This window comes from Enhydra lutris, unplaced genomic scaffold (genome assembly GCF_002288905.1).
Source record: "Enhydra lutris kenyoni isolate GAN:26980312 unplaced genomic scaffold, ASM228890v2 scaffoldscaffold98, whole genome shotgun sequence".
NCBI lineage: Eukaryota > Metazoa > Chordata > Mammalia > Carnivora > Mustelidae > Enhydra > Enhydra lutris.
Window position 1 is genome coordinate 1,378,489 of NW_019154182.1, and position 71,934 is coordinate 1,450,422.

Genomic DNA, 71,934 nt, shown 5'->3' on the forward strand with positions numbered 1-71,934 from the left:
ATTGAAGTATTTGAGGAAGATCACCTTGCTGTGTGGTACCAGTTCCTTATTGTCTCCCTGTTTATGTGGCAGAGTTACCATCAAAATGATTCAAAGTATTGGGCAGCAAGTAACTTTAGCATTCAAGAGAACTTGAGTTCCTTTAACATAATTAACACTGGGTTAGGTCCTTTAATACAGAATATCCACACATCCATAAAAACGTGTACTTCATGAGAAAAAGAAATCACCATACTCTTGACCAGTTCCTGCTATTCTCAGAAAACAGATGAGTCAAGTTGGCAAGGAACCAGCTGGCTCACACAGGTGGCTGTTCTTTGGCACAGCGTGGTGATGGTGGAGTAAAGATGGTTACGTTAGATACAGGACTGGCGAATGAAGTATAATTGAACACATGTTGGGTAATATGTGGCACGGCATTAGCTGGTAGAGTAAGCTAGTAGTTAACTATCTTGATTTATTCTTTCTACTAAGATGGTTGAAAATAATTTTTATTTAGTTTTTGAAATATGGTTTTTTGCTTATATTTAAAACATACACAGATTCACAATACTTCAGACTTTAAAGATTTGGTACAGAAGAAACTGGATGCTTTTTTGCCTTTCTAGTTCAAGTTTACTAACATTTTCTCTGCTTTCTGTGCCATTTCCAAATGAGCTAGGCTGCAACAGCGGTCCACTTTAGAGCACATTGATTCTAAGCTCTCATGCTCCCTGGGAAGAAGGTAAAATAAATGATGTGGTTTACAAAGCATGGCCTTCCAGCTCCTGCTGGGGTAGACTGAAGAGGTCTTGTACACTGGTAAGAAGTGAACAATACCAGTAAGCTCTTAGGTCTTGTATAAGCGATGTAATTCATTTTCAGTGAAGTTTTCTGGGATTTCAGAAAACAACGAGAACATTCTAAAGTAGATGATTTTCATGTGATGAGCATACGATAAGAGCTATTACTGGATGATAGGTAATATAATCTGTGTCAGATAGAGATATATCTACAAGGGATATTATGTCCCTACGTTACTATGAGTAAAGAGAACTTCACCCATTTAGATTAACTCAGCTTTTAAAAAAATTTCAGCTATTATTGGGTAATACATAGCTTTTTATTACTGCCGGGCTTTGTCTAAAAAGATTACATGTCTGTAAGAGAGGTAGGAAGCAACATATATTCAACAGTTTGCTAGAAGGAAGTTTTGTTTTCCCCTTCCTCTCTAAAAGAGATTTTTTTTTTCTTTTAAAGATTTCATTTATTTATTTATTTGTCAGAGAGAGAGAGAGGGAGGAGCACAAGCAGGCAGAGAGAGAAGCAGGCTCCCCGCTGAGCAAGGAGCCCGGTGCGGGACTTGTTCCCAGGACGCTGGGATCACGACCTAAGCTGAAGGCAGCGACCCAACCAACTGAGCCACCCAGGTGTCCCTCTGAAAGAGATTCTTGAAGGTTGAAGTGTACGGTGTCAGTAGGTTGGGATGCTTCGCTGGCTCAGTCGGGGACACATGTGACAGTTGCTCTCAGGGTTCTAAGTTCGAGTCCCATGCTGGGTGTAGAGATTACTTTAAAACATAAAATCTTAAAAAAATGTCGGTAGGTTATATATTAAAAGAAAGTATGCTTTTATTGTGATAGAAGTCAATCATTCTAACCTGCATACAAATGTAATAGATTGACTTTTTTTCTCTCTCTCATTAAAGGTGGCTTTCTAGAAGATGACCATAGAGGACCTTGCAGATTTTCCAGTAGAAGGAAAGTCTTTGATTGGAAGATACCCGTTTTTATTTCCAGGTTCTGAGACACCAGTTGTTTTTTCCATTTCTGCAGCACCAATGCCTTCGGACTGCGGTACGTTGAGTAGCTGTGTGTATTTCCTACAGCCTAGAGACTTGACTTCTGTCTAATGCCCTTTTTGTATTCATAATCTTTCGTAAAACCCTTTGCCATGGTTTTCATAAAATTGCTAGTTTTCCTTTTTCAAAAATACAATTGTTTATTGCTTTTTTCTGCCTCTTGAGCTAAATGCTTTATTTTGCTGTCAGCATTTTTATTATGTAAAAATGTTCATTTTAAGCACCATGATGGATTTAGAGGATCTTATTTTTAGAATGCAGTGGTGCTAGACATCTTGCATTCTTTTGCTATTGATGTATTTATTTTGGTTAAATATACTGACTTGCTTAAAAAACCACGTATTAAGACACAGCAAAATATTATGAGCTAGCCATCTTTAAGGGCCCTCCTGTGTCTGAAATGCTAGGATCTAATTTACCAAATAATCACTGCTGAAATGATCCAAATTTGGGGGACGATGTAACAAGTTGTGTGTGTCAGTACATAAGCAAGCATAATTTGGATCCTGTCTCACTTGTCTTCCATTGTAATTATAATGTATACACAAATATGGTAAAACTACAAAAAAAAAAAAGCCATGTACTTAGGTAGAGAGTATGAGACCTTTCCTTGGAATGTGGAGTAAGATTGGTTTGTATTTAAATCAGTTCACTTAAATCTCCTTTGTAAAATATAAATTTATAGCTATTCTAGCTTTTACCTATTTAGGCTTATTTCCCCAGAACTATGTTTTATCAGATCATAGATAAAGGAATAAAAGAAAACCAGGAGATAAATTTAAAGGATTTGTTACATTTCTCGTATAGTTAGAATTTTTCAAGTAAAGTATTGGGTCATCATTTCAAATTGTTTTGGAGGCAGAGATCATGCAATTTCTATTTTTTATTATTATTTTTTGTTCAGAAATACAATTTTTAAGTGTTATTAGATTTAAAATTATTAGGTGGGGAATTTATCTCTTTAGTCATATCTACTCTAATGATTACTTGCCTCCAAGTTCAGGTTCTAAAGCAGCTTGCCTTGCAGTCATCAGAAGTATTGCATAAAACCTGTGCCTTGACCCTGGGAATTATTTGCAGGTTTTATAACGTGTGGACTGGGTTTATTTTCGGATATAACAAAATCAATTATGCAGGAAAAACCTTAACTAAAGCACTTTGTGCCTTACTTATGGCACTTACTTTATTCTATCCTGAGTCATAATTGTCTTATTTCCTTTCCTAGGCTATAGTTCTTCAAGATGGAGTAGCAATCATGCTTTGTTTTTGTTTACCTTCATAGGGCTAACTAGTGATTTGTTGATTAGTTGCTCAGTCTGTGTTTGTTGAATAAATACATTAAATGTAAGGTGATAATGGCCATTGACCCCTTTGTAAACTGAAATTAAACATTGCCTGTATGCTTAGAATTATACATTCTTGGAATCTGAATGGATCTGTAGGTCAACTTTCCCTACTCATAACTTCTTAGTATAGAAGTTCTATTTTCAGGATCTCTGATGAATAACCACTCAGCCACTTGGATAACTTCAGTAGTGGGGAACTAATGAAACAGTGCATTTCATGGTTAAAAAGTTTTAGTTGTGATAAAGTTGTTTTTATATATAGACTCAAAATATGTCTTCTTGAAACTTTGGCCAATTGATGCTTGTTTTTGATATGTGGAACATAATTCTTTATATGAGAGCATTCAAATGTTTGGAGATAATTTGAATATTTTTATTTAGCCTGTAGTTCCTTAGGCTCCATGTTTCTGGTTCCTTCATCAGTCCCTCAGTGTCAGGATTTCTAGCCCTTTTCGTTCTAGTTGTCTCCTTCTTGGTACAGTGTAGTCAGTGTCCCCTTGTAAAGGGGCATCCTAAATTGTATTTATTATTTATTGAGGGCCCATTATGTGCCAGGTACTGTCCTAGATGCTGGGGATAGCACGGTGACTGAGGCAGACATTTTAGTGGGGAAAGACAATAAACAAATTAATAAACAAGACATAAATATTATAATGAATTTTGTGGAGAAAAGAAGCAGGGTGCTGTGAGAGGGAATAATGATTCAGAGTGTCTGTTGCAGATGGGGTGGTCGTCTGGAGTCAGAGGAAGCTGGTCACAGGAAGAGCCTGGAGAGAAGTATTCCAGGCAGAAGAATAGGATGTTAAGGCACAGGGCTGGGGAAGAAACTTTGGTATATCCTAAGAATTAATGGAAGGCCATGGTGGCTGAGAAGCAAAGTGGCTGAGGGGCAGAATGATAGGAGAGGAGATGGAGAGGAAGGCAGGGGGCAGATCATGCAGGATTATTGAGGCCTTGGTAAGGAATTTGTATTTTATCCTGAGTGTGATGAGAGCCATTGAATGTGAGACTGATAATGAGATTAAAACAAGAAATAAAGAAAACCAACTGCACAAACCAGAGGTTAGACAAGCAAGTCAGTGTTGATTCTCCAGGTGGTTACCCTGCAAGGCAATATGAAGATTTTTGGAATCCAGATTACACAGAATGCATATCATGTATGTTATAAACCCCATGACACATTTTTACTGTTTTTCCTTAAAGAGTGAGTTACCTCTTAAAGAGATTTAAGTAATGGTAACATATCTTATTTGCCCATTTAGTTATCTTTTCTAGTGTTCTTTATTCTATTGTGCAGATCTAGAGTTCCAGGAGATACCATTTTCCTTCTCTCTGAAGGGCTTCATTGAACATCTCATGTGGTGCAGATCTGCTGGTGAGGAACGCCTGCAGCTTTTAGATGTCTAGGAACATCTTTATGTTACCTTCTTTTTTGAGAAATAGGTTTGCTGAGTATAGAATTCTAGGTTAATAGTTTTTTCTTTCAGTGCTTAAAGATGTTGCTCCATTGTCTTTTTACTTGCATTGTTTCTGATAGGAAATCTGCTGTAATTTTTGTTTTTCTGAATGTAATGACTCTTTTTTTTTTTTTTTTTTTTTTCCCTTGTTTCTTTTAGGAATTTTTTTTTATTTTTTGTTTTTCTGAATTTTATTTCTTTTTTTTTTTTTTTTTTTTGGTCCCCTGGCTGCTTTTAAGATTTTCTCTTTATCACTGGTGTTGAGCAATTTTACTATGATGTGTCTTGGTGTGATTTTCTTTATGTGCTTCTGTGTGGGGCCTGTGAAGCTTCTCAGACCTGTTGGTTTCAGTTTTCATCAAGTTTGGGAGATCATCATATCTTCAAATATTTTTTTCTGCCCCGTGACCCTTTCAGACAATCCAGTTTACATGAACATTAAACCACTAGAAGTTGTCCCACAACTCATTGATGCTTTTTTTCGTATTTAAAAAAATTCTTTTTGTGTTTTATTTTGAATAGTTTCTGCTGCTATGTCTTTAAGTTCATTCATCTTTTCGTCTGTCATGTGTGATCAGCTGATCTCATCCAGTGCAGTTTTCATCACAGCTGTTGTTCTTCTCTCTCAAGGGCGATATGGGTCTTTTTCATGTCATCCATGTCTCCACTTAAAATTTGAACATTTGGAATACAGTTATAATGGCTGTTGTAATGTTCGTTTCTGTTAATTATAGTTTTGTTTCAACTCTAGGTCTGTTTCAGTTGATTATCCCTGATTATGGTTCATGGTTACCCCTTTTTTTGCATGCCTGGCAATCTGTGATTGGATGCCAGACATTGTGAATTTACCTGTTGGGTGCTGGATATTTTTCTATTCCTGTAAGTATTCTTGAATTTTGTTGTGGAGTGCAGTTAAGTTCCTTGGAAATAGTTTGGCCCTTTCAGGTCTTGTTATGATTTGTTAGGTGGTTCTGGAGCAGTGCTAATCTGTGGCCAATTATTCCTCAGTATTCAGGATTCTACCCAGTGCCCTGTGAATTTTTTCCCTAGTCTTTTTTGTGGGTAGAGGCACTATTTTATTTTTCTTTTCTTTCATTTACTTATTTTATTTTATTTTATTTTATTTTTTTAAATCTGTTTTTTAGATTATTTATTTATTTATTTATTTGACAGATAGAGATCACAAGCAGGCAGAGAGGCAGGCAGAGAGAGAGAGGAGGAAGCAGGCTCCCTGCTGAGCAGAGAGCCCGATGTGGGGCTCGATCCCAGGACCCTGGGATCATGACCTGAGCCGAAGGCAGAGGCTTAACCCACTGAGCCACCCAGGCGCCCTCATTTACTTATTTTAAATTTAAATTCAATTTAATTAACATATAATGTATTATTAGTTTAAGAGGTAGAATTTAGTGATTCATCACTTGCGTATAACACCCATTGTTCATTCCATCTGGGGCCCTCCTTAAAGCCCATAAGCCAGTAACCCCATCCTCCCACTCATCTTCCCTCCAGCAACATTCAGTTTGTTTGCTATAGTTGAGTCTCTCTTATGGCTTGTTTCCCTCTCTGTTTTTGTCTTATTTTTCCTTCTCTTCCCGTGTTCATCTGTTTTGTTTCTTAAATTCCACATATGAGTGAAATCATATGATATTTTTCTTTCCGTGACTGACTTAAGCCACTTAACATAATGCCCTCTAGTTCCATCCATGTCATTGCAAATGGCAAGATTTCATTCTTTTTGATGGCTGAGTAATATTCCCGTGTGTGTGTGTGTGTGTGTGTGTGTGTGTGTGTGTGTTTGCGTGCGCGCGCGTGCGCGTGTGCCATATTGTCTTTATCCATTCATCTGAACAGGTACTGTCTTATGCCCTTTATGAGCACTGGGCTTTAATCTTTTTAATCTGTTGGGAAGGTTCTTTCTCTTATTTCAAGTTTTCCTCACAAGTGTATATTAAACACTCAGTAAGACCTTTCATAGATCTTTGGGGTTCTCTTGCTGTGTATCTCTCTCCTCTCTGATATTCTTTTCTGTGAATTCTAGCTCCCTGGATTTTCTTGGGTCTCAGTGTTGTCTCCATAACTCAGGGAGTCTTCTGTGCTTCTCTTGGTTTCCCCTCTCTCTGCACTGGGACCTGGAAACTCTCAAGGCAGATAGTTGGGGCAATTGTAAGACCCACCTTATCTGTATCCTGTCTCTTATGATCACTGTCTTCCATTGCTTTGATGTCCAGTGTCCTTGAAAACTGCATTTTATCTATTTCCTTTGTTTGTTTGTTTTTGATGTTTCAGGTGGAAGGGTAAATCTAGTTCTAATGACTAGATTTGATTAGAATTGAAATTATGTCTATCCTGACATAAAGTGGGACAATTCCCAAAATTAACATTGTAACAACATCCCTACCTGATTCCTATCTATGTTTATGTTTGGAAAACCCTGCTACTGATGAACCATAGAGTAATTCTGTATCTCCTCTCACAAATAAATCCTGGTGAGATATTGATTAGAATTGAAATTATTTTAAATAATTGTTCTTGGTAAAATTGGCAGCTTTAGACATTTTTTAGTTCCACAACATGATGTGTCTCACTCACTGAAGTCAACTTTCCTCTTCCAGTTTTTTATAAAGAAGTCTCACACATTCATTGGCATGTTTGCTACTTCCATTGATACTGTGTATGGGATGCTTTTTCCATTGTTTTTTCTTTTTTAAAAAATAGGAAATCATGTAAAAATGCACAAAATATAGTAGCAAACATATAAGCCACACATATCCACCATCAGAAAGGATAAATATTAGCACTTTTGTCATTTTTTCCTTTAGCTCTTATTTTTTAGTTACAAGAAAGCCTTAAAGTTGAAATTGCCTCTATTTTCTTTTGGTCCTATTCCCCTTGCTCTCCAGAGACAACCAATATCATATATATAGTATGAATATTCCAGACCATATTATCAGATGTTTACTACATAAATGGGTATACTTAAGTGATATGTAGTATTATTCTATGTGTTTTTAGTTTTATGTAAATGATAGAAACTGCATATTATTCTGCAGCTTAATTTATCAATCTGTATGTTTTTTGAAACCTAGCCTTATCAACTCATGATTTAGATATCTAATTCATTTCTTTAGTTGTTAAAAAGCAAAAAATAGAATATGCCAATTCTATCCATTCCTTTATGGAGAGAGATGTTTCAGCCCAGCTTTTTTGCCATTATACTTGATGCTAGAATAAAAATTCTTGAACCTGTCTCCTGTGGACACATTCTGAAGAGCCTCTAGGTATATATTTAGAAACTTCTCCCCTATCAATGCCCAGTGCTTCGAAAAGAGACTGATCCATATTTATTGAATAATCGGTTAGATACCCCGACCCCCACCCCATCTAGTCAGCTGCTATTATAAGAAATTTACCCAAATCTGTGTTCAAGAAACCATGCAAGGTTATTCTCTCTATTGGATACCTGTTCTTTTCTAAGTCTTCCTTTCTGAACCTAGAGGGCCATTCTGTTGTCAAAGATTTTAGATAGTATGTCATTTTAGTTTAGTTTTTCTGATTCTCTCCTAACGGACTGCTGCTCTCCTTTCATATGCATACTTGGTTTTGTGCTTTTCCACTCACCTTTTAGTTATCCTGATTCTATAGTATGAATTATGTGTATATAGTATGATTTTGGAAAATATATAAAAATGCAAAGAGCATTAAAAAAAACAACACGAATCCTGCTACTTATGTATGCTATTAAAAGCTGACTTCAATAGTGAATTCTCTTACAGAGTCAGCACAATAGAGACTTTGGATACAGATCTGGTTTTCTACCCCCAGATGTGCCACTTACTAGCTGTGTGACTTGGAGCAAGTATGATTTAGTCTGAGCTTTGGTTTCTTTACCTGCAAGGTGAGAATAATAGTACTTCCTAGGTAGGGTGCTTGTGAGGATGTGTAGGTTGTCTGGTAAGTTGTAAGTACTCAGCGAATGTTGGTTCTCTCATGCTTTCCTCCCTTAGATGCTTCTGGTTTTTTAGATTCCTTGCCTGCTCCCCCACCTTTTTTTTTTTTTTTTGGTTTGTTCAAGATAGTAGAATCTGATTTTTTCCCAATCTCTTCTTTAGCCATAGGCTGACCAAAGTTTTCTGTGAATCTTAGAGAAGTTTTAAGATGTATTTCAGTCATGTTCAATTTTGCTAGAATTCCATGTTTTTACTAATACACATCCCCAAATCACCCCGTCACTCTGGCCCAGGGTTTCACTTCTGCATCACCAGCTGTTGGTCCCTTGTCGGTTGGCGTCACAGTTCTCATGCGTCTTCAGGGGGTAGAGGGTAATGCCTGTCTCTTATAGAAGAATTAGGTAAACACAGAGAAGTAAAAAGAATTTATATAAAATTGCATGCCAGTTGATATTTTGGCATTTCCCCCTTTTCTGTGTGTTTTAATTATAGATGTGAGTCTACTGTTCATGCCATATTTATGTTGTGAGAGCTGAAAATATTGATAAAATTTGACAGATTTTCTGTGCCTTAGAAGTAGTTGTTGGAAAGTTCAAGGTCTGAGACTGGTGCGCTCACATTTTTTGTTCTGTCTCTAATAAAATGTGGTATGATGCCCAGAAATCTCTTTCCCACAGTAATTCAGGAATGCTGCATATTTTTTGGCTCTTTTGACTTTGGTTCTGAAAATTGCTTAATGTAAACCTACTTTTTCTTACATCTAAAAATATCTGTATCATTTAAGCCCTAATCTTAGTGTTTATTATTTTCAATATATTTATTTGGCACTTTTAATAAGTTTAATTTATACCTTTTTTTTTTTAATTTCAAACAGAGTTTTCTTTCTTTGATCCTAATGATACATCATGCCAGGAAATTCTCTTTGATCCCAAAACTTCTGTATCAGAATTATTTGCCATTTTAAGACAGTGGGTTCCTCAGGTCCAACAAAACATTGACATTATTGGAAATGAGGTAAGGAATTCTTCCATTTTACATTTTGCATTGTTAGGATTTTTAATTGTATAAATGCTCCCCTCCTTCCCCCCCAGCAAACCCCACCATCTGAATGGAAAGGTGATGGTAAATGAAAAATCTTTTAAAAATTCTAATGTTTGTTCTTTGTATCTCTAGGCTTTGCATGAGGCAGTTGAGTTAGTATTGTTCCTTCTTTCCATTGTTCCCTCATGCTCCTCACTTGCTTATGCCTAGAGTTCTGATGTTAGAGACTCTTGGTTTTCCATACTTCCTTTCTTTGTACACCTTTATTCTGTAGACTTTAAAAAATACATTTCATGAGGAGATTTGATTACCAACATGTTTTATCCATACTTTTGGGTAGTCTGGTAAAGATGTAGGCTTCAATATAGTTTTCAAAAATATTTGATTTTTTGAAGGAGGCAAGAAAGAATAATTGGGTTTTTTGACCTGCATATTGTCATGTAAAAAGAGAGAGCTTACATATTTTTTCAAATACCATTACACCCATTAGAATGAAAATTTTGTTTATCCCTTGGGGACATACTTAGAGTGCCAGATTACCTGGAAATGGTCTTTAAGAATTTCCTTCAGTCTAATGACAAATTATTTTCATTATTGCTATTGGATGTAGAATTTAAAATTTATCCTTAAGAGAAGCTAGTTCTAGCTACTCATTTTATTGAGAACTAATTCTGATAGGATGGATTAACTTGGTTCCCAGCGTGGGTTTGAAATCAGTGTTCAGTCATCATGTTGTCACATCTTCTTGGTTTCCTCAGATTCTTAAGAGAGGCTGCAACGTGAATGACAGAGACGGACTGACGGATATGACTCTCTTACATTACACTTGCAAATCTGGAGCTCACGGTATCGGTAAGTGTGTGGTGAATCAGCTAGTGGCTTAAGACATCTGTATTTATATTTGTATAAGCTGTGTTATGCCACCAGAGTCCCTGGGAGGGCACCTAGCTGATGATAATAACGTCCCCTGAACAGGCAAGCATACAGTTGGGTCCTCCCCAAAACTGTATTCCTTTCCCCCACTTTTCTCAGGGGTGGGAGTCTTTATAGTCTCCTGATACCTCCCAGCTTTTCTAGAGCAGGCTTCATAGCTACATTCTCAATAGGTGAGAGTAACTGGTAGCACTCTAGAACGTTCCTGAGAGTTTACATCAAGGTTAGACAATCCAAGCTGTTTTCCAAGCATCCCAGTCCTCACAGACCCCAGTTTTCAGGCCCAAGGAGTATTCTTGTATATATAACATATGCATGTTTTCCCAGATTGGCATTCTGTGCTTTACCAATGTATAAACCTGCCTCTGTTACTTAACTATGTATTGTGAGTATCTCTCCCTGTTTCAGTAGTCTGATAAATGCTTCTTAAGAAGCTGTTAACAGTGAAGGACTTTTTTTTCTTACAATCCATCATGGACTGATTTTTGTAAAAAAAAAAACACAAATGAAATTATAATAGAAAAATCAAATAAAGACTTAAAATACAAGCCTAATTGTTTTTCAGATGGCATAATATTACATTTCAATTCATATATTCTGAAGAAATTATTGCATTGGGAAAAAGAAAAGGGTTATCCAAAGGACAGAGAAATGACAGTTTGGGACTGGTAGTGGTCCACAGAGCACGCTGAGTAGCACTGGTCTGGGCATTGCTTTTATTGGCTTTATAGTATCCTAGTATGTGAATCACTTATGATTTATTTAACCAATTTCATATTATTGTACTTTTAGAATTTTATTTTAGAACAAAATAGTTTATTTATTTATAAAGTAGTTTAGTTTCAAAATTTTATTCCAAATACAAAGTACTGTGATGAACATCTTTACAACTGAGTGTTTATCCATATCTCTGAGTATGATTTTTTTTAGAAAAAATTCCTTGTAAGTGAAACTTTTGAGGTATATATGTTGATTCAGTATGCTATTTGCTCTGGCTTTTCAAATAAGGTAGTAGCTAGCCATCCACTGGAACTTCAGGTTGTACTGGAGAAAAATAATATAGAAAACTTTCTTTAGGTGATGTTGATACAGCTGTAAAATTTGCAACTCAACTTATTGATCTGGGAGCAGATGTTAGTTTACGGAGTCGCTGGACAAATATGAATGCTTTGCACTATGCTGCTTATTTTGATGTCCCTGAGCTTATAAAAGTGATTTTGAAGACATCTAAACCAAAAGGCAAGTACTGTAAGCTCACCATTTGATGTTATTAGTTGACACTTTATTAGTGGCATAAAAATTAAAATTCAAAGAGATTTCTGCTTCTAATCCATCTTGTTCCATATGACCATTTTTTCTCAGGAATAGTTTAATATCTTTATTAAAGACTAATTGCTGTTGTTAAACAAAAGGTTTAGTATAAAGAGATACAAAGTAAGACAGTGTTCTCTGGGTTTTTATATCTCTGCAAATTCCCCATATAACCTGGATTTTATGAAGTGTAATTGAATCTATGTGCTATATAATTCTTTTGTCTTGAGTAGCCAGAAATAGAACAACAAAGCTTTCAGTCCTAAGCATTGAAATCATAAGACGTGTTTTAGATGGCATTTGGTTCTGAAATTCTCTGATTAAAGAAGGATACAAATTCAGGTTTCCACCCCTCTTCCTATTTTGATGGTAATATCCTAAAATTGAGTATCAGACAGTCTCTATTACAGTACTGGTGTTTTGACTTTCTCTTTGGTCCTCTCAGTGGGTCAGTTTTCTATTGAGAAAAATATGAGAGCAAATGCAGTAGTATTACTCTAAGTTAAAGGTGAGTGGTATACAGTGTTTTCCACGTTCATAGAAGACTTGTTTTAGTAACGATTCAGTAGCTAAATTCCCAGAATGTTTGTTTCTCACTCTGCTTTGTATAGTCTTACATTTTATCTTTAACTTTTACCTTTTAATTTTTGACTGATGTTATGAAGAAAGCCTCTTTTGATTTTACAGTGTCTTTAATAACTCAAGAAGGTTTGTCCTGAGCATGTTTTAGTTGTTTGCAATTGTAGGTAGTTCATGTGGGGCGGTGTGGTTTAGATTAAAGTAGAATTAGTAGAACCAGGTATATTAAACCCTTGTTATCAAAAATATGCAAAATGGGATTCCCATTCTGGAATGGGAATCTGGAAGATTTCTTGTATCTAAGAATATTGTCTTAGATGCTACTGATTTATTGAAAGTTATTAAAATTATTGAAAGTTATTAAAATGTCCTTAGAATTGCAAGATTCTTTTTTCCTACCATGAAGTCCAAATTCATTTGTTGAATACAGTATTACAAATGAATATGATTTAAGAGCATTTGTACATTTAATTAGTCTTTAACTTACTCCCGATTTGAAATTCTGCATTGTTTTACCTGCAACATTTTATGTGAAGGGCCAGGTAGGAAATGCTGTCAGCTTTGTGGACCGCTGCAGCTACTTGATTCTGCAGTTACATCAGGGAGCTAGCCATGGAGAGTATGTAAACACGTATTTGTGGTTATGTTCCAATAAAGCTCTATTTATAAAAGTGGATGGTGAGTTGTGTTTGCCCATGGGCTGGTTCCTGACCTAAACCTTACTACCTCATTGTAGCTGTCACAACACATATGCAAGAAGCTCATGAGAAACTGTGTTAAGATCGTTTTTACTTTTACAAACATGAATTATTGCCATCTATTTATTTTAAATATAATTTCTAGAGTTTGGTTTGTGATAGCTGGAAAATCTAGGACAATACCAGCCCATGTTAATAATGAAATTTTATTGTACTGAGAAAATAATTAAATTGGTTAACCAGATTGTGATACAAAGATTTGGTTCCATTGTGAAATGGTGCTTCTAGTGGGTGGGGTTGAGTTCTCCCTCCCCACCCCAACCAGAAAAAAAAAAAAAACAACAATCCCACCTGTTTCCTTTTATGTACTCATAGCTAAATTTAAAGTTTTAGTTAATATACTTGGCGGTGTTTAATTGCAGATGTAGACGCCACTTGCAGTGACTTTAATTTTGGAACAGCTCTGCATATCGCTGCTTATAACTTGTGCGCAAGTACTGTGAGATGCTTGTTGGAGCTTGGAGCAAATCCAGCATTTAGGGTAAGAGGTTAAATTAAAAGTGAAAAATGTTTAAAGAGTTAAAATGTCTAACATTATCTTCCAGTAAAGAGTTGAATCTGGATGTTGTTATGGAACTCATACAAGTAAAGAATTTATGTTTCTGTGCTGCGTAGAAAGAGCAATGGAACTTTATCTCCAATAAATATAAGGCATAGCAGTGAATTTCAGTCCCCTTATCCTGATAAGTTCTATAAAATTTCCTTTCATTCAGTGAGGTAAAATGTTCCGTAATGTGTCATCATCTTTGAGTGTGTTTTCATTTAGTTTTTTGATATATTTATAAAGAATTAACTATCAAATTAAAATGCATATGTTATAGTGAAAGTTTTACATTAAATCATATTTTAATTCTTTTGGAAAGACATTTTATTCCAGAAAATTTTTAAAAATGCACATTTAGGAGTGTAGTAAACCTTTAAAAATTAAAGGAAAAATGAATTTTTTCATGGTAATCATGTAAATTAGTAAATCTACGAAGTTAACACACAGGATTGAATTTCATAATCTTCAAGTCTTCTGGTACTTTATTGTCTTTACAGAGTGGCTGTCACTGTTCTTTTCCTCAATATGAATAGCAGTGACTTCCTCTGGCAGGGATTTTTAATTGGGTCTGGGCCATCCTTTGAAGGGAAGGGAGGGGGGCAGTGTTTGAAAAAGCCTCTTCCCTCCCCACCTTGTCCTCTCCTCCCCGATTTCTAGTTTCCCCTCTCCTCCCGGCTTCTTTCTGCCGCTGTTCCTTCTGTTTTACCCCCATCATTAGTTAATTAACCCTTCTCCCCTCTATCTTTACCCCACTCCCCCTCCCTCCTTCCCTGTTATTTCTTGGGCACGGGGAGAATACAATAAATAAAAGTCTTTGTCCCCAAAGAGAATATAGTCTAGAGGGGAGGATGGACGAGTAATTTTACTGTTGTGCATTGACATTCAATGGGTTACGATGTGGGGGTGGGCAGAGATGAGGGGCATCTCTCTAAGTCTTTCTGGCAAAGGTGACATTGGGCACCTAAACACAGTTGGAGGAGGGAGGTCTGAAACACAGTTAGAGGAGGGAGGTCTGAAAAGCCTTTTAGGCAGAGAGGAGACTAGCATTCACCAAGGCTAGGAGCTGATCCTCCAATTTGGCTGGAATGTGAAGGTGATATATTTTTATTTTTCCTAGTATTACTGTTGACAAAACCTCCTTAGTGGAGAGACTATTTTGAATTTAGTAAAATGCAGTGAGGCATGTCATTGAGGTAAATGTCCAATTCAAGCCAGAAACAATAATAAATTATTGTATTTTGATGGTTAATACTTAACAACAAAAGAAAAGCAGCCAACATGTGGGTCAGCAGTAGCCCTTAGCTCATACTCTGGTACCCACAATTTTAGAAGAAATTGGAATTCTGTAATTAATCATGAGCAAGCCTTCTTATGTTAGCATAAGAAGATGATAATGACATCATCATTTTTAAAATTTTATTATAATTTTTTTAACGGAAATTTTAGTTGCCAAATTTTATAGGAATTAACTGTGTGACTTACTCTAGAAAGGTGAGGACTTAAAAACCTAAAGTAAAATAGTCTTTGTCAGTATAGTTTACAACTCATCAGTACAAGGCTTAAAAAAACTCCTCCCCCCTTTTTATCAAGAGCACATGTAATTGCTATACATACCTGTATTATATTTTGTATATTTTCTTTGAAATCTGAAATTCTTTAAAACAGCCCCATCACCATCTCAGAAATTTGATGACATGTCTCCCTGCCATGTTTTTACTTAGGACCAAGCTGACTTGAATTTTAAAACAAAAACTGTGAGGCACTCACAAACTAAGTGTGTTCTAAAAGCCTTATTCTTTCATCCATATGGATCATTTGAAGGTCGTTGTCAGCAGAGAAGATAAGGAAAAGAAGTTTCTCAGCACAGGAAATCTCAGTTAATCATATTAAAAGAAGATTACAGTCTGGAAGCTCTCCTGTAACATCTAATTTTTTTTTGGTTAAGGAACATAAAGAGAGATACTGTGTTTGAGGGAAGGATAGCCCTACGTAGGAGAAGGGCTGAGTGTAGCAGGTCTTAGACATGGCTTCAGATGTCCCATCTGCCAGGAATCCTATAAATGACTTGAAAGACGTCATTAACTTTCCTTGCTGAATTTCCCTAATTGGCAAACCAGAAATGATAGTCATATTTTACTTGTTCAGTTGGTTATTGTAGCTTCTACTACGATATATACTCTCGGCATGGATTTTTATCTGTCTTATTTGTAAGCTTTTTCTTGACGTGAGAATCAAATGAGACAATTTAGATGATAGGATTTGGTTTTAGAAACACCACGCAGATGTTAGTGGGCTTGTAACTGACCATTTTGTCTTGTTGGAGGATTAAATCCAAAGGAGGCAGTCTGTCCTTTATAGTGAGACCAGGCCTGTTTTCTTGATTATAGCCCACACTTTAGAAGTATTGATACTGTAGTTTCTATTCCTGAAATCTGAGTCCCTCCCTGCGTGGGCAGGGTGGGTCAGGTCAGACGGCCGAGGCGGCAGAATCTTGGACCTGGTGTTGGGAGGCCAAGTCAGTGCTATGAATTCTGTGTCTACACCTGCGTGGCCAGGGATGCCATCCACTCACGAGCTCCAGCATTCATGCTTCGAGCCGGGGCCGCCTTCCCCGACCAGCTGGCCTGCACGGAGCTCCCACATCTCCGTGGGTCCCAGGCGTCCCTCCCTGGCTGCGCTGTGTGCCTAGATGTCACCCTCCTGGTGTTCTCTTCTTCCCTTCTCGGAACTGCTGCTCTCTCTGCCACTTTTTAACCATTGGATGGACCATCTCTTTCACTCGTTTGTGTGTGGTTTGTCTCTCCCACCAGATGGCTTGCTCTCTGAGGACAGGGCTTTTTCTCCTCGCTGGGGCGTCAGGAACATTTGGGACGGCCCCTGGCATGTTGTCAATGTTCAGTAAATAGTTTGATGACACAGTGAATGAATTGAACTTAAGTTTATTTTTCACTTTTATTTTTTTTTAAATAACTGTGTATGACCATGTAGAGCTGTAAGTGATATGGAGTAAAAATATTCTCTTCCCTGTATTTGCAGAATGACAAAGGACAGATCCCTGCTGACGTGGTTCCGGACCCAGTGGAAATGCCATTAGAGATGGCCGATGCCGCAGCGACCGCTAAAGAAATCAAGCAGATGCTGTTAGATGCGGTGCCCCTGTCGTGCGACATTTCAAAGCCCCTGCTTCCAAACTGTGACCGCGTCACTAGCAAGGCGATGCTCTCGTCCCTCGGTCTGAAGTTGGGGGATCGCGTCATTATCGCAGGACAGAAGGTACGGGAAGTAACCGCCGTCTCTGCGGCTGTGTCCGAGGTCACAGTGTGGCCATACACTGTGGCCAGAGTTTTGAGTTTTTAGAAAAAGTGCAGAGTGCAAATAGAAACAGACTTAATGGCAATGGCGAAACTGAGGGGCAGGCTTACCCCCGGACGGAATACCGAAGGCCTCTCCGCTGGGTGGGACAGTGGGGTCCAGCAGGGCTGCATGCATTTGGAGGCCCGAGCTGAGACTTTGCTGAGCCTGGAGGGCTTTCGTGCAGCCCCCCGGCTGCCCTCAGTGGGTTTTCCCACTACAGCTACCTCGCAGGAAATGGAGCAAAGGAGACTCTTACCATCCATGGATATTTGGCCTTGAGATCCTATAGAGAAACCTTAGATGTTATTTTAATGTCATAATAAAAATGTATGTGGAAAAGAGGAAGAGGCCCCAGCCCCCAGCCTACTGAAGATGCTCCAGATGACTCTTTTTCTCCAAAGTCTCAGTGTCCTTATGGTGCTGTCTTGTTGCCAGCCATTCTTTTTTTTAATACCTCATAGGGAAGGGCTGTTTCATTTTCTTTAGCTTTAGGTTTAATAGGGAGCTGGGTATGGAGACGGGACCAGGGAGTTCCCGTTTCCTAACTCAGTTATGTGTAAATATTTGGGTGGGCTTGTGGGGCGGGTGACATGAGTCTTGCAGAAAATACCCAAATCTGGAAGCTTGATTTACTGAGAAAATTGCTTGAGAAAGGAAGGTAAACTCCAGACAGATGATTGAGAGTGGCAGTTACCAGCTTCCAAAAGAATATATTCCTAGGACATTTGGACATTAGTTAGCTTTTTTTTTTTTAACTTGGGGTTAATATTCAGCCTCTTCAGAATTCCTGTCCTGTGTCTCAGAATGGATGTTTAGAAGAGTTATTCTGTTGTTTTCATTTTGGGTAATTTGAAGCTGCACAAAAATAAAAGTGTATAATGAGCGTGCTTGTCCCAGTCAGCTGGGTTTAACCTGATCGTCGCACGGACAGTCTTGCTTCCGTCATGCTTTGTCTCACTCTGTTGCTTGCCTTGTCATCCTTTTAGGAATTTCTTTCAAAAAGTAGAAGTTTGAAATTTTGATGAAACCCATTTTATCAACTTTTTCTCAAATGGATTGTGTGTTTAGCATAGCTAAGAAATTTTCTACAGTGTCATAGGACAGTAGAAGATACAGTACATAGATTTTCTCCCAGAAGTTCATAGTTTCAGGTTTTACATTTAGTTTTATATTCAATTTTGAGTTAACTTTTATACAGAATACTAGGTATAGATAGAGTTTCTCTCTCTTTTTTTGCATCTGATTACCTATTTGTTCCTGCACCATATTTTGAAAACACTGTTATTTGTCTCTTAAATCACCCTTTCCCCTTTGTCATCTGACCTCAGGTGTGTGGGTATATTTCTGGATTTTATTCTACTCTGTGGATCTAATGATTACCTTTTCTTCAGTACTAGTCTGTCATGATTGCTGTAGCTTATGGTAAATCTTGCAATCACATGACGTCAGGCCTTCAAGGTTTTTTTTTTTTGCTTTTGTTTTTTGTTTCTTTGTCTTTCCATATACATTGTAGAATCAGTTTATGGATTTTAAATCATGCAGAAAATCCTGCTGGGATTTTGAATGAAGTTATATTGACATAGATTGGTTGAGGAGAACAGATATCTTGAAGATATGGAGTCTTTAAAACCCAAGCATAATCGAGGCTCCTGTGTGGCTCAGTTGGTTAGGTAGCTGACTCTTGATTTCAGCTTGGGTCATGATCTCAGGGTCAGGGTCATGGGATTGAGCCCAGTGTTGGGCTCTGTAATTAGCATGGAGTCTGCTTGAGATTCTCTCTTTTCCTCTCCTTCTTCCCCTCTCCTTGCTTGTGCTCACTCTCTTTCTCTAAAATAAATAAATAAAATAAAAAAGATCGCAAGTTGCAATACATCTCTGTTTAGTAGGTTTTTGAATTGTTTCATCAGTTTTGTAGTTTTAAACATTTATCTATTTAAATTTCAGATAGTTAACATAGAGTGCAGTATTGGTTTCTGAAGTAGAATTCAGTGATTCATCATTACATACACCTAGTGCTCATCATAACACGTGCCCTCCTTAAAGCCCATCTAGCCCATCCCCATCCCTCTCTCTCCATCAACCCTCAGTTTGTTCTCTAGCATTAAGAATCTCTAATGACTTGTTTCCTTCTTTTTTTCTTTTCCCCCTTCCTATACGTTCATCTGTTTTTTTTTTTTCTTAAATTCCACATATGAGTGAGATCATGTAGTATTTGTTTTTCTCTAACTGACTTATTTCAGTTAGCACGATACACTCTAGCTCCATCCACATCATTGCAAAGGACAAGATTTCGTTTTTTAGGGCTGAGTTGTTTTCCACATCTTCTTTATCCATTCATCGGTTGATAGACATTCGGGCTCTATCCATGGTTTGGCTCTTGTTAATAATGCTGCTGTAAACATTGGGGTGCATGTATCCCTTCAGATCAGTGTTTTTGTATCTTTAGGTAAATCCCTCATAGTGCAATTGATGGATCGTAGGGTGTTTCTATTTTTAACCTTTTGAGGACCTTCCATACTGTTTTCCAGAGTGGCTGCATCAGTTTGCATTCCCACCAGCTGTGCAAGAGGGATCCCCTTTCTCCTCATGCTCATCAACACCTGTTGTTTTTGTATTGCTAATTTTAGCCATTCTGACAGGTGTGAGGTGGTATCTCATCATGGTTTTGATTTGTCTTTCCCTGATGATGAGTGATGTTGGGCCTCTTTTCATGTGTCCGTTAGTGATGTGGATGTGTTCTTTGGAAAAGTGTCTATTCATGTCATCTGCTCATTTCTTAACTGGGTTATTTGTTTTTTTGGGGGGTTGAGTTTGATATATTCCTTATATATTTTGGATACTAGCCCTTTATCTGATATGTCACCTTTGCAAATATCTTCTCCCGTTCTGCCTTTTAGTTTTGTTGATTTTTTTTTTTTTTTTTGCTGTGCAGACAGAAGCTTTTATTCTTGATGAAGTCCCAATAGTTCATTTTTCCTTTTGTTTCCCTTGCCTGTTGTGATGTGTCTAGTAAGAAGTTGCTATGGCCGAGGGCAAAGATGTTTCTGCTTGTGTTCTCTGGAATTTTGATGGTTTCCTGTTTCATGTTAAGGTCTTTTATCCATTTTTAATTAATTTTTTTGTATGGTGTAAGAACGTGGTCTAGTTTCCTTCTTCTGCATGTGGCTGTCCAGTTTCTCCAAAATCATTTGTTGGAGAAACTGTCTTTTTTCCATTGGATATTCTTTCCTGCTTTGTTTAAAATTGGTTGACCATATAGTTGTGGGTTCATTTCTGGGCTCTCTATTCTTTTCCATTGACCTATGTGTCCTGTTTTTATGCCAGTACCATACTGTCTTGATGATTATAGCTTTGTAATGTAACTTGAAATCTGGAATTGTGATTCCTCCAGTTTTGATTTTCTTTTTCAGAATTGCTTTTGGCTATTCGGGGTCTTTTGTTGTTCTATACAAATTTTAGGAGTGTTTGTTCCAGCTCTGTGAAAAATGCTGGTGGTAGTTTGGTAGAGATTGCATTAAATGTGTCGACTGCTTGAGGTAGTATAGACATTTTTTTTTTTAAAGATTTTTATTTATTTATTTGACAGAGAGATAGAGAGCCCAAGTAAGCAGAGCAGCAGGTAGAGGGAGAGAGAGATGCAGGCTCTCTGCTGAGCAGGGAGCCCGATGCAGCACTCGATCCCAGGACCCTGGGTTAATGACCTGAGCCAAAGGCAGCGGCTTAACCAACTGAGCCACCCAGGTGCCCCTAGACATTTTTTTAAATTTTTGTTTGCCAAAGAATTTATTTATTTATTTGAGAGAAAGGATGAGTGGGGTAAAGGATGGAGAGAGAAGCAGGCTCCCCGTGGAGCTGGGAGTCTGATGTGGGACTCGATTCCAGGACCCCGGGATCATGACCTAAGCCAAAGGCAGACACTTAACTGACTGAGCCACCCAGGTGTCCCTAGTATAGACATTTTAACAATATTTGTTCTTCTAATCCATGAACATGGAATGCTTTTCCATTTCTTTGTGTCCTTTTCAATTTCTTTCATAAGTATTCTATAGTTTTCAGAGTACAGATATTTTAGTTCTTTAGTTAGATTTATTCCTAGGTATCTTATTGTTTTTGTGCAGTTGCAAATGGGATCAATTCCTTGATTTCCTTTGCTGCTGCTTCGTTACTTGTATATAAAAATGCAACAGATTTATGCACATTGATTTTGTATCCTGCAACTTTGCTGAATTCATGTATGAGTTCTAGCAGTTTTTTCGGTGGAGTCTTTTTTTGGGGGTTTTCTACGTAGAGTATCATGTCTGCAAATAATGAAAGTTTGACTTCTTTCTTGCCAATCGTATTTTAAGCATATCTTAGATATTGCTATGCTTTGTTATATTTATACCAAAGTTTTTCATGATCTTTGGTGCTATTGTAAATAGTGGTGTTTTGGAAATTTCATATAAAAATAGTTGATTTTTGTATATTGACCATATATCTTATAACCTTGCTAAATTTATTAATTCTCTTGGCTTTTTTGTTTGTGTGAGATATCATATGTAAATAATCATGTTGTCTGTGAGTAGAGACAGTTTTATTTCTTTCCAATATGTATGCCTTTCATTTGTTTTTCTTGCCTAATTTCATTGCCTAGGACCTCCAGTCTAATGATGAGTAGAAGTACTAAGAGTTGATAAACTTGTCCTGCTCCCACTATTAAGGAGAAAGCACTCAGCCTTTCATTGTTAAGTGTGATAATTGTTAGCTATAGATTTTGTGGGTATCTTAATTTATTAAGTTCTGGAAGTTCCTGTCTAATCCTGGTTTGCTGAGAATTTTTAAAAAAAATTATTATTATGAAAGGATGTTGAAATTTGTTGAAGACTTTCCTGCATATGTTGAGAGTAAGTTTCTTCCACCCTTTTAGTATGTGGATGATATAATAAATTATATTGATTAATTCTCAAGCATTGAATTAATCTTGCTTTCTCATGACAAACCTTACTTGGCCACGGTGCTGGATTTGATTTGCTGTATGATGCTGGATTTGATTTTTCTATATATTGCTGGATTTAATTTGCTCTTATTTTGTTGATGATCTTTGTGTCTGGTTTTGGTATCAAGGTAATGCTGAGAATGAGTTGAGAATTAGTCCTTCCACTTTTATATACTAGGTTTGTGTAGTGATGATTACTCTTCCTTTAAATTCTTTGGTAGAATCCACCAGTAGGTCCATAAGGTTCTGAAGGGTTTGTTTTTTGGAAGGTTTTTAACTATAATCCAGGTGTGAGCTTTGACAGTTTGTATCTTTCTAGGAGTTGGAACTTTTTATCTCATTTGTTAAATTTATAGGCACAGGATCATTCAAAGTATTTTCTTACCATGTTTTAAATGACTGAAGGAATGTCATGATGTCCTGTTTTCATTCATGATGTGTGCAGTTCATGTCTTCTCCCTCTTTTGTTTTCTTGGTCCCTAACTATAAGTTTATTAATCTTATCTTCCTTATGAAGAACCAGCCTTTGTTTTCATTGATTTTCTCTATTTTTTTTCTGTTCTTAATTTCTTATCTTTTTTAAAAAGATTTTATTTATTTATGAGATTGAGAGAGTGAGAGAGAGCATGAGCTGGGGGTGGGGCAGAGGGAGAGTGAAGAAGCAGGCTCACTGCATAGCAGGGAGCCTGATCTGGAGCTTGATCCCAGGATCCGGGGATCATGACCTGAGCTGAATGCAGACACTTAACTGACTGAGCCACCCAGGTGCTCTGTAATTTCTTATCTTTACTGTTTCTCTCCTGCTTGCTTTGGGTCTTCATTTTCTAGTTTCTTAAAATGAAATTTTAGGTCATTGACTTGAGACCTTCTCTAATACAAGTGTTTCATGCTATAAATTTCCCTCTAAGCACTGCTTTTGCTGCATCCTATAAATTTTTGTATATTACGTTATCATTTTCACTCAATTTAAAATGTTTTTAAATTTCTCCGTGATTTTCTCTTTCACCATGGGTTATTTGGCAGTATATTTTTCAATTTCCAAATGTTTGGAGATTTTCTAAAATGAGTTGTTAGGTGCATACAGATTTAGGATTCTTTTTGGTGAATTGACTCTTATCATTATATAATACCTCTTTTTATCCCTGGTAATATTCCTCTTCTAAAGTCTACTTTGAGAGAATAGTTTTTAAAAACTTCCCTGGTACAGTTGCAAGAGTGGCACATTTAGAATTTCTAGTAATCCTCAAAATTTATTCTGATTTATGTTTTCTTTAGGTTGGAACATTAAGATTTTGTGGAACAACTGAATTTGCAAGTGGGCAGTGGGCTGGCATTGAGCTGGATGAACCAGAAGGGAAAAACAATGGAAGTGTTGGGAAAATCCAGTACTTTAAATGTGCCCCCAAATATGGTAAGGTAGATACTATCTAACTTAATGAGAATTAGTTTAATATAATCAAATTTACTTTTATTTTTATTTTTATAATTTTTAAAAAAAGATTTTTATTTATTTATTTGGAGACAGAGAGCATGATCAGTGGGAGGGGCAGAGGGAGAGGGGAGAGAAAACCCCAAGCAGACTCTTCACAGAGCCTGGAGCCCAATGTGGAGTTTAATCTCATGACCCTGAGTTCATGATCTGAGCTGAAATCAAGAGCTGGATGCTTAACCAAGCTTAACCAACTGGGCCACCCAGACATCCCTACTCTTCAATTGTTTTTAAGTAGAGCTTTTCTCCTGGTTATCTATGTAGTTAATGAAGGGGCTGCTCTTTCCCGCTGTGAGCAGTATAGTGATTGGGAGATGGTGACTCAGCAAGAGTACATCCAGTTCCGTGACCTTCCAGAAGTCCTGCTCAGGGGCTGTCATGACTGAGGGAGCAACTTTGTTATCAAGGAAGTACAGAAGTCTGGGGGTTGAAAAACTTGAAAAGTTTTTGCAAGTGAAGCGAACTTTATAACTATATTCTGAGGTGGGATGATTCTCTTTCTGACAAGACGTTTCTTTAAATTCATATTCTTTCTCTCTCTCATATACATACACACAGACAGACTCCTTGACATATTGAATTAAATTTGTTTGTCACTTGCTATGTTGTGACTGTTTTTCCTTGCCATGAAATATTCTTCTAAAACATTAACTTCCCTGGTTGCATAGTATTTCAGTTGTAGCTCCACAGATGGTCCTCTGGTCTCATGCTGAAGTCCTTGCTTAGGTGTGAATCAGCCTCTCCACCTACCAGTTATGTGATCTTAATTCTCTTCTTGTGCCTCTTCTATAGAAGTTTGTCTTCTGTAAAATGGGGCCAATAATACCTCAAGAGTTTTTATGAGGATTAAATGTGTTGATAAATGTATAAAGCACTGTGAACAGTGCTTAATTCCCTGTAGGTACTCAACAAATGGTAACTATTTGCTAGTTGTTATAAATTTATCAAAATTTTCAGTTTCCTTTTGTCATACACTTAAGATGGAGCATCATTTTTTTGTCTATAAAAATATCTATTGTATAAAATGTGAAAACCATAAAAAAGGTTAAAAAAAGAAAATAAAAATCACCCGTATGTTTCTTCTGCTTACTTCTTTTTGCAAAATTTGGTTGATATATAGTTATATATTTTGTATTTTTACTTGACATGCTATTATAATTTCTCCAAATCATTAAATACTGTTTGAAAATGTGATTTTTAATGGCTCCATTTCCTTTAATTTGATGGGTAAAAATTTCTGTTTGAATTCATATTTCTCTGATTGTGGTAAAATAAAACACTTAAAATGTTTTGTGTTATATATATATTAATATGCATATATTATACAATATATATTTTGTATATATACTATATATGTTAATATACACATTAACATATACATGCATATTAATATCACGCGCATATTAACATATATGTATATTCTGTATATGTGTGTGTTATCCTGGCAATTGCTAAGAAATAATTGTTCATATTACATGCTAATGAAATAATTGAGATTAGCGGGTTTTTCAAAACTTTAGAAATACAATATTTCTATATTTAATATTTAATTTATAATTTATATTTTTATTATTATTTTATTTATTATTATTTAATAATTTTATTAAATTATTAAATTATATTATAATTTATAATTTAATATTTAATTTATATTTAATATTTAATTTAATATTCTATATATATATTTCTATATATAAATATATATAATACAATATTTAAGATGTTAAACTTACAGTTACCACATGATATTTTGCTCAGTTTGTCATTTGCCTTTGAACTTTATTTGCAGTATTTTGGCATAGAGTTTTATGTAGTTAAAAAACTTTTCTTTATGATTTCTTAACATTGCTTTTATGCTTAGAGAGTTCTTTCTAATCCAAGGATTAATTTAAAACTATATATTTTATTCTTTTGAATGTTTTAATTTTTAACACTTAATTATTTAACCTATTTGCCATATATTTGGGTGGTTGTCTGGAATTAAGAGTTTGATTTTAACTTTCATGCATTAGCTAATTGTGGCATCTGTCAAGCAGACTGAGAGCAAGGATCAAAACTGCTAACAACGTACAGGGCGCATGTCAGAGTTGTGGGAAAGGCTTAGCGGGTAGCAGAATGTATGTTGTCCCCCAAATCTCATCATCCCAAGGTTGTCCATGCTTGATGAGGACAAAGCTGGATGCCCCAAGGACCTTGTTTCTGTCCCTTTCACATGCTTAAAGCCAAGTTTTGGGGGGCAAGAATCATGTGTTGGATTATGGAAAAATGAGAGTTGCCCTAAGCAGAAACCAAAGAATTTGTCTCTTCTCAGCAACAGATTTCTACCCCCCCATATTGTTTTTCCTTTGGCTTGTTGTGCTTCCTTTATTATAAATTCTTATAAATGCTATAGTCTGTTTCAGTATTATTTTGTACAACTGATCTGTTGATTCTCATCCATATTAGATTTTTTCATTTGTAGAAGTTTTATAATTTTTAGACTTTTTTTTTTTTAGAGCTTCTTAGGTTCAAAACAAAATTGAGAGGAAGGTGCAGAGATTTCCTTTGTATTCCCTATTTCCATGCATGCAGAGCCACTCCCATTATCAGTGTCCCTTTACCGGAGGGTACACTTCTTAACACAGAGGAACCTACACTGACTCGTCATCATCAGAGTCCAAAGTTTACACTGGGGTTCACTCTTAGTGGTGGATGTTCTGTGGGTTAGGACAAGTGTTTAATGACATCTCTCTATCACTACAGTATCGTACAGAGTATTGTCACTGCCCTGAAAATCCTCTGTGCTCTTCCTGTTCCTCCCCTCCCTGCTTAACTCCTTGCAGCCACTGGTCTTTTTACTGTCTTCTTAGTTTTGTCTTTTCCAGACTGTCCTATCTTTGGAATTCTGTAGTACTAACCTGGCCTCTTCAAACTAGCTTCTTTCCCTGTGTAATTTGCATTTAAGTTTTCTTCATGTCTTTTCATGGCTTGATAGCTCATGTCTTTTTAGCACTGAATAATAGTCCAGTGTCTGGATGTACTACAATTTATTTACCCATTCATCTACTAAAGGATATCTTGGTTGCTTCTAAGTTTTAGCAATTATGAAAATTTTTATAATAAATTTTAATACTTGGCAATACCATTTTTATGTGTTTTAATTATTACCAAAGTGAATACATAAGTCAAATTGTATCATAAGGTTTATTAAAAACATTAGTTAAATCCTTCCCTGGCTTGCCCTTCCCTGACCCTGTGTCCTGTCCTTTTGAGGCAAGAACCATTTCAGTGTCTTTAGTTGTATCTTCTGATATTAATATTTATATTTGTAAATAATACAAGAATCTCTCTTGATTTTTCCAATTTTATTTTTATTCTTTTAAAGATTATTTTATTTTTTAAATGTTTTTTTAAAAAAATATTTTATTTATTTACTTGAGAGAGAGAGAGCATGTACAAGTGAGGAGGAGGGACAGAGGGAGAAGCAGAGCAGGGAGCCCAATGCAGGGTTCGATCCCAGGACCCTGGGATCATGACCTAAGCTGAATTTTAAGCTGAAGGTAGATGCTTAACAGACTAAGCCACCCAGGTGCCCCTAAAAGATTTTGTTTTTAAGTAATTTCCATGCCTGACTTGGGGCTCAAACTCACAACCCAGAGATCAAGAGTCACATGCTCTACTGGCTGAGCCAGCCAGGCACCCCTGATTTTTCCAGTTTTTTTTTTTTTTTAAGATTTTATTTATTTATTTGACAGAGATCACAAGTAGGTGGAGAGGCAGGCAGAGAGGGAGAGAAGAGGAAGTAGGCTCCCTGCTGAGCAGAGAGCCCAAGGAGGGGCTCGATTCCAGGACTCTGGGATCATGACCTGAGCCGAAGGCAGAGGCTTTAACCCACTGAGCCACCCGGGCGCCCCTGGTTTTGCCAGTTTTAAACCTCTACTGTCTTCATACTATGAGGAGGAAGATTGGGTCCCTTCATTATTCTAAGTCATTTTTTCTCTTTGTTTACCTCTTTGTTTTGGTGAAGCACATCCTCTAGTAGCTTTTTGACAAAGGGCTCATGGGAGATTAATTTTTTGAAGCCTTCCATTCCAAAAATATGTTTATTTCTACCCTCACACTTCATATGATAGTTTGATGGGATAAGGCATGTTAGGCTGGAACTCATATTCTCTTAGTATTTAAAAGGTGGTGTTCTGACATGTGATGGAGTTTGACAAACTTCCTGTAAAAGGCCAGAGGAAGTATTTTAGTCGCCAAGAGCCACACAGTCTCTCACTCAGCTATTCAGCTGTCCTGTCGTAGTGAAGAAGCAGCTGTAGACTGTGTGTAAACACCTGGGTGCCGTTGGGACTTGACGACAAGAGGTGGTAGGCAGGATGTGGCTTCTGGGCTCTTGGTTTGTCAGCTACTATCTTGAGTTCCCAGTGTTGCTGTGTAAAAGTTGCAAAATCTTTCTTCCGTGTTTGACTCCCCCCCACCCCTTAGCAGCTTTTAGTATTTTTCCCCCTTCTTAAAAATCATTTTCTTTTTTCTTCAGAGTTTATATTGTTTTTATTCCTTACTAATATTTTGGTGGAATTTTGGGAGGAGTTGTGGTAAAATGGGGGCCATGTTTATCTAGAAATGTGTTTTTCTTCTATTTAAAAATAATTCTTCCCTATGTGTTTATTTTAGTTAAGCTTTACGAGTATATGTCAAGATCTGAGCAAAATCCCATCAGTACTTTGATGAGCACGAGTTACTTACTAGGAACTTTAGCCCATATTCTGCATGCACTTTGGTCTTCAGGTGGAGCTAGTCATTGCTCTAAATTTAGTTTTGATCTTCCAAATGATTTATTTCATTAAAAAACAGGAAGAATGAGGGGCACCTGGGTGGCTCAGTGGTTAAGCCTCTGCCTTCAGCTCAGGTCATGATCTCAGGGTCCTGGGATCAAGCCCCGCATCGGACTCTCTGCTCAGCAAGGAGCCTGCTTCCCCCTCTCTCTCTCTGCCTGCCTCTCTGACTACTTGTGATCTCTGTAAAATAAATAAATAAAATCTTTAAAAAAAAACCAGGAAGAATGAGAACTTACTTTTTTTCTTTCTTTATTTTTTAATTTAATTTTTTTAAATTTTTTATAAACATATATTTTTATCCCCAGGGGTACAGGTCTGTGAATCGCACACTGAATTTACACACTTCACAGCACTCACCATAGCACATACCCTCCCCAATGTCCATAAACCCACCCCCCTTCTCCCAACCCCCCTCCCCCCAGCAACCCTCAGTTTGTTTTGTGAGATTAAGAGTCACTTATGGTTTGTATCCCTCCCAATCTCATCTTGTTTCATTTATTCTCCTCCTACCCCCTTAACCCCCCATGTTGCATCTCCACTTCCTCATATAAGGGAGATCATATGATAGTTGTCTTTCTCTGATTGACTTATTTTGCTAAGCATGATACCCTCTAGTTCCATCCACGTTGTCGCAAATGGCAAGATTTCATTTCTTTTGATGGCTGCATAGTATTCCATTGTGTATATATACCACATCTTCTTTATCCATTCGTCTGTTGATGGACATCTAGGTTCTTTCCATAGTTTGGCTATTGTAGACATTGCTGCTAGAAACATTCAGGTGCACATGCCCCTTCGGATCACTACAAATGAGAACTTATATTAGGTGGGGTTTTATATGCTATAGAAATCTTTTAAAGCCATAGTACTAAATATTTACTTTATATAAATATTGAAGATATTATGTGGAATAATACTGTGTGGAAATTTTCTACTAAGACCTTGAAAGAAAAACCATGTAACCTTCCACAGATTAAGAAAAAAAAAATTCATTAAACAACATTATAATGCATTATGGCAAATTTGAAAGAGAATTCAAGAGTAATCTGACTATTCCCATAAATATGTTTTGGTTTTCAGTTTTTTACAGTATTTCTTACATCCACACATAAAACTTTTCTCTGATATGATCATAATGTAATCAACTATATAATTTCATTTTTATTTTCTTGATAATTTTCATGCTTTTCTGTATTTTCAGTTTTTATGGTTTTATTTATTGATGGTGATGTTCATGGGTATAGTTCATTCATTCATCCTATTGCCACATACTTGTTTTCTCCTACTTATGAATGACATTGTGATGATGATATACTCAGGTATACAGTCTTTTCCTTCCAATAATTTTTTCATAATTAATTTCCAAAAGTGTAATTGGATCGTAGTAGTAGTAAACAAGAAATTGTTTTGGCTTTTGAAATCTATCTTTTCCTTATACCATACAAGCGTAACTTTGTAACTTTTGCACACATCTCTATTTCCTTATCATTTATTTCCACAAAGTGGCTTAGGTTAGAAATTTTTGTCTTCCAATAAGATCGTACAAATTTACAATTGCCAATAGCTTAATCAGAAATTACTAATGGAAAACTATTAGGTTCACTCATTTCTTTTATCCCTGAATTTCACATAATACCTGATTATGCATCTTGTATGTGATTCTTAAATTGCTGTGTATGTGGTTCTTCTTGACAGCTAGATTGTAAGCTCTCTGAGGGCAAGTACTGCATCTCACTTTTTTTCCTGTCTTGCCTTACAGGACACCTGGTAGGCACTAAAAAAGAAATTAAGATTTATGTTACCAAATGGTTGTACTTGCCCCTTTATTTGAAATGCTTCTCATTGCTTCACATTAACTCAAGCCCTCCCTTCCCCCCTTAGGTATTTTTGCACCGCTTTCAAAGATAAGTAAGGCAAAAGATCGAAGGAAGAATATAGCACACACTTCTTCTGGAAAAGCTGTGGCTCTCATCAGGTCCCAGAAAATTGATGTAACTCATGTAACGTCAAAAGTAAACACTGGTAGGTCAAAGCAGAAGGTTAAATCTCTTCTTCAGGTTTTTTTTTTTTCCCCCTGTGGACTGCCTTATGCTTAGTGTGCTTCACAATTTTTTGTTAGATAATTCTGGAGCCTGAATTTAATAAAATCTGCATCTTAAATGTTTTTAGACATCAGTCATGGTTTATGATTTTGATTCCTGACAAGAGATTTTTACATTTGTTCCTTTCTTTCCTACCACCTGCATAACTTCCTCACCCCCCTCATCTAACCTCCACGCTCGATTTTAGACCTCTGAGAAATCCTTATAAACACAACCAGCTTTATGTTTCTCATCTATTCAAGAATTTTAGTGACATCTTTTTTAATCAGAAGAAGTCCTGAGTCTTTAGACTGGCAGTCTGAGTCCTTGCTGTGTGTAACAGGGTCTCTGGCTATGTCGTGGTTGAACTGTGGCTGCTTGTCCTCACTCTTCCCTCCATACTTTGTCTCGTCCTATTTCTCCGAGTGCAGTGATTTCATTTCTGTCTTTTGAGGCCCTAGCTGTGGTTTACCTCCTTATTTGGACGCTGCTTCTCCAAGAAAAGTTCCCTGGGGACCCAGATCACTTTGATGTCTCTCTTCCGTCTACCTTTGTGTACGCTTGTATCCACACCACACAATTATTTGTTAGTTTGGGTCTTGTCCTCCAGCTGCTTCATTTTGTGCAGATCCTTTATCCTCTCAGCAAAATTTTAAACTTTAAATGGAATGTGAGAGTATTCTGTACTTCTGTATAGTTCCTCGCACAAAATACGTGCTCGGTAAGCACTTGCTAATGTATCAGTGGCTGAAGCAGAAAGGCTTTCCACTATGATTCAAGGACTTTGTCCAAGAATTGGTTGGCCTTTCTGCTCTCTTCCATTGAGCTATTTGAATATTTCTATGTCAGTCCACACTTCCTAACTACTATGGTTTTTAACAAATAAATCTTGATATCTAGTAGAGGAAAGCTTCCTACCTTATTCTTAAACAGTGTCTTGCCTGTTTGGATCGTTATAAATCACACTTTCATATAAATTTTAGAATAAGCTGTTAAGTTTCTTTAAAAAAATCTACTAAAGTTTTATTGGTTTTACATTTAAACCATAAGTCAATTTGGGAAGAACTGACATCTTTATAATATTCAGTCTTTAAATTGTAAGCTTGGAATATTGCTATATTTAATTGGGTCCTGTAAAAATATGTCAGTAAGATTTTCTGATTTTCTCTACAGCTATTTTTGTACCAGTTTTGTTAGGTCTGTTCCTAGGTAGTTCATACTTTTTGATGCATTAGTAAATGGTATCCTTTTAACCTGAATCCCAGAAGTTCACAGCCATTATTCGAGGGGAAACCCAAAGAGAAGCCCTCTGTTTCTGGTCTAAGGATTAGGGAATGGGTCCCCTACTAGACAGAAAATGGAAGAAACCCCCTTTTTTATGATAGTCTCCCTGCCACCCTCCCCTCCCCACTGCTTTGGTTCATTCCCATGCTGGTCAGTCCCTTGGCAGTCCTGCCTGGTGCATCAGCGCTGGTGGTGAAGCACCTGAAACCCCACGGGAGGGGAACCCTTTCCTCTGACCAGAGAAACCATGGTCCCGAGAACATGGATGGAATCCCCAATCGTTTGCCTTCTGTTTCCAAAGAGTCATACAGGAGACTGTATGACTGAGCAGGGAAACTAAAGCCTAGGCATCCTACCCAGATACCAGAAAGGGATGTCTCCAGGAGCAAGAAAGTAGCAGGGAGACCATGGAGAGGAGGGAGCTCAAGAAAGTGATCTCAGAATGTTGGGTGTGAACTCCTGGGCTTGCTCTCCAGTGGTGCATGTGTGGATCTGACCACAGGCTTTGGCCTCTGGGGTAGATCACTGCCCAGGTCCCAGGCACAGTGGGATGGCACATCATAGGGGAAAGATCCCTAAAAGGCTTTGGAAACTGAACTGACATTGGAACCACAGGGCACAGAAGGTGGGTAGGGATGTCTAGTCTGAACTGGATTGGGTTGACTCCTTTGTAAAACAAAATGAAACAAAACAAAACAATAAACTTTCTCCATAGGACTTAAATAAGACCTAGAGTCCCACAACATAATATTCAAAATGTATAGGATACAATCCCAAATGGCTCAAAATTGAAAAACCAGGAAAATCTCAACATCTCTCAAGGAAAAAGACAATTAAAGGTTGCCAACCCTAACAGGACACAGACATGACATAGACAAAGACTTTAAATAATACATTAAATGTTCTTTAAGAATTAATGTTAATATTCTTGAAATAAGTGGAAAGAAAGTTCAGAGAAATGAGGATATAAAAAAGAACCAAATGGTGTGTGAGCCCACACGCATGTGCGCACGGACACACAGAGGAGTTTGGTTAAAACTGGGGCGACCTAAGATTGGTGGATTGTACCAATGTTGGCATCCTGCTTGTGGGATTATACTATAGTTATGTAAAAAATTACCTTTGTGGAAATGGCGAAGAATGCAAGAGATTTCCCTGTATTACTTTATACAACTACATGTGAATCTCCAGGGACTCAGTTAAAAAATTCAAATAAGAAAGAACCAAATGGACATGTTAAAACTGAAAAATAAGAAACGTGCTCTATGGGGTGCCTGCACAGAGTCTCTCTTACCCACCCCCCATTCAGTTCCTGCTGTTGTTACTCTGGTCCTCATTCTGCCTATTGTAAGAATCTCTCTCTGGTCTGTGCTTCCTACTTCTGCCCCTCTCGCTTCCTTCTAAATGTTGCTGTCAGGGTGACGTTATTCTCTCCTCTATTCATGCCAGCCCTCCTTCACCAAGTCCATCAGAGGCACATTCCTTCCATAAGAGGACCAGGTCCTTATCTGGCACCGTCCTCCCTGAGATTTCTCCCTGACCTGTCTACCCAGTCTGTCTTCTCCCAAGTCCCAAAAGTACTCTGTATTCCAGCCACGCTACTTGTCTACCTCTGACCCTGTCCTTAAGATTTTTCTTTTCTTTTTGTCCATCTAGAATGTCTATCTTCAGTTCTTTCTGAACATACCTACCTCCAGTATGCTCTGGAAGAAGTCTTGTATTTTCTTTTAAAAATATTTTATTTATTTATTTGAGAGAGAGAGAGAGAGGGACCATGGCAGGGGTGGGTGTGGTAGAAGGAGAGAGAGAAGCAGACTCTTTGCTGAGCTGGGAGCCCAATGTGAGGCTTGATCCCAGGTCCCTGAGATCATGACCTGAGCTGGAGACAGACACTTAACTGACTGAGCCACGCAGGTGCCTTGGAAGTCTTACCTGTCCTTCAAGACCTATCACAGAATGTGATCTCCTCAGTAAGGCATTAATTTATCTTTGTAACCACAATTATTCCCTCTTTCCTCTGTGTTGTGCTTATCAATAAATGTCCTCATATTTTAGTTCTTCATCCTCACATCATTCTACCATTCTGAATTGAAAAGGTGCTCCTTTCAGGCGGGGACCATGTCTCAATCACACTGGTGAGGCTCAGAGTGCGACAGTCCTTCACTCAGATGCTTCCTAAGCAGGAAGAATCGAAATGGGTCCTTGATGGAATTTAAAACTGGGCGTAGTCCGTTAGGTTTCCTAGTTAAATAATCTGGTTCTGTAGAATTGGAAACAGAAGTCTTCACAAGGCGAAGCGTTACTCGTTACTCGTGGGCGTTTTCTTTTTTAAAGTGAGTCTGTTTGTGACACTTGGGTGTGGTGATGGTGGGGAGGTCATTGTCAGAGCGCCAAGGGCAGAGAGTGTGGGCCTCTTCACTGTCTGACTTTCGCTTTCGTGTCGAGTGGCTACAACGGTTGGCAAACATTTTTACCCAGAATTCCCCAGGCAGAAAGTCTACTGTAGCTAATCTGCAGACATGTAAGTGGAGTCTGTAAGTCGTGGCCAGGCCTGGTGCGTGTGCTGTGGTCGTCCTCCCGCTGCGTGAGCTTCGCGCCGCCCGCTGGCCTTGTGCGAACACACTAATGAGTGCGCGAAGAGTCAAACAGCTAGGTAGCTGGGCTTTAACTGTTTTATAGTATTTAGAATTCCTTAGTGGATTGTTAAATAGGTCTAAAAGAGACCTTGGTGGTATTTGAGGAAATTGATTGAAGTTTTCAGGGGGGGCTAAGAATGCATTCTCCTCCCCCCTCCCCCCCACCGCCCCTTCATGTAATGAAATCTTGGACTGGCCCCTGCTGTCTGTGAATTTACTGTCCAGCATGTTTCCTGAAGTGGAGAAGATTTAGATAACGAGGGATGTCTGTACTTTAAACAGCAAGCACATTTGTATGTTTAATGTTGACGTTCTTTCTTGCTCAAAGTGTCTTATTTCTATGTGCTAGGATTAATGACCTCAAAAAAAGAGAATGCTTCTGAATCAACACTGTCATTGCCTCCTGGGGAAGAGCCGAAACCTGTAACAGAGAAAGATGGTAAAATAATTTTATAATGTCCATTCTAAAAATTTAATTTACTGATGGGACTTTAAAATGACATAGTGATAAAGCTTATATGGGGGCTAAGTTTTAACATTTTTGAGAGAAAAATCATTGCAGTAAAAAATTACCCTCGGAAATACATGAAGCAGCTCATCGAAAAGTGTATATACATGGTTTTGGTATAAAATACTGTGTTGTGCCTCTGTGTATGCTTAATAGAGAGCTACCAGGCTAAATTAAATGGGAGACTAAAAGGAAACTCCAAGTATAGACGGTTTGATAAAAATGTTTAAAATTGTCTTCAGCTGTCAAATCACTGGGTGACTAGAGCATGAACAGCACATTCAGGAGTATTCCTGCTTGCCTTCAGGTTAACTCAAAACATTTTAATACTACCCTTTTTTATCTTAAAACAAATTAATAGACTTTTTAAGTGTAAATAAGATTGGATTCTACTAAGCCATCTAGACTGGGAGGTGAGAGAAACTTTTTTTTTAAAGACTTTATTTATTTATTTGACAGAGATCACAAGTAGGCAGAGAAGAAGGCAGGGGTGGGTAGGAAGCAGGCTCCCTGCTGAGCAGAGAGCCCGATGCAGGGCTTGATCCCAGGACCCTGAGATCATGACCTGAGGCGAAGGCAGAGGCTTAACCCACGGATCTGTCCAGGCACCCTGTGAGAAAGACTTTCTAAGTGTAAATAAGATTGGATTCTACTAAGCCATCTAGAGTGGGAGGTGAGAGAGAGCGTGGGAAGCAAAGGAGGTAGTCGATTTCAGTGAACCCGGATGTGACAGGTGCTCTCCTGTGAGAGTGTCCTCGTGCAGCGGGAATCCTCACGGTATAATTGCTTGAGTGGTAAAGTCTTGTCTGCATGAACTGCAGGACAGTTGGATGAAACCAGGCATTTAATTCAACACTAGACAGTCCACAGCTGAGAAAGCTAAATGGAGGGTTTCAGAGGGATTTACCTGGAAAGTCATCTTGTTGGTTCACTTCTTATGGTCTGCACTGCGATGCGTTCTTCTCCTTCACCGGTTTTAGGTACCCTGCTTGGCTCCATCAGCAGCTCCTCCTCCACCTCGTCTTTGGAACACAAACTGAGCTACCCCAAGAAACTGAATGCACGTGGCAATAACAAGAAGACAATGAGCAAAAGCCCGTCTGTCTCCTCTAGAGCCAGTGCTGGTATCTATGGCTTTTTCAACCAGGCTTTCTTGGTGTTTTTTATCTTGGTTTGTTTGTAAGTAGATTTGCTCTTTTTAAATGTGTAGAAGGAAACTTTTACTTCAGTCAGATTGAACTACTTGTCCTCTTCTGTCTTTCCCATGCTCCTCCCCCCTTGTGAGCGTCCTTGGTCTCCCTGCCTTCCTCCCCGTGCTCCCGCCGTGGTCCTTGTCTGCACTCCCTTTTCCCCTTCCACATGCATGTAATGCCTCTGACCCTTTAAGGTTCATTTTAGAACTTTACGATAGATCCTCAGATACGTGGAAACCATATGGTTATTAACTTTCTCATCTGTTTTCTAATCTAGATGTAATAATAACTAACGTGTATTGTATACTTACTATTTCAGGTTCTATTCTAAGTACTTTACATACCTTATGTCACTTAATTCTCAAACCCATGGGTAGGTACCCTTATTCTCATCCTCACTGTATGAATGAGGGACCCGAGGCTTAGGGAGGTAAGTCACTGGTGCTGATGGCAGTTTCTAAGGGGCACACCTGGACTCTAGCCTGCGGTCGGTCTGCTGCGTCCTTGGCTGCTGCTCTGGTTTACCTCCGTCCCAGGGACCTTCCGCTCTTCCTCCGGCTCCTGGGTCTCCAGACCCGTCACGGCCAGCCCGTAGAGAGCTGAACTGTGGGCACAAGCACAGCGTAAGGCCTCTCCTCCCATGCGGCGGCCACACTGTTGTCCTGGCTCCAAGGGAGCCTCCGGCCGGGGCCCTTCACGTTGCTGCTCCCCGTGGGACCTTACCTGAGTTCACATCCAGCTGGGAGTGGGAGCTTGCATCCCGCTGCATTCTGTTGCTTACACCTTGAATACCAGCTTTCCCACACACATTTGTGTCATCTTCATATTGAAGTTCAAGTCCTCGTTTAACACTGGGCAGGAGAGGGTCAGTGGCTCTCCTGACTTGTTGACGAGGTTGACCCGTTGGGATGTGGCGAGCCCTGCTGTAACCTTGCTCAGTCCGCCTTCCTCCAGTTATGCGTAAGGACGTAGAAATTGCTTCATAGCAGACACCTTGCCCGAGTCGACACATAGGCAACACCCTGCCCCTCACTTACTTGGCTACACAGCAGACTTGTCTGGAGAGGAAATGAAACCATTTTGGCCTAAATTGTTCTCAGTGAACCTCATAATAATGACCAGATTCTTGTTCACATACTTTTAACCAAAGTTGTACTGAAGCAATATTCTGTTATAGAAAATGTTCATGACAGGATTTTTTTTCTCTTTAAAATACTGTATGGTGATGGGGAGGAGCCCTCAGTGGCAGCATCGAAGTGATCAACCTTACAGGTTGGGACTCTGAAAGCGGAGAACCCAGAAGTTTTACCTGAAATTGTTTATTTGGAACCTGTAATTTCAGAGTAGGCCTCCTTCCCCTGCGAGCAGTTTCTGTCTAGCCTCCCGAGGAACAGAGACCCCGAGATAGGGATGTAGCAATCCCACTTGTCCTCACTGTAGTCACACTGCAAGGCCCTCCTTCACCTGGAATTTGGGCTTTTGACGTTTACTTGATTTTTAAAATGTACATGTGGCTATGGAAGTACCTGTTTTACTTTTTATAAGAAGTAAGTCTAGTGTACCTACATATTTTTTTCTCTTTTTATAAATTTAAGCATGATGTAGGCTTAGATAGTAGTGGATGAATAGACTTGTCAGTTAAAATGATCAAGAAGACCTTTTAAAAGGGGAGGGAGCAAGAACAGGAGATCCGTGAGAGGAAGTCCCATGTTCAGGACCTCAGAGACGTTTCCCTAGCACACTTTTCTAGAGTGAGTAGATACTCCACTTTCTCCATACATTTGCATCTGAGGGATGCAGATGTACTGGGAAGTGAGGCTAAGGAGGGGCAGAAAGATGAGATTCGGGGAGTGGCGGAGGTGAGGGAGAGTGTCTGTGTTCTCAGCATCGTTGTACCCTGTGGTCGAAGGTGCTGTCTTAGCCTGGGGACCTGCCTGAGGACTTGTGCTCATAGGGCCTGGGCTCTAATCGGGCTGTGCCATCGACTGCCTGTGAACACCGTGTCTTAGTTAATTCCTGAATTTGTGTCTTACCTGTAATAATTCTATGGAAGGCACTTTGTGAAATGCGTTGGAAATATTAGTTATTATGAGGACCTAGGACTTTTTAGTATAGCACTTTATCCACACCTGCCCTCTCTCTGGGTTTGTGTTCCTCATTTGTTGCCATGGCGTTAGTCTCTCTCCCGTTGGCGATATGACTTACCCTCTGTCCCCTGCCTTCACAGAGGTTCCTGTAGGCCCTCCCCGGGGCCTACAGCTCAAGTCAGTTTATGGACTGATGGGAGAAGCCTCAAGGGCCCACTTTTTCTCTGTTATAATTGAACAGCTTTGCAGACAGTAATTCTCTAGGACCTCTGACGTTTAATAGTGGGCATTTCAGGGATTAGGTTTCAATCAAGGTGAGGGGGAGTGGTTTGATTCCTAATAGGGAAATCAGTTTGAGCTAAGTGGAGACTTACGACACTTTTCAGGTTCAGATCACATTCTTGTATGTGTAATTCACACCGAGTCCCAGTGAATGACTCTGATTCTAGCATTTTAGCAGAACAGGGATACAATACAGCCCACGGGCCGAATCCAACCTGCCACATATTTCTATAAAGTTTTACTGGAACATACCATGCCTGCCTTGTCTAGGCGCGCTTTCCTGCTGGGGTAGCAGAGCCGAATACTTCCGATAGACACGGCACGGCCCGCACTGCCTCACATCCTTGCTCCCTGGCCCTTTACAGAAAAGGAGCATTGGCCTCTGTTCTAGCAGCGCGCCCCGGGAAATCTGGGTAAAATTGATGCTTTACCAGCAACCGTGTGTGTCAGGTGCTCGTGGCGGTAATTTTTTCAGGAAACCCCTCCCAAGTTCTTTAAATGTCTTGATCCCCCACGTGAGAACCGCAGCCGTGGGGGGCGTACATCAGGGAAGGGTCACACACTGAAATCTCTCGATAGCTAGACTAGTGAGAGCACATGGTGACTTCGGCTAATATGCTTTTTGAGGTTGGTTTTTTTTTTTTTCCTTCCCCTTCGCTTTTTTCCCTTCTCTTTTCCTGTGCCCCACTCCTTCCCCCACCCACCCACTAAACAGGGTTGAGTTCCTCAGGAGCCTGTGTCGCAAATAACAACCGCTGTGCAGGAGAGCCCCACCTGGGAGACCGAGTGCTGGTGGTGGGCCAGAGAGTCGGCACCGTCAAGTTCTTCGGGACAACGAACTTCGCTCCAGGTAACCCGTCTCTGTGCGCTCGGCTCAGTTTGAGCCCTTCAGAATACAAAAGGCTTAAAATTGTAAATGTGGGTAGTTCCTGATGACCAGGTCTCGGGACGTTGGTTAGCTGCGGTGCCGGCGAAGCCCTACAGCGGCGGAAGCTCTGACCGGACTTGGGCTACCTGTCACCCGCGACGTCTCCTTGTCAGCTGTCTTCTAAGTTGTCTCATGTTAAAGTTCATTGTTGTTCTCCAGCTTCACTTGCACCGATTGCCAAGAGTGCTCAGTAACAGAGAAAACATCAGGATTAGATTTTTGCTAAGGATATTCCTTTTTTTTTTTATTCCAAGTTTTTATTTAAATTCTGGTTGACATACGCAGTAAAATTGGTTTCGGATGTAGAATTCAGTGATTCCTCCCTTACATGTGACACCCAGTACTCATCACAAGTGCCCTCCTTTAGTCCCCTCATCTGTCTAGCCCGTCCTCCAGCATCCTCCAGTTTGTTCTCGATAGTTAGGAGTCTCTTATGGTTTGCTTCCCCCCTCCCTTTTTTTTTTTTCCTTCCCTTCCCCTATATTCATCTGTTTTGTTTCTTAAATTCCACACGTGAGTGAAATCATATGATATTTGTCTTTCCCTGCCGGACTTATTTCACGTAGTGTAATACACTCTTGTTCCATCACGTTGTGGCACATGGCAAGATTTCATTCTTTTTGATGGCTGAGTAATATTCCAGGGGGTTTATAACACCTTCTTTAACCATTCATCAGCTGATAGGCACTTGGACTCTTTCCATAATTTGACTATTATTGATAATGCTGCTATAAGCATTGGGGTGCATGTGCCCCTTGGAATCAGTATTTTTGTATCCTTTGGGTAAGTAGATATTCTTAAAATGAGTTCACAGGGGGCGCCAGGTGGCTCAGTGGGTTAAAGCCTCTGCCTTCAGCTCAGGTCATGATCTCAGGGTCCTGGGATCGAGCCCCGCATCCGGCTCTCTGCTCGGCGGGGAGCCTGCTTCCTCCTTTCTCTCTCTCTCTCTGCCTGCCTCTCTGCCTGCTTGTGATCTCTGTCAAATAAATAAATAAAATCTTTACAAAAAAAAAAGAAAAAAAAATGAGTTCACAGGATATAGCCTTTATCTGAGTGGCTTAGAGAGAGAGAAGAAGTTAACAAACCAGTTCAAGGGAAAAAGAAAAAGCTTCTGTGCACCCTGGGACCTTAAAAATACATGTTTGTGTATTTACATATTCATTCCAATCTAGACTTAATATTGTGTTTCCAAAAGTAAAGATCAGCTTTCTTTGCATTTTCAGTGATTTTAATTTTAAATATAGAACCCCGTTGAATGAAACCATGTTTGTGTATTTTGAATGGCAATATGCTATTTTGACACATGGTGGCATTGCAGGATTTTAGGAAAAGGTTACCCAGAACATTGATTTTAAATTTGTAGCATTCTGTCAAGAACTGTGAAGGATCTGAGATTTTACCCTACGTGTGTAAGCTGACAAGTTAGATTGCCACCGTTTCATAGATGCTGATGGAAGATGTTAGGCTCCCGATTCAGAGACAGGACTTCCACGGTCCCAGCAGTGGCAGAAGCAGAGGGTCAGCATTTTCTTGCACTCGCTCCCTGAGCCCCAGTTCCCGGGGTGGCGGGGGGTGACACGGGCACACCCTGTGTTTTATGCTACAGGAGAAGAGCCCTGAGTTTCAGCAATCTGAACCTTTATACTAGACAACACGCATGCCTGTATTTGTGTGGGGCCTGCTGTCCGCACTCTATCTCTGTCCTCCAAGGCTGTCCTCTGTGCAGACATCCATGAAAAGACAACGCCTCTGTTCGTAAAGCATGCAGAAACATGAGCGAGTGGTGGAGGATTGTCTCCCAGCAGAGTCTTGTTTCATTATCCCACTTATAATTGCAGTCCACCTAATTGATTTGAGATGGGCTGTGTGTTGTATAATTCATGTCTCTCACAGGTCTCCAGGTAATAATTGAGGTGAGTTAGGATGGTCTTAATATAGTTCTCAAATAAAAACTCAAGAATCCCCAAGGTAGGGTATTTTTCACAATGTCCATGTCTTTTGAGTTCCTTTTCTCTATATTAAACAAGGTTAGAATGGTTTGGTTCACTGGATACAGTTCTTTATTTTAGGTTGACTTTTAATTTTTAAATTCCTTTGGTTAAGCATTTAGAAATTTGGGTAGTCAGTCATAAGCAAATGTAAAGTTGGAAACTTTTCTGTTAAAGTCATTCAGTTCCTTTAGAAAGTAGTAGCATCTATGTCTTATGGCACCAAAATTTAGATCAGTCAGTTCTAGAGAACAGTCCTAATTAATGGAAGCTCTTTGGATTATAAGATCTAGACCTAAAAGAGGTCATCTTTAGCATCTTTAGCCTTTTTATTGAAAAAAAATTACCATTTAAATGGGAAACAATATATACCACTACCAGACAAGGTATAGTCACAATTGTTAACACTTGTCATACTGTCTTTCTGTGGCATGTTACACTTTTTCAAGAGTCATATGGTAAACATGTTGCTATTGTATGGTATGCTGTAACATTGAGGGTTGGAACTGTGTCACTCCGAAATAAAAATGACAACCAGACAACCTTGATTAGTGACATTCAGAAATGTGATGACCTATTTCCAGAGCATTTGTATGGCTAAGAAGTAAATTTGTTGACTCTGTACTTGTACACTGCTTAAGTATAGGAGACTGTGGTCATGCATTAGTCTTTTCAGTACAAAAGTATCGAAAAATGGGCTCAAGTGTCATCTTTTTTGAACATACAAGGAATAGACCGAAGAACTTCGAGGTTGCCATTTTTGAGGCTGTACAGACTCTTTGAATTAGCAATATGAAAGGAACAATATTTTTGTATTTTGGAATTTAGGATTTACAGTAAGTTTCTCAATATCTATATTCTTAGTTTTTATTTGATACTGATTATAAGAGACCAGATCCAATTACTACTGTATTCTACTTTTAAATAAAAATGAACAGATCAGTAGAGACTTTTAACTGGTCTTGAGGTCCCCTCCATTTGAGGATCCTTCTTCCAGAAGTTACTATGTATATATTCAGACTAGGAGTATGTGTCCTTTTACCTAATTCTCACCACACTAAAAGCAGCCTCACTGCTATAGTTTTGGCCCTCTAGAAAAGGGGCCAAAGTTTCCTCAGAGTGGGCCCTTTTACATACTTAAAATAAGCCTTTTAGAAAATTCTTCCTACTAGCTAATCTAAATCTTTTCTCTAAGGTTAAGTATTATGATTTTTCTCTTCATCCTGGGTGGGGAAACAAAAAGAGAAAAAGAAGAGTCACCATGAAGTCTAATCATATTTTCCAAATTATTTTTGTCCTTCCTCAATTATCCAAGAACTGTTTGTGATGTTGGAGTGTTGGGAGAATGAAAGGAAGAGATTGCACATGAACGTTATGATTCATACAGCTCAGCAGTGTGTTGTACGGCTCTAACTGAAACAAGCCGTATCACTGAGTCAAGGGCAGGTTTTTTTTGTTGTTGTTCATTATGACTTGTAGATATACTGTGGTCATAACACTACTTGCATAATAGCTAATCTATGCCAAATTTATGTATTTTATCTCTCTCCTTTAATGTACAACTCTGTAATTGTGCTTGTAAAATATTTTTCCTGTTCATTTTTTCCAATTTTCAAATTTTATCATTTGAAAGCTCAATGATCATGATGCTCTTCCATCATTTTGGTCATTTTGTGAAAATGTTAAGCCATTCGGGCGTTGGGTTTGTATAATAGCATAACCATTTTGGGTAAAATGCAGAAGCTTTTAAAATCCAATATTCTTGTTCTAGGATATTGGTACGGTATAGAGCTTGAGAAACCCCATGGCAAGAATGATGGTTCAGTTGGAGGTGTGCAGTACTTTAGTTGTTCTCCACGATACGGAATATTTGCTCCCCCATCCAGGGTACAAAGGTGAGAAAAATGAAATTTATGTTTTTCCACAAGGCCTTTTTGTAATTTGCAATGGTTTATAGTTAAGACTTCCTCATTTTACATTAAAGACATGCACTGACTACAGCTCGCGTCTTCGTTCAAGGGGTTAACCAACCACCTTCTTCAGAGAGAAGGCTCATGGAAAGCTAAATTCGCTTTGCTGAGGATTTGCAATTTTAAAACCCTCCTTTATTCCTCATTTGCAAACCCTATGAGTATGTGTAGGCTATTAGAAGCGGCATTGCTGCTAAGAACAGTGAGAGCAGCGAGCTTAATCTGTCATGCAAACAAAAGTAAAAATGCTCTCTGATTGCTACAGACACATCCTAACTACGTTAAATTTCCTGCCAGCAGGCACCCCATTCATTCTCCTCCAACCCTAATGGAACCAAAATGGCTTTTTCCTCTCATTCCTTTAGTTTTCAAAAATAGAATAGGCAGTAGATCTTTGGGGGAAGCGAAGCTTTAAGGGTTTATATATAATGTACCTCCTCGGTGTTGCTCTTTAAGATGCTACACTTCGGTACCAGCTTGCCCCGGCTTTAAAAAACAAGTTGAGCAGAAACAAGTCCCTGTGAAATTCCAGGTACCATTTCATGAAATGACTTATGTGTTGGAGAAGTTGGCTTGGTGTGCTCTTCGGCGGAGGGGAAACGGGACGCTAATCTTTCCATGGGAAAGAACGTACACGGTGGGATCACATTCATGAGAACGGATCTGCCGTCACATCCCGGAGCCCCGTCTAGTTCCCTTCTAGCTGGGCTATGGGACTGCCTCCGGGCAGATTTTAGAGTTTTTAGACCTATCTTCCACCTCACTTTGTTTTTCTTATAATTTCATGTGATTTTTATTATATTAATTTTCTCCTCCTTTGATGTACTTTTTCAAACCCTCATTATTTATGACAGTATAGTATTGAACATAGGTAATGCTTTGCAGTGTATGAAGTATCTTCAGTTCAGTGTTGTTTCATTTGATCCTCATAAATATTGGGTCAGGTAAGCTGGAAAAGAACAATAACGAGGGGTGCCTGGGTGACTCAGTTGGTTGAGCAAGTGCCTTTGGCTCAGGTCATGATCCTGGAGTCCCAGGATTGAGTCCCTCAATGGGCTCCCAGCTCGGCAGGGAGTCTGCTTCTCCCTTTGACTTCTCCCCTCTCATGTTCTCTCTCACTCTCAAATAAATAAAATAAAATAAATCTTTAAAGAAGAAAAGAACAATAATGATGACAAACATTTATTGAGCATTTAGTAAAGGGTCGGCTCTGTACAGTCTACTTTAGATGCATATTTCGTTAATCCTCCTCAAACCCAGTGAGTTGTAAAGTGTTCTGATAGTTCCATTTCACCAGTGAAGAAAAATTTCAAGAGATAGAGTGACTTAGCTGAAGCCATATAGTTAGCGTAGGGGAGCCAAAAATTTTCCTCTATCCTCTTAGGATCAGTAGTTGCTGAGGGGGTTTGGGAGTGCTGTCTGTGAACTAAATTGACAACAGATAGATGAGCAGGAGGAAAGGCATACAAATTTATTACATTTGAATTCGCATGCACCTGGGTGTCACAGAATGACGTCAATACCCATATAGGTGGTGAGATTGGAGTTTTTATAGACCGTCTTACTAGGAGAAGGGAAGAGAGAAAAAGGCCACTTGTGGGAGGGCCTGTGGTTTTTAGGAAAGATAACTGGATGGGAGGTAAGATCGTCTGTGACAGTGTCTGTCTGGGTCTATGACAAGAGTCCGTCTTCCCTGCCTGATGCAACTGCTGGGGAGGGGATATAGGACAAAAGAGCTCTTTTTGGCGAGCACCTGTTTTAGGCAGATAAGGAGAGTTCAGAGAAAGCCTCTCCCTGCATTTGTTGGTTCTCAAGTGTCTTTAGCTCAAACTAATCCTTATGCCATGGGTGGCATGTTCTGGAGTGACATATTTTGGTCTGTCTTACACTACTTAACGATGGTCCTGGACTCAGCCCAGGTTTGTTATTTTGTTGTGTTTCCCAAGCCCTTGCTTTTAGACAGTTTGCTATTTTGTGGTAGGCATTTAATAAATAAGGATAAAGGTAGTAGCCAACGCATCGCACTTGCGTGTGGACCCACAGCTACGAGCGCCGCAGTACTGTTCCCTTGGAAGCTCCCTCTGGGTCAGGTCCTGTTTCACAGGTGGGGAAAGTAAGGCAGAGGGAAGTTAAGTGAGTTGTGCAGGGGTGCACAGCTCCCAAGTGGGGATTTGAACCCAGGTAGTTGAGTGTATGTTCTTAACCAGTACCCTGTCATGATTAAAAGAGGATTGCTGACTTTCTTTAGGACTGATGTCTTCTCAGTGATTGATTTACGGTAAAATCTATGCTGAGTCCCCCGTCTTCTGGGTTCTCTTATTGCTTTGGACAAATCTTCATTAACACATTGCTACAGTCTCTTACAAGTTTCATTCGTCTCTTAGTTGTGAGAACTGGGGTTCTTCATTTTATGTTTGATCACCCAGAGGACATAGTGTGCATATTTTAAACACAGTAAATACTGACTAAATCTAGTGCAGTGTTGCTTTATGCTGTAACAGCTTTCCGCCCTCTAATATTAGGAAGCCACTTTCTTTCTCATGGTTTCACGTTCTTTTTCTTGCTTTGTTTAAGGAACACATGGTTTTACTTTTTTTCTTTTTTCCTCGCCTTCTATTTGGTCTTCTTTAAGGTGATTCATTTAAAAGCATCCCCCTCTTCTTAGAAGATACAGGGCTCTCTCTCTAAATGAACCGCTGTCTCGATCCAGCTGTCTTCCTGTCATCTTCTGATTGTCTCATTCATCATCATCAAATACTATTAAGTGTCTTTTAGCACTTTGTGCTGTGCTAGGCATTCTATAAGCAAATAAAACAGACATGGTCCCTGATTTTGAGGAATTTCTAATTTAAAACCAGCTTTAGAGCTCTTCAAAGACACCACTGATCTTCAAGAAGAAAGAATTTTAAACTGGGGACTGCTTGAGGACAGTCTTAATAAAGTAGTGACCAATCCCAGTCCCACTCCTCCCAGATTGTAGTTGTCTTTTTTTTCCCCTCCTTTCCATTAAGAAAAAAAATGTGCCTCTGAGAATCTGTGCACATGTTATTTCCTCCGCTTGGATAGCTTTCTACTATCACCCAGCTTTCACTGAATTCATAGCTTTTTTTTTTTCTAATAATATGTAAATCATCCACTATTTCTTTGCAGAAATTCCAAGAAAACTTGCTTGACTAGATCTGATCTTATCTCTTTACCTACTTACCTATTTTTTGCCTAGGTGGTCTTCATCAGCACGGTATTAATTTTCTTAGTTCTCTCGATTAGGTACTTATTATTAATGATCACTTTTAGAATTAAGTTCTTCTCAACTACCCATCACCACCTAATTATCTGTCCTCTTCATCCAGTCCTATTCTCTGCATTCATCAGTCTCTTGCTGATTGCCGTGGGCGTAAATCATGTGAGAACAGCGCACACTAAGTGCAAGGTGGCCTTGCAGATAGCGCGAGGGTTGCAGGATTTCTGGCTCGTGACCAAGTCTCCTGCAGGAAGCAGTTGACAGCATAAAGGCCTTGTGGGTCAGGTCAGTAAACAACCGAAAGAGAATGAGACTGGGAGGATTGGCTTTTCAACAATGAAGAATGATTTGAATATTAAAAAATACAGATAGACCTGTCAGCAAAGTTACCTTTATGGTTGTGCCAAGAGTCAGATATAAAGTAAAGGATGTTGGATTGTACTTACCCATGCAGTTTTATCAGAAAATTACATGCATAGACGGCCCGAGTCAGTATCTTTTTTTTTTTTTTTTTTTCCAATTTAAGACTGATGTTTTTATAATTCGGATCAAACATTTGTTAAAGTCAACATAAGACAAATTTATTTTCAGGTTTTTTAGTTTTATCTGTGAAGATAAAGTTCCAAAGAAATCATGTCAGGTCCCCATTTTATGATTTTATTTATTTATTTGACAGAGAGAGATCATAAGTAGACAGAGAGGCAGGCAGAGACAGAGAGAGAGAGGGAAGCAGGCTCCCTGCCAAGCAGAGAGCCCGATGTGGGGCTCGATCCCAGGACCCCGAGATCATGACCTGAGCTGAAGGCAGCGGCTTAACCCACTGAGCCACCCAGGCGCCCCTCAGGTCCCCGTTTTAAATGAATTTACTTTAAGTTGACTTTTTCTGCATTACTAGTTGTTCGATACAAGGCTCTCTTCTGTTTTGTTATTGCCTGTCTTCTCTGCTAGCTTCATGTTCGTTCCTGGCTCCTTATAGATGCTCGATCAATGTTTGTTGAATAGGTGAAATAAGAAATAACATTGGTGTGAAAGCCTCAGTTAAGAGCCAGTCTTAAAACTGAACACTTGCTACTTCTTCTAGTGAGGTTTGCTAACTAGGTTTGCTTTATTCACAGGGTAACGGATTCCCTGGATACTCTTTCAGAAATTTCTTCGAATAAACAGAATCATTCTTATCCTGGTAGGTTTATACAGTTTTATGTTCCTAATAATTATTTGTTTGCTTTTATTTATCAAAAAATTTTTTATTGTGAAATACATTTGTATACAAAAGAGTAAATGCCTTTATATAGTTTATATAATGATAAAGCAGACATCTGTTACCTGCCCTGTTCCTGAAGGTGACCTGAACAGTAGAAGCCAGGAGTATCCCCTAGTCTCATCTGCTTCCCTTCTCATATACCTTGTCCTCAGATTATGAGTCTTGAATTTTGTGTTAATTATTCCCTTGATTTTTAAAAATATCTTTATCATGCTTATATAGATATATTAATAAATAATATATGTTATAAAATGTATATAAATTTAATTGTTGGTTATTTTGTTAGTGTTCCATTAAAAGATACTGTTCATTCTCTACTTGATGGATCTTTGTGATACATTTGTTTTTTTACTGTTAAGAACTAGACTATTGCACACATTTGCCAAGGTTTCTCTAGGATTGCACGAGGCAGGGGCCATCCAGATCTTCAGCCTCCCTGCGTAATGGCAGACTCTTCACAGGGTACATGCCCATGAGCAGTGAATGAGAGCCTCTGCAGCTCCTTATCTTACCAACCTTAGTCCTGTTTAGAAGTCTTTGCTCATCTGATGGATTTAAATTGTACCTTTTGGTTTTAATTTGCATTTTTCAGATTATAAACGAGGTGGAGCCTCATTTTTTTCATGTTGATGGGCCGTATGCATTTTCTCTTTTATGACATACCTGTTCAAGTCTCTTGCCCATTTTTCTTTTGGTTGGCTTGTCTTGTTAATGTGTAGGTTTCTATATACATTTTGGACACTAATACTTTGCCAGTCTTGTGTGTTGTGAATATCTTGCCTACCTGGTTTGTGACTTGTCTTTTGCGTTCTCCCGCCCCCACCACCTGTTTGGTGTCTTTTGATAAGCAGATATTTAAAAGTTTTAAGTAGTCAAAATAGCCAACCATTGGGAGGCTTGGGTGGCTCAGTGGGTTAAGCATCTGCCTTCAGCTCAGGTCATGATCCCAGGGTCCTGGGATTGAGTCTTGCATCAGGTTCCTTGCTCAGTGGGGAGCCTGCCTCTCCCTCTGCCTGCCTCTCTTTCTCTCTCTGACAGATAAATAAAATCTTAAAAAAAAAAATAGCAAACCATTATGTTCTTCATGTTTTATCTTAGGAAATCTTTTCCTAAAACAGACCTCACATAGATATTTTCCTATATTGCTTTCTAAAAGTTTTGTCTTGTATTTTTGCTTTTCATATTTATCAGTTCACCTGGAATTGATTTTGTGTATAGTGAGGGTCTAATTTCATTTTTTTCCCATAGGATAACTGTCTGTGTAAGAGTGATTTGTATAACTAGCCCTTAAATACTTTGTTGAGGTTAATTTTATGGCTTGTGGGTTTTCACCATTCTAATACACGTTCTAATGCACCGTGTGTGGTAGTATCTAACTGTTGTTTCCATTTGAAATTCCCTGATGATGTATGATGTCATATTAGTTTGCTAGGGCTAGCATAACAGAGTACCAGAGATCATGTGGCTTAAGGAAAGGAATTACTCTCTCAAAATTCTGGACGCTAAAAGTCCAAGATCAAGGTGTTGGCAGGGTTGGTTTCTTCTAAGGCTCTTGTTTTGCCTTGTAGATGGGGGTCTTTCTCCCATGTCTTAACAAAGTCTTTTTCTGCCTACATGTCTGTGTCTTAATCTCTTCGTTGAAGGACACCAGTCATCTTGGATTAGGGCTGACCTATTTCATCTGATTATAACATAATTGCCATTTAAAGGCCTTGTCTCCAAATATAGTCACATTCTGAGGTACTGGGGATTAGGATTTTAACACACGAATGGGGCCACAATTCAGCTCATAATAGAAGTTGAAGATCTTTGCACATATTTTCCATCTGTCCATTTTCTTTGGTGAATTATTCTTCCTGGTCTTTTGCTCATTTTAAAAATTGTGTGTTCAGGGGCGTCTGGGTGGCTCAGTGGGTTAAGCCGCTGCCTTCGGCTCAGGTCATGATCTCAGGGTCCTGGGATTGAGCCCCGCATCAGGCTCTCTGCTCAGCAGGGAGCCTGCTTCCTCCTCTCTCTCTACCTGCCTCTCTGCCTGCTTGTGATCTCTCTCTGTCAAATAAATAAAATCTTTAAAAAAAAAAAATTAAAAAAAAATTGTGTGTTCATTGTTTTCTCATTATCGAGTTTTAATTCTTTAAAAATTTTTTTCTTGTTATTGAGTTTTAAGCAGGGTTTTGTTGTTGTTGTATATTTTGAATCCTAGACCTTTATCAGAATGTGTTTTGGAAATATTTTCTCTAGTCTGTGGCTTGTCTTTTCATTGCCTTAACAGTCTATTGCAGAGCAGAAGTCTTTAATTTTAGCGAAGTCCAGGGTATCCTCTTTTTTTTTTTTTCCTTCCATGAATTGTGCTTTTGGTGTTATATCTGAAATGTCATCATTGAACTCAAGGTCATCCTGTGTTTCTCCTGTGTTATCTTTTTAGTAGTTTACAGTTTTGTATTTCCCATGTAGATCACTTGTTCAAGGAGTTAATTTTTGTGAAAGGTGTAAAGTTTGTGTTTGGATTCTTTTTTTTTTTTTTTTTTGCATATTTTAGGGCTATTTGTTAAAAAGTCTATCCTTTCTCCATTGAATTGCCTCTGCTCTTTTGTCAGAGATGAGCTGACTACATTGTGTGGATCTATTTCTGGGCTCTCGGTTCTGTTCCATTGCTCTTGTTATGTTTCACTAATACCACATTGTCTTAACTACTGTAGCTTTTTAGTGATTCTTCAAATTTCTTCTTAATCTTCCTCAGTATTACGCTGGTTTTTCTGTGCTTTTTCCTCTCCATACAAACTTCCCAAATAGTTGGTTTCTACAAAATAATTTGTTGGGATTTTGATTGGGATTGCATTGATTGTATAGATCAAATGGGGGGAAGAACTAATGTCTTAACAGTTCTGAGTCTTCCTGTCCATGAACATGGAATACTGATTTATCTTACTTGATTTCTTTCATCAGAGTTTTATAGTTTTCCTCATATAGATTTTATACATGTCTTATTTGATTTATACCAATATATTTCATTTTTTGATGCTAATGTAAATGGTATTGCTTTTTAAATAATTCTTTTTACCTTCTGTCAGCTTTCTTTTGGTGAAGTACTTGCTTAACATATCTTTTTCTATCAGTTATCTTATAACTTTTCTATATCCTTGTGTTTTTGAAATATTTTCTAAATAGAATATGATTGGATTTCACTTCTTTAAGAAAATATGGTTTGACAATGTTTGCCTTTAACCCCAGAGTTTCACCTATTTACACTTATTATAAGAACTCATGTCTTTGGATTTATTTATGCTACTTATTTGCTATTTTTACAATTTTTTTATACTTGTGGTTTACTTTTATTCTAGTTATATTCATACCCTTTCTTGTTCTTATTCCATTCTCTACTTGAATGAAAGTTATACTGTATGAACATGCTTCTTAATATTTGGTGAAAATTTGAGTTGGAAAGATGTTTTCTCCCTGCACATTAACAATATAATGTTATTATTTTCTGTATTCCATCACTTTTTTGAGAAGTCTGCTATGAGTCTGCCTAACCCATACTTTTGTAGGTGATTTATCTTTCTTTTTGACAGCCATTAAAGGTTTTTTCTATTTCCTTAGTGTTGTATAGTTTCACTATGATGTTGTCTAGATGTTGTTTGTTTATCCTGTTTTTATCATGGGTCTTCCTGGATCTGGGAATTAATATCTTTGATCAATTCTGTAAAACTCTTGTCTGTATACTTAAAATATTTCTCCTTCAATCTCTTTATTATCTCTTTCAGACACTCTGATGACTAGTGTCCTAGACTTCCTCACTTTCCCGTGCTTCTTTTGTATTTTTCACCTTGGTCTTTTTGGATTGTATTCTAGACATCTTCAGCTCTATCTTCATGTTTCCTGATTTTTTCTTCAGTGATGTTTATTCTGCTGTTTAACCCAGCCACCAAATTTTTAGTTAGAAAATTTTCATTTCTTTTTTCCTTTTTACAAATCTGTTTTGTAGTTACTTATTATAGCTTGTTATTTCCACCATATTTTTAAGTTTTCCTTTTATGTTTTTAAACATCTTAAATATTGTTATCTTTTATGTTAAATAATTCCATACCTGAAGTCTTTGTGAACCTAACTTATGATTCTGCCCGTCTGTTTTTGTGAGCCTAACTCACGGTACCTTCTTTCCTTGTGGATTTTGTAATTTATTATTGTGAGATGCTTATTCTACTCAGAATTTAATGTACAGGAATTCTTTGAGGCCTGAGTTGATGCCTCCAGAGAAGATTGTATTTACTTCTGCCAGTTACTCCTAGAGGTACTGCCAACCTGGGACTACTTTAACTTATATTCCCTGCAATTTTTTTAATTTCATAGGTAAAATGAATTTGACTTATGATCACAAATTTTGAAGGGAGAAAAATCTTGCCACCTTCTAAGCATTAAGTTTGACACAGCCACTTCGTTTTGTTTCATTGGAATGGTGTTTCATTCTGTTTCTCACTTAACTTACATTGGAGGTGAGCTGGTTGGGATCCTCATTTTAAACAGGAGTCTTGTGCTAGAGTCCCCCTTTTGTTAGGCCCTAGATTTTATTCCTTTTCCGCCTCCTGTGCAGCCAGTCAGAGTTCTCTAGAATTTAATGGCAATCCTGTGGTACAAGTTGATAGATTGCTTTGGTGTTTGGATACTTCTCATGGGTTCTCTTTTTGGTTGTTGGTGTCTTTGAAATTGTGCCTTGTGAAATTGTACCTTGTACTCAACAAAATATATATATATATATATATATATATATATTTTAAATTATAGTTGTTTAAAATTATATTCACTTCAGTCAAGAGATTGATTCAGCACATCTGCTCTGCCATAACTTTCCAGAACTGGAAATCTTACTCTTTTTTAGAAACATCTTTTTAAAAATGTACCTTTCATGAAATCTTTTTATTTCTTTTAAATGATTCTGTCATTTGCAGATGCCAAGAATCATAAACTCTGAAATTAATGTTCAATATTTTATAAATGGCATATTTAGTAATAGCGTTTTTAAGCCATTTTTATTCTTTCTTTCATAGGATTTATCAAGATTATAATATTTGAGAATAAAAAGATTCATCTTTATCAGTGTCTAATTTAGTTTTCAAGAAATTTTATAATAACCTCCAAATGGAATGTCATGATCTTAACTTATTTATACATATACATTGTTTGAAGAAAAAGATAAAAATTTGTCAAAAAATCTAAACTACTGTTATATTTTGTATGTTCTTACTTTATTTGCTTTCTTTTTCCAGAGAAGCACTTGATAAAATAGAATACCTATAGAGAAATGATAGACGATAACTTTTAATGAGGACTGCAAATTTATGATTTATTTTTCCTCTTTTGACCTTAACTTTGGCATTTAGGTTTTAGGAGAAGTTTCAGTACGACTTCTGCTTCTTCCCAAAAAGAGATTAATAGAAGAAATGCCTTTGCCAAGTGAGTATTAATAAGATTTAGAAAAACACTTTTCAAGATGAATATGACAGGATTCTGTGAAGGAAGAAAGTAGATTTTGTACCTTTTGCACTGCTCAGTAGAATTTTAGCGCTTAGGAGAAAAGGTGTGATGAGTGCTTTGAGATGAGTCCTCCCTCCTTCCCCCGCGAAAACTCAATTAAAAATGTCACCGGTGACTAACAGTAGTATGCTGCATATATTTTCAGAGAGATTTAGTACCATTAATAAGAGTTGGAGGGATTTACCTTTTGTGTTATTATTGAATAGGGTGGATTGATTTTAAACTGTTTACTTCGTTAGTGAGAGATTTGATTTAATATTTTCAGCAACACATGGAAGAAATGTCAGGTCTGTTTGCATAAAGTGATCTTAATATTATTTTAAAAAATATTCCCACTTCCTTTTGTAGAATATACTGCTCAAAATGCCTTTTTGGTTGTTGTTTCTTTATAGAATCTTTTCTTTTCTTTTTCTTTTATATATTTCCCTCAGACCCACTTTACTCCCCCTGATATTTTTCTGACAATTTTGAAAACTTATTTTTAGAGAAATACGAGGCTCTTCTAGATTGATTGGATGAAGGAGTTCTTTTTTTTTTTTTTTTAGTGTATTTTTATTTTTTTAATTTAAATTTTTTCTAGTTAATCTAAGGGCTGATGCCTGGGGCTGTGGAGGGGTGGGTGGGAAAGGAAAACAGGACTAGCTGAGTAGGAAGGCCACATCCTTGCTTAGTGTGGCGCTCTGGAAGCCCAGGCGCAGGAACCGGGTTGTCAGCTGAGCAGCAGGAAGGCAGTTTTTATCATCTGGTAAGAAGTTACTCGAGGTGTCACAAGGATCTGAAATTTCACTTGCCAACCCTGTTCGTCCTAAGACGCTGCTAGGTACTGTTTAGCTGCATTGGCTAGGGGTATTGTTTTCGTTTTTTTCTTTCCTCCAAACCTTCACCAGTTTCGAGAGTGTTAAAATTGGTCTCCTCGCTTGAGTAGCTGAGCATGTTAAGGGCAGTGACTCTCTGTTCCAGTTTCTTGAAGATATCCAAGACTTCTTAGGCAAAATGGAAGAAATACCAGGAAGAGACCATGGGCATATGAGGGACCCGGGGTGGGGGCCAGTGTCAGTGGCCGTGAGTGATGCTGGGGGTGGGAGAGCACGAGGTCCAGGGAACCAAGGGAAGGACGAGAAATCTGAACCACGGGGATTATGCAGCAGGTCTGGGTAGACGCAGGATCATCTGCTGACCTGAGGAGAATGTGAGGACCTTCTCTTTATTTTCTACAAAAATCAAAGAAATGTAGCTTTACCAATACTTGTATAGATTGAGACTAGTACCTGTTTTTTTTTTAAAAAGAAATACTCTTTATTGAGTGTATAAAATCAATTTTAAAAATAATTGATTTTTGTTTATAGAGTATGAGACTGAAATGTTTGGTGGCTGCTGTTCTAAGGATCAAGAGGGCGTTGGCAGGTATCAGGAGAGCTGTCTGTGACCTTGGGCTAGCGCAGACGTGAGAGTGACAGCTGGCCATCTGCCAGGGGCACAGAGAGGATTGGGTACTGTACTGTGACTAGGCTGGAAACCTGATGCATTATGAAGACTAAGTTGAAAAATAAGTACATTGAGATTCCCCACAAACTACCATTTTCTTGTTTGTTCTTATGGAAATAAGTGATACTTCCAGAAGAAACATGGAAAACGTAGCAGTATGAAAATTCTTGGGGAGGAAACTGGAAAGGTTTGTGCAAAGGACCTGCCTGCCCCACATGAGAGAGGACGTGAGGAAAGGGGGACAGGATCTTGTTTTCCGCGTCATTCGTCGAGATGACTGTGATGAACCCATTTCATTCAGAGGACAACATGATGGCAAGTGGCTTGAAGCAGGTCTCCTGTCTTCAGAATTCTATGTGTATCTAATGCCAAGAGTAGGGGTAGAGAGAGAGGGGGCTTGGAATCTGAACCGGACACCATAGCGCCCTGGTTGTCCTGAGCAGTCCGTCCTCTCCCACCTGGCATCCAGCCTGCATCTGGGTCCCGTTGCCACACGCAGCCCGGTCCTCACCAGCTTCTCTCCACTCCTGCCCATGCCGTCACCGCGCGTCCCAGCTGTGGAGTCCAGCCTGTTGACATGGTTCACGTGGTCAGCTCAAATTCGAATGTCTTGAGGCAGAACTCCCAATCCGGTTCGCTGCGTGTTCCGTGAGGTCACACCATGCATTTGCATTCATTGTGCCTTGAAATTTCTCGATTCTCAAACCATGACGAAATCCACATTCATTGGCGCAGCACGTGAATGTGCTGCGTCTGCATGCACGCTCCTGTCTGTGTCCCCTGGCTTCGCTCTTACCAGCGAGGCTAATGTGTCACTTCCTCAAGGAAAGCTCTTCCCTGGCCCTTAGGGGAGGCTGGAGGGCCTCCTGTCTCTGTGCTCCCGCACCACGCTCTGTCTGTACCGCGGCACTGACGATGGTTTACTGAGTATTACGCACAAATCTAGAACCTCGCCCCGGCCATTTCATGCGTGGTCAATGTTTTTGAATAAAACATTACAGTACCTAAATGTACTGTAATTCCAAGTTTCTCACTTCCCTGAGCTTTTAGAGCTATTAGATGTAACTGGAATCAGATCATTCTTATTTAATGTTAACTCTTCACCCAAACCATAAATTTTTGGTTTAGACCTTGAATTCATTTATTACTTGTTTATTTCTCTTAAACCTTTTTTTGATTATGAAAGCTGATTGTACAAAACTGAAAAATTATTAAAAAAAACTAAGTGCAGATAAAGATCATCTGTAATTTTTATCACCTAGATGAAATTATCACTTCCATTTTGGTATATACTCTCCCATTTTTTTCCCTAAAGCATGTATCTGAATTTTAAACCAAATTGGACAAATCATACTCTCCATACCCTCTGAAAGCTTTTTCCCTTATTAAATCCTGTAATCTTTAACAATTTTCCTCGGTGTGGCTTTTGCAGTATTTTAAAAGACTGTCCTGTGATATGGAAACATTTTTATGGCATAATAATTAGTGAAAAAAAAATCATAATTTAAATAATAGTAGATGCCAGACTTTTCATACATGTATGTGTTTCCCTCCCTTCCCACCTGTGTGTGTGCATGTGTGTTCAGGTAGATATCCAGCTCTATTTCCTTCTGGTTCTTTCCTGTTTTCTAATGTATATATTTAGCTGTTTAATTTACTTAGAAATTATTTTAACATACAGTGAGTGGTAAGAATCATATTCTTTTCCCCCAGATGATTTTTACAGCACTCCTAGTTGAATGTTCACTCCTGTCCCTACTGATTAGAAGTTTCCCTTTTCAATCACATGAGAAAAAAAATTATGTGTATTTCTCTAAGGTATCTTTTCTGTGTCACACAGAAGTACATTCTTGTGCCAGAGCCACATTGTTTTAGTCTCAGTAACTTTAGAATTTAACATGCTGGCAATGTAAATCTTTGCTGTGTTAGTTTTTAGTTTTGTCTTAATTACTAACACCCATCTGCTGTTGTAAGCGCCTGGCCTTTGTGCTTGTAACTGCTTTGTATGGGAGCCCCATCTGTCCTCTTCACCATCTCTCTGGTTGGAGGCAAATAGCTTCATTTTTTTGATTCTCAAATTCATCTTCCATTTGAAAGGAGATAATATCATGGCAGTGGCTTGGGTAAGGTTGGAGAAGATAATGGATGGACAGTTCCTGGCACATAGTAGGTGCTCAGGAAATGATACACAGCATCATTTTTATGAGAAACTTAGAGTGATTTGTGAGGTTGCAAACTATCCCTCTGGGGGGTGAATTCAGGGAGAATTGACACAAATATGTTTCTATCCAGGAGCAAAGCTTGGATATTTTTCTTTTGTGTTTCTCAGTAAAGGTTTGTGCTTTTCCCAGCAGGTATTACGTATTCTTTGTTAACCTTATCATCATATGTGTACATTTGTGACAAATAATACTTTTTTTCCATTATATTTTCTAACTAGAATTCTGTCATGTGTTGGCAAATGTGGCTTGGGACAAATCTTTGGACCTCAGTTTTCTTACCCATGAAATTAGGTCTTCCTTTCTTACAGGGTCGTTAATGGAAGGAAATGAGACGTTGTGTGTGATAGTGTGTTAGGAAACAGACGGTAGGATGCACTAGAGGATCAGTAGGACCCCGTTTCTTCCCAGCACCGTGCGGTTTCGGTAGCAGGTTCTGCCTTGTCTCTGCAGTGGGGACGAGGAACAGGTTCATTTTGGAGGAGAGGTGCCACGTGGATGGAGTGTGCAAGGCTGCAGTGGTGGTGGTCTGGGGAAGTCTCGGGTCACAGAGGGCAGCCGGAACTGGTGACGTTTCAGGCCCAGCGACTTGGCAGTGACCGTGAGAAGCGCTGGGGCAGTATCGGCTGAGGCCCTGGATCAGTTCCCTTGTGGGAACTCAGTGGTTTTGTCCTCAGGTCAGGTTGGTGGCGGGTGCCAGGAGGCAGTACATTCTAACTAACGTTTTGTAGAGAAAAGAGGAAGAGTCCTGCTCCTGGGAACTGAGCTTCTCCTCCCTGTTAGTGGCTGGGAGGGGGCTAAAGCCTGAGGTGTGGCTGGAGTTCATTCAGAGATGACATATATATACTTATTTTTTTAAGTTAGCAATGAGCAGTTTCTAAACATTGTTTTTCAGGTAAATGATATTTAAAAAGTGAAGGGAAGTTCGTTTTAATTTACCTCAGCCCTAACACTGCATTCTTTTTTATTTATTTATTTTTTTGCTTTGATAATTGAGTGCATTTAAACAGGTTATAAGTGTATTTTTTCTAGTGGCTGTTTTACAAAGTAAAACATAAAGTAAAAATATGTGTGTGTGTGTGTGTGTGTGTGTGTGTTTAGAAATTGCTAGTGAAGTCTTCAATCCAGATTAGGGTACTATTAAAATAACCAAGAGAGAAAAAACGTTTCAAATGTTGAACAAAAGTATATCCTAACATCGCTGTTTGGAATAGAAACAGTGTGGGTGTGAACACAGAGCGCTTTGTTTTACGAGTGAGTTGCGAGCCAGGCGGTGGGCAGGAATGGGACGCGTGGCCCGTGTTGCTCGCCTGCTGACAAGGCTCCTTGCTGTTCCCTCCGCCAGATCAAAACCCGCCCTGCGCCGCAGCTGGAGCAGCGCCACCAGCGCCGGGAGCCTGGAAGGGGGCGTGAAGCTGCATGAGGGGTCCCAGGTCCTCCTCACCAGCTCGAATGAGATGGGGACCGTTAGGTACGTGGGCCCCACTGACTTTGCTTCTGGGATCTGGCTTGGACTCGAGCTGCGAAGTGCCAAGGGGAGAAACGACGGAGCTGTGGGTGACACGCGCTATTTCACCTGTAAGCCAAACCACGGCGTCTTAGTTAGGCCCAGCAGAGTAACCTATCGGGGAATAAATGGTTCAAAGCTTGTGGATGAGAATTGTTGAGTTCCCCTTCTAGCATATTGGGTGAGCTCATATACACACGTAAAATTAAGAGTCCATGGCCAGTGGTTTATTTAGCCATTATTTTAGATTTGAAAGTAGAGCTAGTCTCCTAAAAATAACCGTTTTAACAATTCAGAGAGACTCCTTTAGAAAGCTAGAAATCTGAACTGTGGGTACCATGGTTCTCTTAAGACAAGTTCAAACTAAGTATTTTTAAGAGCTTTTAAAAAGCTCTAGAGCCAAGAATTCTGAGACTTAGGGGGAAAAATAACACGTGCCATTAGGTAACCAACTGACGTTGCTTACTGTTTCATTTTGCACATAATACTGGATTTTTCATAGGCTGTCATTTAAGAGTTTCACAAGCTTTGGTTAACATATGGCCTTCGCATACCTTTTCCTGTCCAGTATTTTTGGAGTTTTTCTTTCTGTACTAGCAAGTACAGTAGGAGAAGAGTGGCTCTATGATTCATGTATTTTTCATATTTTTTGGTGTGAAATGACCTGCCCTTTCAGGAATGCCTCATCTAGACAGACGTTAAAACCCTGGAGTAGGGTGGGCCTTCGAGGCTCTTCTGGAGCCTCTCAGCCATTGCCAGAGAGAGAAACGGAAGTGCTAGAGCAGTCCCTCTCCTGCCCGGGTCTCTCACTAGCTGATTAACAGAGCTCGGAATCGAATGGGGGTCTCCTGACCCCGGGGCTTGTGCTCTTTCCTCTATACACAGTGTGTAATCACAGAGTTTTCTTCCGAGCTGGCAGTTGCCTCATCTGCATGAACTACAAAACCCCATCGTTAGGTTTAAGAATTCAAGTCATAATTGGAATTTTTTGCACATACTTGTCTAAATCCTTATTGGACATATCTATAAAACACACACACGAAGCACTTTCAGAACATAATGCACTTTCATCTTTGCGGAGGATTTGCCATTATTTCTTCCTGGGATATGAAAAACATTTAGAAAAATTATATTTAAGAGAAGAGAGTAAATTGAGATGTGTTAGGAAGAATCTAATAGTTACTCATTTTTAAATGTTTATGATTTCTCAATGTTTTTGGTTCTATTCATAAGACTGGAGTTGTGTTTGCTATCTCCACTGTTTTTTTATTTTCCATTGTTGTGGAATTCAGCCTGTTACACCAAGCTACAGAACTGTATCATGCTTTTGTATTTCTTTTTGAGCACACGTTGTTAAGAAACTGGGCTTCAAAACAGAGTGATATAATGTAAACTGTTGTGTGTGCTATGTATTGACGTTTATGTCCTATATGTGTAAAGATTTATCTTTTATTGTAGATATTTAGCCTTTAAACTACACAGAAATATCAAAACAATTTACTTTATAAGATTGAAAGTATCCTTTAGAACGGGAGCTCGCTTTGTGCTTAGAAATAATATGTTGAACTATTTTGCAATATACTATTTAAAATCTAAATTCTGTTGCTTTGCTGCCTTTTTAAAAAGAAGTGTGGTATTTCAAATATTGCCAGAGCTATTTTCCTGATATACATTTGCGAAGTATGGCTGCTTTATAATCAAGGAATATTTTTATTGATCGAAGAAAATGCCTGTATTGCAATTCAAAAGTAAACTTATTTTATTACACAGCTTATTTCTTTAAAACTCTATTTATACCTTAATATGAAATTCATGCCTACTCTGAACTTGGATGTCCATAATTCTTCCTGTTAAATATGAAACACTCCCAGAAACAGTAATGCCAACTCTAAGGTGGGGGAAACAGTTGTTCTCGTAGTTAGACTGGGGTCATTAAATCCAAGTAATGTGTATGTTTACATGTACTATACATACAGATTAGGTGTTTTCATTTGTGTTTTGCTTATTAAATGTCATTCTCAGTTCAGTTCTTGAGCATCAATAAAAAAGGGAAGCTGTTTTGGTTTTGGAATGTTATCTTTTCATTACCCTTCCCGCATCTCCCCTTCTCTTAGTAACTCAGAGTGCTTTAACTTTTTTGTCTCACCACGATGACTTGGATTTGTCCTATCCCGCTAGAGCCTTAAAAAGTATCATGCTTTCTACTCAACAAGTGAAGTTAGGTTTTTAGCCACCCTCCTGCTATCTCGTTTTGATGGACAAAGAGCCATTTAAGAGAAGGAGAATGGGTTTCTAGAGTTTTCTAAAATTGTTTCACTTTTTTTAAAATACCAGTGGGTTTGCATTTGTTAATTTAGTGCAGAATAAACTATTTTGAATTTAGATTTAAAAAACATAAATAATGACCTATATTCTACTACAAAGCTTTTTATTTTTTATTTTAGGGTGATTTGGTGGGAATATTATTAAGTGCTTCAAAGTGTTCAGGTGCAGATGTTTGCTGACTCTGAACTCTGAGACCTTGCAGTCTTGGTCTGAGATGTTGGCACCCTCCTCTCCAGAACTGTATACCACCCCCTCACGTGTGATTTTTCTCCTTGGTATTTACCATCTTTGGTCATGTTAGACTTTTGTTTCTTATTTTTCTCCTCTCTCACTCGATGGAGGGAGGGATTTGACTAATTCATTGCTTTATCCCTGACACCTGGAGTAATACGGGTGCCAGGTAGATGCTCAGGGAATGCTTGCGGAATGACCAGGGGCGATGAAGGTCATTGAAAGTAGGGAGATTATCTAGGTAGCTTCAGACAGGTGGCCTCAAGAGACCAGGCCATGGAAGAGGTAATTGCGCTGGACAAGGAAGGTTAGAATCGTGGGAGTCTAACTTGCAGAGAAAGAAGGATGCTGGGGCTGATGAGAGAAGGGGAGAAAAGAACAGCAGGGTCACCGGAGGCACCTGCCTGTGTGCTTTCTCTGGGACGGCTTTGAATTTCTGTTTTGGTGGGACCATAACTCCGAGAACGTCTTCCTATGTACGGTCGAATACTGAGTGTGCACAGTATTGGTCTCTGGGGCCAAACATTTTTATTTCAGAGTTTCATTTTGGACCTATCCACTTAGAACATGTGATAATATTATTTAAGCCACATTGACGAATGGCTAGAGACCCAAGGTATTAAGAATTCTTCTTAATTAAGAAATGAATCTGGTAATTGTAACTACTCACTGGACAGTTTTTATCTAAATGTGCGACTCTGAGACATACTGTGTATCACCACATTGCAAGCCAATAGATTTTATTTTTTATTTTTCTTCATGCCCTGTGCTTTGCTGTACTTATACAAATACAGTAGTTAATACGAAACTCACAGTGTCACATATATTTTCAGTAATTATTTAATAATATCCCTTGATCCATCGGCCCTTATTTACAATGTCACATACAAGCTGCTTGAATATATAGACAGTTCCTAATGATGCTTGTAGGCCGAACAAGTTAAATAGGACATGTTAAGATTTTATTTATATAAATAAATAAATAAATCAAAAAATATATATATTTATTTAAATATAAATTTATATATTTATTTATAAGCAGAATATTATCCCTTTGCATAGGCAAAAAGGATTTCCTTTACCAAATTTTTTGCTAATGCTCCTTTTCACAGGAGGGGGGAGAAAAGCTCATGCATAGGAATTATGGTCGGCGAGCACGCGTTAGAGACGGTGCTGCGTCTCATTACGCTCGGCAGGAATGAAGCCGAGTTTCTGCTTACGGCCTCTCCCTTGCAAAGAGGGGTACCAAGAGGTGTGGGAGCCCCCCCCTTGTTCCTTTAGACTATCTTACAGTGAAGAGAATTTTCATGACACAGCAGCAGCAAGTTTCAACATTTTCATCATTTACTACCCAGAGAAGTATAGGGGGTCACAGTGGGGGTACAGGGGACCGTGGAGATCTGAGTTATGTTAGCAAAGGTGTTTCTAGGTGTTTAAATCGAGGCCCTTTGTTTAAAATAGAATCTGTTCCTAAAGATGACTAGTGTCATTTTAAAAATGCCCACAAATCTGGCATAAATTCAGCTCTAAAATCCTAAATGAACCCAGACAGACAAATTTGCTGTTCCTGTAGGTATGACTATTTACCTGCATGCACGTCCCTGCGGGCTTTCTTGTCTAGAGGCGTGTGATCTCAGGACTGGGTATTCTGTCAAAGTTGATAGAACTGGGTAGAGGAAATGGAACAGGGAGTCTCAGAAATCTGCTGTCCTGCACTGAATTGGAATGTTAAGCATTTCTAACGGGTAGGAAGTGTAGACACCCAGAAGCTGCAACCTCTGAGCCAGTCCCCTAGAGCCAATGGTCTTCCGGCAGAGCTCAGGCTGGCTTTTTACTCAAGCTAGACTTACCTCCTGGAGGATGGAACTCACTGTTCCTCACCTGACAAGTCAGATCAGACGGACAAAGAAATGAATCATGGTAAAGTCATACACAAAGCTTCCAGCATTCTCTTCCTACTTTTTCTAATATGACTTCTGAGATTCAGCTTAAATCTCGGTCCACAGTGTTCCAGATACTGACTGTTCCTCACAGTTCTCATCATGAAGGATAGGGGTCACTCTCCAGCATCTCCGGAAAAAAAAAAAAAAAAAAAAAAATCCTAAAATGGATCTTAAAATGAATTTCAGTTGTCACAAAAAGTCCCATATTGATGGCAGCGCAAATGGATTTTGCATTAGAGACAACAGAGAAGAGTAAGGTGTCAAACTTCAGTCCCCTTCATTGAACCTGCTAATAAAAGTGAGTTTCTAAAAAGAATTCCAGTAGATTATACATATGAGTTTAAAAAATTATAATTTTCTCAAGTGCTCTTTCCCTTTTCTTGAAGGGAATGGAGTTTAGGGAATAAATCACAGGAAGTTCCAGGGCACCTCACTTCACGCTGCCTGTTGTGTGACTGAGGAGAATTCGGGTGATGTTCTGCGTGTTTCCTGCTTTGTACGAAACTTCACTAGCTGCTCACTGGTGCACACCGTGTGCCAGAAGAATCTGTCTTTAGTATCACTCTGTTTCTTCTGGGAACTATGAAATACTCCATAAATCCTATTTGGAATAATGCAAATGAACTTACATTTTAAAAAATTTTCTCAAGTATTAGAAGTACTAACATGGAGACAATTTGCCGGCAAGTCTTCACAATCTTATCCTTTGGCAGGATATCTGAATGGGCTCTCTTTGAGGATTCCCTATTTCTAGGTCCACTCTAAAGCTCTATTATTTACAACATGTTCAAAAAATTGCCATCCAGTTGCTGTGAGTGTGTCTGTAAACCTGAAAAGAGGGCTTCTCTCTAGTCCTGTGTAGCTGGGGGAGAGGAATCCTGTTATGAATGAATTCCTTATCATAACGGCACCGTGACACCTGTCGAGGGATGCCCGACTCTGCAGACACCTCCGGTCTCCAACTGGTCACTCATTCTGGGCTTTGTATCTGGCTCTGGGAATGGAGACTGGAAATGGAGACTGCCCATTGACGACGGACAGGAAGTGCATCTGACCTGTCGTGAAATGTCAGGCGTGGAAAACCTTCCAGAGATAAGTTTTATTGTTCTACTTTGCCAATAAGTCTGCAATTGTAGCAGACATAAAAAAGAGAAATGAGGGTTACGGCACCGAAGGCTTGAAGGTCATTCAATTTTCTTCGTCCTGCAGCTTTTCCTGCTTTTGGGAAACCACCCCATTAACTTTTTTTGCTGTGTTAATAATTTTATGATTTGTTAAAGAGATCTTTGAATAGAATAAATGGAGAACTGATACTAAACTTCTTTCTGGTCTCTTTCTGTATAAAGACTATAACTTGGCTCACTGGGCTGGCGCACTGAATTAATCGGCTTTGGCGCCAAATGCACGGAGAGTCAAGAGTCCAGCCAGGTGCCTAGATTAAGGAAAAGAACACACATGCAGGGGCGCCTGGGTGGCTCAGTGGGTTAAGCCTCTGCCTTTGGCTCAGGTCATGATCTCGGGGTCCTGGGCTCGAGCCCCGCATCAGGCTCTCTGCTCAGGGGGGAGCCTGCTTCCTCCTCTCTCTCTGCCTGCCTCTCTGCCTACTTGTGAGCTCTCTGTCAAATAAATAAATAAAATCTTAAAAAAAAAAAAAAAAAAAAAAAAAAAAGAACACACATGCAGCCCCACACCAGACCTGCCGGGATTTGCCTTACGCAGAGGTAAAGTCTCCTAGAATCACTGACCTCAGAGCTGGAAGGGGCTTTGAGACCAGATGGTCGGTGTTGTGAATTAAGAAAGCAGAGGCTTCCCGGAACTTGCTGCAGTCACTGGGGCGTGGGTTCTTGAAGTCTAGCTGCCTGCCGAGTAGTGCTAACCCATCCACGGTTTTCTGATCAGCCGAAGTTTCGTCCGTCTGATATTCATCTCTATCGGCAAATGACATCTCTTAGAACGTAAATATTCTAGAGGCTGTTACCATACACTAGTTGCTGAGGCTTCGAGGGAGTTCCTTTAGTAAGGAACCTCATTCAGCCCAGCTGCCACGTGCCTACGAACGCGCATGTGAGCGATGGCAGGATAAATAATTGTAATTGCTTCCAAGGAGGCAGAAGCCGTGGTGGACGGCTGGAGTTGGGAGAGAGCTGGCGAGTATGGAACAGAGGCATCCGTGAAGTGGACATGGGGCCAGCAATGCACATGGACTTTGGTGTTTCCGAGCCTTCCGAGGTAGGGCCATCTTACAGGGAAGGGTAGCACACCCGTTTAATGTGAACTGAATACCGAAGAGGGGGAGGTCATTGCTGTAGATTTGTGGTTCTAGTTCATGTTCCTCCTCCCCACCATCGCATGGAATAGTCTGTTCTTACACTGAGCTTTTCCAGTGTTTCCAAGTTAAGTGAGAGCTAAAAAAAGCTTTGTACTTGAGGTGCTCATTAAAAATTAAATACACCTACTCAGAATATGAAAGGAAAACAGAATCTTAGCAGAAGCCTTACTGTTTGTTCTCAATAATTCTCTTTTATTTTAGGGCACCCTGTGGAGGATTACGGGAATGTTGGGTTTTGTTTTGCATGTTCGCCCAACATGGGGAACCATCTGCTGCAGTGAACTCAGGAAAGTCAAATTGTGTGTTCTTTGGGGACCCATTTAAAAAGGTATTAGCTAAAGACAGATCGACAACACACTTCATATGGTTTTATGAGTCTTGTCATGGGGAGCCTGTTATCAAGGGTAGTCTGAATTCATATGCTTCTTGATTTTAGGTCTCTGAAGCTCATGTGAATGTGATTCCTGCTAAATCTATTAGACCAGCCTGATCATTTAGAATTTCTTAGTGGAGTAAGGTTAACCTGTAGTTATATAATAAGTTATAGCTAGAGAGTTTGCCAAGTTAGTCATCTTATACGAAGACGCCAGAATTTTTTTTAATTACTCAGGCTGTTTAAATACCTTCCTTTCTGTGATGTTTATTTTTAACAAACAGTTCTAAGTGTGGTAGAGTCTTTACATTCTTTTGAGCTGAGAAGGACTGGGGGCCAGTAGGGTTCTTGCTCCTGTGATTACACAAGTGACAGAAGCAATCCAATATGTCGCCACCGGGAGAACCCAGAGGCCCAGACGGATGAGTGCAAGAACTCCCGCTGAGCTTTCGTGGTAGAGAGGCAGGGATGCTTAGGCACATTCTGAATTTTGAAATTCTCCCCCATGCCCAGCCTGAGTCACTTGGGAATTGAAGGCATCTACGAGGGAGTACTTGTGTTTAGACACAGTTTGTAATCAGCCTGAGGGGCCGTGAGGACGGGAAGCCGTTCTCCCCATTGTACATGGAGACACGGGGACAGCTAGGACTGATACCCCAAGGAGAGCCGGGACTCCCAACCTAACTGGTGGGAGAGAATCTAGTCTTTTGACCACTGAGTAGATCATAGTCTTTAAGAAAAATTAAGCTTATTTTCCTGCTCCTTTGAAATGTGCTGTGATTTTGAGGTGCCACATATTAAACTGGTCACTCCCTTACAAATCGTCAGTTTCCCAGGGATAGGGCTGTGCACGTTTGATGAGCTTCCTTACATACATGGACCGTAAATCATTATTCTAGCTTATGGTTTCATTAACATGGCTTCTATAAACTTTAATTGTGCCTGTTTGGGCTCTAGGTAGGACTCTTCTCTCAGCGTTAATAAGTCAGAGAATCCACAGCATCTACACGAATTGCCATAGCCACGTGGGTAGGGTGTGACCGAGTGGCCAACAGTCCAGGTTAATGGCCTGGTGATACCTAGGGCTTCCAGCGAATTAAATGAAACATCTTGAGGTCATGATATCTCAGTGTGGAGTTGTTTATTTACTTATCCATGTACACAGGCTTTGAAGACTTGACTATCATTTACATGAAAATTGATACCAATGAAGACAATTAGAATCAGCAAATCAAACTCAGTGGTAGTAAGGCACAACCTGAAAATGTAATGGATTTGTAGTTTTTAAGAAGAGGAAGGGATACAATCCCCCCCCCCATTAATGACAATAAAGAGTTGGCTACTTCACCAGGTAGCATGCTCCCTGTTTAACTGGTTACTGGTGTTACGGATATAAAATGAAACAGTTCTTCTCAGTTCTTGTCAGTTCCTCTGTCATCAACCTTTAGGAGAGTGTCTCTCGATGCATCGTTTGTGGGCCCCTAGTGGTTTATGAATTAGATTGATGTTTATATAATTAGATTATTTACTTTTGCGCCTGGCAAGGGCCAAAACTTCGCTGATATGTTATTTAGAGACGAGTTCGTTGACGTTTCAGCATCATCGGTGGTCTGGTGAGAATATTTTTGGCAGTTAGGATAAAGGAAAAGTGGTGTCCAGGGTGTGAGTACTTTTCCAGATGTACAGGACCCCTGACCAGGGCAAGGCATCTGCCTCCAACAGAATGGACGCTTGTCCAGTATTGGCCTGGAACAGAATGGCTTTCCCACATCTGCAACGATGCTTGTGACCTAGGGGAGAGTAAGGAGGCAGGGGGAAAGGTGGATATTATATACAGTTGTTTTGCCTGGGAATGCCTAGAGCCTAGCAAGTCACGGAAAATGCTTTCCACCCAGTGCGATGTTTCTGCACAGCTACCCCCAGGAAAGCAGCTGAGCAGAGGAACGGGGGAGAAGCAGAAAGCAAGCACGAAATGAGAGGTCACTGATAAAGCCTTATTGTGCAAGTATGTGTGTGGAAAGCTTAACCCACTCCCATTTCTTTTTCATGGAAATCAGTGTCATCTGGGAAAACCCACGCTGGGAGCCCCCACTATTGTGTGTCAGTGTCCGTCTCTGCTCTCCAGTGCCCGCTCTTCCTTTGCCACCCAGACAGAGAGTCCTGTTCCCATCTGCATTTGGTAGCTATACCAAGGACGCTGGGCCTTACGTGAGCAAATCCGTGTTCCCATGTACGCTGGGATCACGTGCCACAGGCGGACAAACGTAGGTGCACGTGGAAGGGCGGACACTGCACCTCGCAGGACCACCGAGGGCCAGGGCTGTCCAGTGACCCGCCTGCCCCTGCAGCTGGACTCTCTCCCTGTGCTTAACCTTCGTGATGGAAACTGTTGGAAGATTTGGGCCTGGGATGGATCGACACCGAGGCCCATGGAAGGACATGTGTCTGTGCTTCGATGTGCCACTGCTGCTTACAATTTTTGCTCTTAAATGATCAGAGTTGATTTTAATTAGTGGGAAGTTTTAAATTAAGTAAGAACTCAAATCTCGAGTTTTCAATCTAGTAGGAAACCTCGCACTCTGTGCCCCTTTCGTAGGAGGGTTTTCTTAAGGCATGAGGTATAGCGATAGGATGTTTGAATCTCTGGAACCGGACGGACTGTGTTGTTATCATCCTCAAAGTCCATGGAATATCTGCTTTCCATTCTGATGGATATAAGTGCGTTTTCTCTATGGTACCGTAACTAGTCCTCACGTATTTACAATCACCAGCGAAATCGGCACACTTGGAAGCATCCAGACGTCCCCTAAAGGGACATTGCCGCTAGTTGTCTGATTTTTCCTTTCCTGGTAAAGAGCGTCTTTCCCCATGCCAGCTCCTGACAAGTAAATAACACCTTGGTGTCTGTTCCCTCCCCGCCTCGCGTGGTCCGGGTCCACACCCGCAAGGTCAGGAAACACCCGTGACTCCAACTCGGAGACGCAGGAGCAGCTAGCGTGGACCGCGCCGAACAGAACACACCCCATCTGAGAGGAGCAGGAGGACACGGGAGTCAGCCATGCACAGGAAACCTCCTGCCACCGAACTGGGGCCCTTGCAGTCACCACTTGTCCCTGTGATGTCATCGTCTTTTGTGAAGGAATAAGATGAACCCATGCTCCAAACCTTTCTCTAAAGCGTTTTGAAAATAGAGCTGTGTAGGGGGCACTTGAAAACAAGTTGGCACGAAATGAAAAGGGACGTTTGGTCTCTCGTGTTGGAGGAGCCACGACCTGTCCCTCCTCCGTGGGGCTCAGGCTTCCCAAGGAAGAGAAGTGAGGGGCAGGGCCGGGGGGGTACTCAGGGCCCAGGCTGGCTTTTCAGAAGGGCATCCTCGTAATGAGCGGCGCCGGGGGCAGCGGTGGCCTCGAGTGGCAAGCCCTGCTGTTGGTAGCCGTAGTTGACATTCCCGCACGGAAAGTGACGCAGCCGGAACAGGGGCACGTCCTGCATACTGGCCGTCAGCGAGGACGGCTCGAGGAGCAGAGAGGCGCCCGGGAGTCGGCCAGCTGCCACGTTCGGTGGCACAGTACAGCCTCCCTCGCGCCCCAGGTGTGCCCTCTCCTGGTGCTCCTTCTTTGCGGGAGGATTGTTCTTTTTGGTGGGTTTCTCTGTAAACCACGAGCCGTACGTGGGGTTCCAGAGGCTGGTCGGTTTGTTTCTGGACCCCTGGACTTTGTGCAGCTCTGACGGCGGGTTGGACTGGGAGAATGCCATGTTCACGTGTCCTCCTTCCACGGCTGGCCCTCTGGGGACTCGGACAGAGAGCTCGGCCGCCGTGGGCTTCTTCACGGCTTTGCCAGAGGACGTGGAAGGCCGGTGGGGCGGGCCAGTGGGGTCCTGGCCTTCCTCCCGTTTGGCTTGTGGGGGAGAGACGAGGAGAGGAGGAATGTCCTCCGGGTCTTGGGGCCTCATGGGCACCTTCTCCTCCTCTTCCACGAGTGGCCCATACTCTATGGGCAAAGCAGTGTTGATCACATCTGGGTCCTGAAAGGGAGAGAAACAAACAGATTAAGACGCTGAATCACAGACTAAAAGTGCTGGGTCTGGAGGATACCTTAGCGAGCGCCTCATCCAGACTTATTTTCCAGATGAGGAGACCATCCGGTGTTCACTGGGAATATATTAATTCACAGACACTGGGGAATAGGAGAGGAATGGGGAGCCGTCCTCATCCTTGAAGAGTGTGGAGGGTAAGCCCTGTCTAGAGGTGTCTGGGCACAGGGGAGTGGCTTTCCAGAGACCGCCTTTGGGCAAATCCTACAGATTCGTGGATTTAAAAAATTATAAATCCGTCCAAAAAATTATTCCGGTCTATTCCCAATCAAAACCCCTCTACTGAAAAGGCTGTGACCTCACGTGTGTGTGTGTGTATGCACATGCGGGACGGGGGAGGGGCAGGGAGGAGATACGCTGTGTTGGCTCACAAGTTTTACCTCTTCTCTTCCTAGCTACCTCCCACTTCATCGTGTTTGGATGGGCGACACTTGATCACGTGCCCTGTGTTACATCATCGTGCCATTCTGTGTGCAGGGAGCACAGTGGTGCTTTATCGGGTCTGCATCCGACCAGACCCTTTGAAGCCCAGAAGGAACAGCCGTGCTACGAGGAACGCCCCTTATGAAACCAAGTCTGTGCTAGATCATTTTTATAGCAATGGAGGGTAACACAGAACAGCAGAAGCATTTGCCAGAGGTCTGAAGAAAATCTGTGGAAGGAAAACTTAAGCTTGGGGGAATTTCATTCATTAATATTTTATGCAAATTGGGAAAACCATTGCTTCAGTGTAGCAGAAGAGTGCGTTTGTCCAGTTGTCATCAATAAAAAGAGTATAAGAATAAAAACCACTACCTTCTGGTTCTCTTATTCTTTACTTCCTTCCCTGTTAATTATCCATTCTCCATGGGGAGTCATTCAAAATATGCTTGTACAGAACTGCCTGCTTTTAAGAGGGATGTTATATGCCTGGGAGAAGAATTACTCCAAAGTGTATATAGTTAAGTGGGTCTAGTCCATTAATATTACAGTATAATCGCCTAAGATGCCGTTCACTGGATAGCAAGTTTTCTGAAGGAGCCCCAGAACTTGACAGACGAAGTCCATCTAGATAAAGGCCAGTCCCCTCCCTTCTGAGCTTCTGTCCCAACCAAGATGAGGCGATTTGGGGAGGTAGTGGTTTCCCTTCTGAAATACTCTCCAGAGTCACAGACCCTGGCACAGTGACAGCCCAGAGAGGGAAAGAAGCCGAGGTGTGGAGGGGAGACAGTGCCGGAGGGAGGGAGGGTCCCTGAGGGGCAGCTGGTGGTGCAGGCTGAGGGGCTCCTCTGAGGGAGAGGCCCGCCCCCTCCACTGACACGTGGGGAGGGGGGGTGAGAACGAGGGTCCATGCACAGACAGGCGGGGGCAGGGGGGAATGAATTCTTGGCCTCTCCTTTCTTGAGGCCGGAGGCAGGGTCTGCCAAAATGGCGTAAGAAAGAGAATTTAGAGTCCTTTCTGAAGGAAATGGGAGAAGGATGAGCATAGGGACCAGCGGTACTGCCAGGAAACTACGTGGCTTGGAGAACCTCTCCAAGCCTCGACTCATCTGGAAAGTGGGGATATTTTATGAACCTGAGGATAAAAATGAGGAAAAATGATTTGTGTGTTACAGATGCTGCACGAATCCTATCTGTGATGTTCAAATTTCTCCAGCTTACCTTGTTCCTTCCTCGAATCCCTCTAATATTTGTCACTGGGCATCCAGTTTAGCAATTCTATACTGGGAAATGTTTCACATTATTATTTCTCTAGCCACAGTAGAGAGCATTCGAGAGCACGTGTTTTCCATACTTCTCTGACGCTCCAGTTTTGCCTAAAAAAAAAAATTAGCTACCCAGGAGGGATTTAGTTGCTACTCAGGAGGTGAACTGACTCCCTAATAGTATTGGGAGGTCTGCAGCTGCGTCATGTGTTGGCGAAGGAAGAGGCAGTAGCCGGCACTGATATACAAAATGGGCAAACTGAGGCACCACTCAGCTTACTTCACAGATTGACAATCACGCTCATGATTGTTAATAACTCATATTTTCTGTCTGGCTTAACATTCATTTCGCAGTTT

General features: G+C 39.8%; 2 protein-coding genes across 2 annotated transcripts in view; one reads left to right on the forward strand and one right to left on the reverse strand.

Annotated features, from left to right (window-relative positions):
• Positions 1 to 1,687: 1,687 nt before the first annotated feature.
• On the forward strand, positions 1,688 to 59,231 carry LOC111139297 (CAP-Gly domain containing linker protein family member 4). The gene is made up of 15 exons (XM_022491536.1): positions 1,688 to 1,835; positions 9,465 to 9,604; positions 10,390 to 10,483; positions 11,642 to 11,803; positions 13,575 to 13,693; positions 16,793 to 17,029; positions 23,361 to 23,496; positions 30,276 to 30,416; positions 34,745 to 34,834; positions 35,884 to 36,027; positions 39,181 to 39,315; positions 43,153 to 43,276; positions 47,708 to 47,772; positions 53,232 to 53,304; positions 58,435 to 59,231. Exons 1-15 carry the CDS (start codon positions 1,703 to 1,705, stop codon positions 58,754 to 58,756), a joined length of 2,115 nt encoding a protein of 704 aa, XP_022347244.1. The 5' UTR covers positions 1,688 to 1,702; the 3' UTR covers positions 58,757 to 59,231.
• Positions 59,232 to 69,136: 9,905 nt separating this feature from the next.
• LOC111139287 (ALK receptor tyrosine kinase) overlaps positions 69,137 to 71,934 on the reverse strand; it is a 671,342-nt gene continuing 668,544 nt past the window's right edge. The window contains exon 29 of the mRNA XM_022491523.1: positions 69,137 to 69,823. Within this exon, the coding sequence (XP_022347231.1) occupies positions 69,137 to 69,823 (687 nt within the window). The remainder of the gene's footprint in view (positions 69,824 to 71,934) is intronic.

What these genes read in the sequence shown, in the direction of transcription:
- LOC111139297 (XM_022491536.1), top strand. Translation starts at nt 1,703, where the DNA reads ATGACCATAGAGGACCTTGCAGATTTTCCAGTAGAAGGAAAGTCTTTG. An exon ending in GAGCAAATCCAGCATTTAGG is followed by an intron (nt 13,694 to 16,792) that starts GTAAGAGGTTAA and finishes CTGTATTTGCAG; the next exon opens with AATGACAAAGGACAGATCCC. An exon ending in TAAATGTGCCCCCAAATATG is followed by an intron (nt 23,497 to 30,275) that starts GTAAGGTAGATA and finishes TTCCCCCCTTAG; the next exon opens with GTATTTTTGCACCGCTTTCA.